The 71,468-nt window shown below is 46.9% G+C and overlaps 1 long non-coding RNA gene across 1 annotated transcript; it reads left to right on the top strand.

The window, feature by feature from the left end:
- The first annotated feature begins 54,727 nt into the window (after nt 1-54,727).
- On the top strand, nt 54,728-70,846 carry LOC130595018 (uncharacterized). Its single transcript, XR_008971203.1, has 3 exons — nt 54,728-54,859; nt 67,151-67,279; nt 70,748-70,846. It is a non-coding gene; the product is annotated as an uncharacterized LOC130595018 (long non-coding RNA).
- Nucleotides 70,847-71,468: the final 622 nt, after the last annotated feature.

The raw sequence follows: 71,468 nt of genomic DNA, 5'->3' as shown, positions 1-71,468 counted from the left end.
CGTCAGCCAACAGAATAAAACACAGGGTGATGATAAACAACTTATATGAGCAAATACTAGAGCTATATCCTAGCCTTTTACTTTAAAATAATAACTGGGGAATGGGATGTTTTCTGGAAGAGGCGGGGTGCCTGGTTCCATCAACCCTTCCAAACTACCACCTTGCAGCAGCCCCCAGCAGCTGTCCTACTTCCCCAGTTCGTTTTTAGCATTTAAGACTTAAAATGAACACAAACCACACGCTTTGAAACCAAAGCTCCTGGTGGATCCCACACCGTGGGGAGGAGGCATCTTCTTCTGCTTCAGGAGGCTGACATTAACCGGGAACAATGGGACCAGAGAAGGGGGGATTTGTTAAATCAGCTTGAACTTGTGTTTATGTGCGTTTGTTTCTGTTGGAAAACAGCGGTGATGCTGCTGCAATAAGAACTAGCTTTAAAACTCATGTAATTCTGTCCACATAGGAGCTCTACAGGGAGGGGGGATTAATGCAGGGAAAGGGGAATGGTCATGCAAAATGCCTCCCTCTGCCAGCAGTGTTCTGCATCTCCCTCAGCAGATCCTGTGTTTTGTCTGGGGAAACAAGCTTAGCCTGGTCTACAAGCAGAAGCACAATGAAGGGAGTGTCGGGAGGCTGCAAGCATGGTTGTTCTTGAGTTTCATACATGGTAGGCCTGGCTTATGTCTTCATTGTGGATGAAAGACAGAAGAGGTGCACAAGATGTGCGAGTGTCTTCATCTCCTTTTCAGCAGCCTCTAAAAATGAAGCCTTTGAAAACAAGGCTTAATCTTGTCTGCCTGGCAATAGGGAGTCATTTGGAAGTTTAGGATGATTAATGAGGTTTAGCTGTATGTTTGCTTTGAGCACGGCTTCTCTGCTGCTGCCAGAGGAGTCTGCCTGTCTTTTTTGGAAGCTGACATTTTGCTGCTCCTTGTAATTATGTTTTTACCTGTGTACTTTTGGTAGATGTCACCCACCGGCCCATCTGCCGTCGCAGGGGGACTCAACCGTACCAGTTGTTAATGTTGTTGCTTGCCTTGGGCCTGACATAAAGTTCATCAGATTGAATACGGAGATGATCTTACAATGAAAACCATGACCGATTATCCAAGAGATGGGTAGGCTTGGTCTCTTTTGAATTTTGTATTAAAACCTATGTGTTCACTTCATAGAACCAGATTTATGTGCAGCCTGTATCTGAGTTTCCATGTTTCTTCCTTATCATTAGCAGTATAATTACTTTGTTGAGAAGCTTAAATATTCCCTCTAAACCACTTGTCTGTAGCCCTTGTGTATGCTCGCTCATATTTAGCATCAACAGCATAGTTTTTCACCAAATCACTGATGTTGGAACAACAGCACATCCTTTCCTAATGTGAGGCTCCGGTTGCTGACTGCAAGCAGTAATTGACTGCAGTGGGTCTTTGATGCTCATAAGTATTTAGTCACTCTCACTGTGCTCCTTGAATCAATAATCTCCTTTGGTCTGTAACGTAATAGAATTGCTTAGTGGATAAAATTTTGCTGGTGTTTCATCCACTTAGCTTGTTTCACTCTTTTGATAGATTTGCTCCATCAAGATAACTGCTGAAAATGATCATGTACTTGTCATATCCCTGTGACAATGAACACCATCGTGTTTTCCCACACGTACTCCAGGACTTGAATCCTTTGGAAAGGACTGGGATGAGTACATCCTCTGTGTAAAACCAGAGTTAGGTGGAAATCAGCTGCTGGGGCAGTGGAAGTAGGGCTGGATGTAGGAAAGCTGCTGGGTAAATCTCCGCTCCTGTTATCTGTGCAAGCATGTAAGCTGTGCTGCTGTCAGTCACAGGGCTTGAAGAGACAGGACAGGCTGTCGTCCCTGTATGTGAATCAGGGTTATTATCATGGAATCATAGAATAGTTAGGGTTGGAAAGGACCTTAAGATCATCAAGTTCCAGCCCCCCTGCCATGGGCAGGTATTCTCAGTTAGCAGGTATGTTGTAGCAGAGCCCATTGATTGAAAGCATCCGCCTTGTGGAATGGAGGCAATGGTCATGTGCCAGATACTAAAGAGACAAAGAAGAGATGAAGAAATATCAATTTGGAGGAAATAAGAAAAAGAATAGGGTTTAGGCCTTGTCTCCTTGATGGAAAGGAGACAAAGGATTCAGTTCTGCTGGTGCGGATGTTGGATACCTTGCTGCAAGCGTGGGTATTCAGGTGTGAGGAGGTTAAGCTGTCTGTGCTCTTTTGTTTTGCCCCGTGTCTCTCTTCAGAAGAAGGTTTGCCTATAAAGTTACTTTTAGATGCCTTGAGAGCAACTTTTGAGGGCAGACAAGCAGCCGGCAGCCCCTGGCGAGCTGCTAAGCCCACCCCTCTCAGCTTACAGCGTGGAATGAGCAGATAACCATGCCGAAATCACAGCCTCCGACAGGCTCACGTGTGCTCACATCGGTGAGCTTGTTGAAAGTAACTTGTGGGTTGTTGGTTAGACGTGTTTCCTTGCTTGTTTGTGAGCTTGTGTTCCCATGTTTGCTGTATAGAGGGGAGATCAAATGCAGGTCTTGTCATTTAGCAGCCGCTGGTGTTTTGATTAGGCTAGATAACACATTTCCTAGCATTGAGACTGCATTTCGTTAAGGCGTGCTTGCTGCTAATAGTATTGCCAATAACGCTGTTGTGTTTTGCTGCAGGGGTGGTGTGGAGGGTGTTTGAGCTGTGATTCAGCAGTATATTCAGGCACGTGCTTTGAGGTGCGTGCATTCAGCTAACACATAATTATATATTTATAAATGTATATATAAAAACCCGTAGGTGCCGGCTGGAATTGAGCTGTAATTTCCCATCGTCTGAACCGGAATTAAGCGTGTATTTTTAAGCTACATTTATACTTGGGAGTTTGGCTAATTTAGGGCCTTAGTAACTCCTGCAGTTTTCTTTAGCAAAGGAAAATATTATGTGTCTGATGTTGGGGCTGAGCAGCCTTCAGGACCTGCATACCTCTCTTACTGATGTGATAAAATAAAGATACTTCTTAATAGAAAACACAGCCCAGAGTCATCCATCTGGGTACAATAAATCTGAGACAGGTAGATTCAATAAAAACTATCACTATTTCCTCCTGATAATAGGAAGATTAAGTTGGCCAAGGTTGCGGGGTCAAAAATAGGCTCAGTAGAAGGAATCTTGGGGAAAGAAGACCTGAAGAATGTGAGAAATGAGCCTCACCTCCTGCTGTGTGATTTCTTGCCTATGGGCTTGGAAAATGTGACTTTGGGAGAGGTACCAGCATGCAGCGAGCAAAGGTGGTCTGGGGTATCCCAGAGGGGAAAGGGGAGCGTTTGGGTTCCTGTGGTTCACAGAACTGCCTTTTGTAGGGTGGTTTTTCCCACTCGAGGGCATCTCAAGCTGTTTTTGGCAGCTGAAGGTTTGGGAACAACCCTCTGGTGGACAGAGGAAAGGCAGGGAGGACCTAGGAGGTCTCATTCATGGGTGTCTCTGGTTTTGGATCAGGACTCTTAATGAAGAGCATCATCCACCAAAATGCTTCTCAGTCTCTGTCTTTCCTGTGACACCCGGCTTTGTAGGAGCAGACATCAGGAGAGGGAATCAGCCTCCTTCAGGTGAGCATTTAGTGTTTCATAGGAGAGAATAGACCTTTGCAACCTGTTTTCAGTTTCTGAACACTTACCATGACAAAAAGTGCCTGTAGCTGAATTGGACAGACTTGTGATATTTATCCAAGTCTGTATGGCTCTTGGCTTTAAAGCCTTGCATACAGTCTCACCTGTGAGGTCGTGTCTGTGTGATAGTAACTTGTGCTTTTGGGTTAAATAGGAAAAGTAATGGGGAAGTAATAGCTCAAGCTGAAGCAATAAAAAACCCCTTTGCTGATAGGCCAGCAAATAAATATTTGTCTAGGACATAAACTCGGTTCCTTTTTTTCCCTTATCATAATGGAAGCTGCACTCATAGAGGAAATATCCCTTGTGAAAGTGAGCCAAACTCCCTGGCTCCAGGCATACTCGAGTGCTCTGTCTGCCTGTCATATGGCAAATTAATTCAATGGCAGAATATGGCACCATTGCCTCAAGCAGGCAAGTGCCATTCTGCAGCAAGCATAGTTCATCCTAATAGCTGGCTCGTGAGCAGTGTATCAGAGTGGCAATGAAGTAACATCGTGCATGCAGGGGATGTGGCAGTAGCTCCAGAAATGAGATTGCAAGTCTGGTTCCATCACGAGTTCCCATTTTCCCAACCATCCATCTAAAGTTCATTCAGGAGCAGTCTTTGACTGCTCCATCCATTTAGACTCAGGCAGTCTGAATTTGTGAGTCTTGGCTAGGCCTGCTTTGACACCCATTTCTGTTGTATAGATGCTGTTTGTGTCTCGTTAGAGAGAGGAAAAAGTCCTGTTAGTAGAAGCATCATCGTTTCTTCATCTGGGCAGATGCTGATTAGGTATGGGACAGTTACCAAGGATAGTGCTTGTCCCATAGGACTGGGATGTGATGGCACTTGGGGATTGAACATGTAGATTGTTTTTGCCAGTTACTCCATGGTGGAGGTCAGAGGAGGAAAACCCTCCAACACTCTTATGGGATGTATTTGGTCTGATTTCCAGAGCTGTTTGGGATGCGGTCAGGTTCATTGCCACTGCTGTCACAGTGGGGTGGTTGGTTTAGTTGTGGAACTGCAGTTCTGTTTTGCCATGTGCCTTGCTCCAAGTGTGAACGTTGTGGTGGTCCAGGCTCTGGGATGCACCCTGGGACAGAACCTGCTCGGCTCACACAGTGCCACGAAGCCCTCACCGCATCCTTTGAAGCTGACTTCTTCCAGTGAACCATTACACTGTAGGAAATGGTGAATTCTGATGAAACTGAGGTTCATTAGAGTTCTTCTAATCAGATTATTGCCCAGCTCTCTCATGAATCAGTGGTTATTAGAAACTAATTACATTCACCCCTTTGACTTGGCTTCCAAGTCAGATCTGCAGACAGACACAAAAGTTACTGTTGGTGGTTCAGATCGTGCCAAATCCTCATGAGAACCAGCTACTGAGATCTCTGTGTTTAAACACTGACAGATGGAAATGGTATCTGCTGCTTTAGCGTTCTTTAATTGAGATCTCAAAGGCATGACAAGGTCCAATGGCTGGAAACTGAAGCCAGAAAGATTCAAATTGGAAATAAGGTACAAATTCTTAACAGTAAAGAGTAATTAACCTCTGGAACAGTTTACTGGGCTATGTGATGGATTCGCCATGGTTTGATCTCTTCAAATCAAGAATGCGTGTCTTCCTCACAAATCATCCGTGGCTCAAACAGAACTTAAGGGGCTCGATACAGACTTTTGGGGGTTTCTTTTAATTACACTTGCCTGACCTGGATGATGCAGGAGGTCAGCCTGTTGTATCTGAAGAGATAAGAATCAGTGAATCTGAACCCAAACATGATCCCTTGATTCCAAGCCCTGCATTTAAACTTAATCTGGACCTAAATTCCCCCCCCCCCCTTCACTCTGAATGTCTGCTCAGGGAAATAGAAGGGATTTTGTAAGGCATTAATTTGGAGTTTAATGCTCTCAGTCCAGGAAGGTCTGTGGGGATTTTAGCTGAAGAGCTGAGCCTTCACTTCAGGCTGTATGGAATGGCTCTTTCTCAGCCCAGACCTCAGGTGGTTGTTAAAGCCTCAGTTTTAAGTGGCTATCTAGAGGTGGTCCGAGGTGTTGCTGAGCAGTTGCACCTTTGGGAGCACTTCCCATCCCCTGCTTGTAATCATTTGCTCCTCTTTAGAGTTAAATTTATCTCTGTGCCATGCAGCTCTTGAGCTCTCTGGAGTTCAATCAGTGGCACCAGAGAAGCGGACTCATGAAGAGCATCGTTGGGAACGGAGCTCAGGTTAGGAAGCAGTAAAGCCAGCAGTGCTTCAGGCACCTCCTTTCTGCTGAGGTTACACACGCTCTTCCCCCAGTTTCAGGTTTGAATGGCACGTTGTAAGGACTGGTGTCCCAGCCCCAGGGGTTGGATGCTGTTGCCAAGAAAAACTGGCAAGACAGAAGGTGGAAGAGGTCCATTAATTGGCTCCAAGTACCAGTTCCTCTATAAGGGCTTTTCTTAACAGAGAGAAACTATTTGGCACTGCAGGGGCAAAGCATACCTGCAGAGCAAATAGCTTTTCTGGGACCGAAGACATCTACAGACCATGGTAATAATGCAGCAGAAATATCAGAGCTCCATTTGAAGGGACACCTGAGAATGCAAAGGAATTGCTCTTTATTAAAAAGCCCAGACCAGAGCTCTCTCTTGGTGCATATCGAATACAGATTCCTTCACAAGGATCCTTTGCTGGAGCAGGGAGGAGGGAGGTGAGTGGATAAGGGGGGGGGGGGGGGGGGAATTTAATCCTTAAGGGCCTTCCCTTGAAAACCTTGGTTTGCAAAGAAGTCATTGCCACAGGAGCATCTCCGCACCCATGGGCATCTTATTTGCTGTGTCTGTAGAGAGCAGCTGATGTGATTTTGTGTAAGAGCTGTTTCTGTCTCCCCTGCTTCACCATGTTAAAGCAGATCATCCTGTGTATTCTGGGTCGGATGGAGCACATACAGAGAAGTTCTGCATGACCTCTCTAGGCTCAGTCATGCAAACCTGAGCAGCCTTGGTGACTGCTTTGTTTTGTGTCATCTGCTTATTGCAGCGCTCAGAAGTACCATTAGCTCTGGAGGAGCATCTGACAGAAGGTTAACATAGCATGGGGGTTTGCTTCACTAGGACCATGGCTCCTCAGTTTATGTTCGATAGTACCTTTGTTGGGCAAGGCTTTAGGGCTTGGTTAAGTCAGTGGCAATGCAGAAGTACTGCAGAGCAGCAGTGGTGGGACAACCTGCCCCAGAGAGCTTTCTCCTGACCTCCCTAGCTGGGAGCTGAATGGCTCCACATGTGATGCTGGGGGACACTGACTGCATGCAGATGTGCACTTAAGTGTTTTGTATTGGACCTTTGGACATTTTGGGTCTCTCCAGGACTGACTCCTGGCATTGGTGGCTACCTTTGATCTCAAAGAGGTATTTGCTGCTTCCCTGCCATCCAACACACTCAGTATTGAGATCTTCTTGTTGCTGTGTATGCTGGTGTTTGGGTAGGGGAAATCTGGCAGACATGGTGGTCAGGGGGGCTTTGGAACACTCACATGCTGTGAAGTGTTTGCTGCCTGGAATGATTGTTTGGGAATGGCTTTGCTGGCTCTCTGTGCTGCTGTTGTGAAGCCTTGGGCTCCGTGGCACTTGCTTGTGGTCCTTTGTTTTTCTGGAGATGGGTTGGGTGGGCAATGACTTGTGTGTTATTACCCAGAACTTGTGCAGACGTAGGTCAAGGTTAGCTGGAAGGTACTGAAGACAACAGTGGTGGTTTTTAACTCTAGAAGGTTCCAAACCTTACCCCAGTGTCCTGCTGCTAACAATACAGAGGCATCCAGTGCATGCCACAGCCACCACAAGTGGCCTGTCTGGAAGAGCATCCTGTGATGGTCCATTCTTCCTTCAGATCTGCCTCTGTTCCTGCCAGCCTCTTACCTTCCCCGTGCCATGGAGAGTGTCCAGCTGAGGGAACTCGTGGCCTTCAACCCCATATGGGGCAACGTGCCACTCCTTTTGTGTGTGCAGATAACGTCTGTGTCACACACAGGGCCGACTCCAGCACGGGAGAGGGTTGCTGGGGCTTTCTGATCCAGCAGCAGCAGAATGGAGCGTGCCAGCGGAAGGTTTCCCTTGTGTTGCCTGTTGCAGCGTGTTTGCTGCTTTACTGATGTGAATCTTTGACCTCCTGCATGCAGAAGACAAAACCTTCATGCCCTCCTTTGTCCAAAGTATCTTTATTTTCCTCCCATCTGTGAATGGCATCCCTTATCCATGTTGTGGAATTCCTTGCAGCTGACCTACATTCATTGCCATTAAAGTTTCTTGTCTTCCATGGGGAAAGCACTTCCCATTTATTTATTACTTTATGATTTGGTTCTCACTTGCCCTCCCAGCCAGAGCAGCTTTCAGCCAGCACAGCCTTCTTTGATTCCATGGGCTTGTGGTTCTTCTGCATAGGGAGTAAAATGGTCTTGAACAATTCCCAATTATCATTCACAGATTCCTGCTCCAATTCTTTCTCCCCATTGTTTTGCTTAGTAATTATTTTCAGCTTTGTTAAGCTGGCATTTCAAATCATCAAGTAGATACATTACTCGTTTGGACTTTATTCTATTTGCACATAACAAATGTAATCAAATCAGTCTCTTGTACCTAAGCTGCTACTATATTTTTACATCCTGTCATCAGTTCCCCTTGATCTGTAAAAATGAGGCCTAATATAGAATTTCTTCTCTGTTAGATGCGATTGTTTTTGTGTCTGGATATTTTTAAGGATAATTTTAGGGATTCCAAGCACATTTTTTACTGTTTGCAGCGCCAGGCTCCAACATATGGCTTTCCAAATGAAATCCCCACAGAAATGCAGCTCTCTTTCTTGAGTGATGTAATTATCTTTGCAATAGATCAGCCCTACACAAAAATGATAGTGTTGTTGGTAATATTGGACAGAGTTTTGAAGAGTCCAATAAGTATTTCAGCTTCTCACAGGGAAAAGGGAGAACTGTGCAATCACATCCTTTATAAACCACCTTTTCTATTGTAAGACTATTGTATAGGAGCTCTTACTTAGAGATAAGAAATACCAGCAAGTTACAACAAAGTGGAAGAAGTTTAGTTTTGTGCCATTATTTTTTAAGGGCTAAACAAGGCAGCTCATAGAAATCCAGATTTTTTTTTCTGCCTGACATTAATCCTAGACAAAATAATGGAATTACTGATAGGGCATGTAATTAGTAAAGAATTAAAGGGATTAATGTAAGTACTGTCAATCAACACGGGCTTATAGAGTATGATTCTTGTCTAATTAGATTTTTGAGGAATATTACAAATTGTGTTGATAAATGTAATAGTAGTGATGTGATGAACTTGTGGAAAGGCCTCAGGATCCTGGTCCCATCTCATGGCTGACCCTGCTTTGAGGAGCAGGTTGGATTAGGTAAGCCCCTGAAGCCCTTTCCAACCTGGAGCACGCTCTGGTCCTGTGGAGATTTTGCCTTTGGTTCTGAATAACTTCTTGTACAAGGCTGGAATGATAGAAACCAATTAGGCACCTGTGAAATGGATAAGGAACTGCTGTAGTCTCCACTTTTAAATGGGAATTTATCAATCAGTAGACATGCTTCTAATGGAGTACTGTGGTTATCAGGGATCTATCTTTGTGATGGGGTCAATATCTGAAGAAGAGATAACTGAAATAAGAGACAGATCACCAGTGCAGAATGATTTCCTATTAGGAGCATGGATGAGAACAAGCAATGTGGTTTAATAGGACCCATATAGAGCTCGCCTGTATCCTGGGAACTGAAAAAGATGTGTGAAGCTGTGGGGCCGTCAGCCAAGTACAGACCCCTACATGGGAGAATGGCAAAGAGGGGAAGTGTTGTCTTTAGGAGGAGGAAGGTGCTCCTCCTGCAGTTTCCAGTTGTACTTTTGGTAGCTTAAGGAAGATGCTGATAGTTGGAGAGAAAAGAGAAAAAGGAGTTAAGAATTGTTGTAGATGGGAAAGCACATCTACCCTGAAGCACATCTACCCGCTGGAGCCTGGAGGAGATGCTTTGCATCCTCTAACAGAGGAAGGTGATGGGGAGAGAAACACAAATACGCTAAAAAGGTTGACTTTGGTCCAGCAAACAAACATGTAGTAAAATCCAATCGAGAGATACCAAAAGTAGGTGAACTCAGCCTAGACATAAACCACATTTTCAGCAGTGAGAGCAGTTAATCTCTCCCAACAGCACACCAAGGAACACGAAGCTTTCTGTTTCATTGGAAAGTTTTACATGTTTTTCTTTTCCTAAAATATCTGCTCCGGTTTTAGAAGGAATCAGTTCTGGGAAGTCCTTATGGTTTGGGTTATCCAGGGGGTCAGAAGTGAAAATCACAGCAGTCTCGTCTGGTTTTGCCATCAATTAAGCCGGCAGCCCCTGGCACTATGTGTGCTACCAGCTCAGCTGCCTGTGTGTCGCAGTATAACACACAAAGTGGTTTCACAGAAACAAGCTGGTCTAGAAGTGAATTAGGAGTTTCATTTGTTTCTTACCAGCTTAGATGAGATTTTCCGGAGGAGCCAGTGAACCAGGGACTGAATTTTCTGCAAACCTTGTTATTTATTAAAGTGTTCCAGATACAGATGAATTCACATAGCTCCATATTGATCCCTTCACCTGCTCAGAGATGAAAAGCGCATCCACGCAGACCAGTGGCTCTCGGCACTGCATCTCCTGGGAGCCTATTTAAGGGGAAGTCTCTGGACCATTTGTACAACCACTTAACTCGGTTTGGAAGCATACAGAGGTAAATCAACACAAATCCCACAATGTGGACATTTCAAATCAAGTTACACGTCACTTGAGGGTTTATCCTTTGGTAATGCAGCCCGTTGCTGTAGTGTGCTGGGAGCAGTGGGGACTCCCACAGGCCACCCACTGGGTGGTTAATGTCATCCTGAGCAGTGTAGGTCTGTCCCTTGTCACCCCACGCTGTCACCAGGACTTACTGATGCTTTCCACTGACCAAGGAGACACCTGAGACTTGAAGTCAGGAGGGATGGAGCCCTGATGAGACATGTGCTGAGCCAGCCTGTCCCCATTGGTAGCACCTATCCTAATGGACCAGCATTCCTCTTCCCTTTCCACCCCACATGGCTGTTAATTCATGTTGTGGATCTGGCTCTGAAAGTCCCCAAATGTTGTCAGGCTCGGGAATATTTTCAGGAATTCACCTGGACACTTGGAAGCAGTGGGGAAAAAGAACAGGAGCACGTGAATGAATGTGAATAATGGGTCATGGGTATTCCCAGAGCCTTCTCTTGAATGTAATTAGTTCATTACAACACATCCATGTTGCAGAACTTCTATAAACAAGCGCTAACGCCTGTCTACTCGGACTCTTTAAAGGCCAGATCTTGGAGAAGAAAAAGGACTTGGAATGGAGAAAAACAGCAATTAGAGTTAAATGGCAAAATGGAGAGTTAATGTGTACTGGGCAAAACTCCTTTGAGTGGAAAATGTTTTTTATGTTAACTTTTGTAAGAAAACAGTTTTCCATACTTGTCAGGCTTGACAGTTAAAGTTAATGGTGTTAAAAAACAGAGTACTGAAAAATGTTCCCTTCAGTGTAAAAGATTTATTCAATGAGAGCTTGCTTGAGAAGTGATTTTGGCTAACGGTGCTGGCTTTTGCCTAATGCTTGGAACAAAGATCCTTGCTGTGTTACCAGGATGGGGACAGCCCCAAATTCATGGATTCCCAATTAAGATGACATGACCTATTTTCTTGTGTTGTTGACCTACTGTTGACCCCCTTTTACAAAGAATGCCACCCTTTAAATGTCTCTTTCTCCCCCCATTCTGAAAAACACATAGAGCAAACGCTGATATCGCTTCTGGAGTAAAGCTTGGTACGTGCTGGGATGCTCAGGCACAGGATTTGTGAGTTAATGAAGACTGAAAAGTGTGTTGAATTGTTTCTAGCTATTACATGCTATTTAGCAAGGTAGTTAGGGAGTGAAATTTCCCATGTCATATTTGTATGGACAAAAAAAAGGCTGCTCAGGAGCAGAGCTGGCTCTCCCTTTGCTGCAGCAGAGGTGGTGGCTTTTAAAGGACTCGAGGTACAGCAGGGGCATGGCTGGGTGCTGTGGGGCTCTTCACTGGCTGAACTGGCTGCCTGGTAACACTTTGGGGAAGGAAGGGATTTTTCATAGCTGCCCACCTAAACTACGGTCACAAAGCTGCTTGAGCCGACAACCTGTTTGCTCCTTACTCAGTACTTTTAAAACCCTAATCCAAAGTGTAGCAGTTGAGGGCAGTTTCACTCTTATCTTCAGAGGGGTTTGTCTCTTAAAGCATTCACTGGATTTTCGTCTGCTTACGACAGTGATAAAGCAGGTATCGTTTCACTCTCTGGTTTCCTGGAATTAGGCTGTGGGGCCATGTGTGTGTTTTGCTCTGGCTGTGGCCCATGTTCTTCTAAAGCAAAGGCTCATAAATGGTCTCTTGAAATCTGTCTGCCCATCGCCCCCTCTTCCACCCTCCTGATTTAGTGCTGGTTTGTAATCTAGACCTCTCAAAATCTCTGAATTGTACCTATCAAAAATCCTTGTAAATACAGAGGGAGTGTAGATTGGCAGAGCTCCACTGGCCTCCATGAAAAGCTGGTTGGCAGTGTTTGGGAATCTAACATGGTACTTAGAATAAATCCATCAAGACTTACTCCAGAGCAGCAGAGATTAACATCAATAGCATTAAAGCTCTGGTTTGGAGCCCACCCATGGCAGGAATTATATTTTCCTGAACTATTATTGAGCAAGACTTCTTTGGATGTCTTTTGCAGAAGAAAGCCAAAAGCATTCTGAGGCCTTCCATGCTCTCTAAGCACACGTGCGTACAGGTGCTGTATTTAATACACAGCTCTGGAATTGCTGTGTAATCCTTCCAGCCCTCCCATGTGTTTTATCCTGTTTGGATCCTGAAGATCCAGAAACTGAGAGTCTTGTTTTGGTTACTAGTTGACTGGTGGCCAGGTGTCCTCCTTGCTGCAGTGTGGTCCTTGCTGCCCCATGTGCAGGTAGAGGATGCTGCTAGACCCAAGGTCTCTTTCCTAAGTCCTTTTGTCTTTTCCCACCTATCCTGTGGCTGTTGCTGTGTCCTCCAGCTGCCAGGGTGCTAGCACAGATGTGGTTACAGGTTGCTCTTCAGGAAAGGATGCAGGAAGAAAACATGGGGCCTTACCTGTAAGTACCACGAATAAAATGTGTACTTGGTTTAAATGTTTCCCAGTGATGGTTTTAATCCTCCAGTAAATCAAAGCCTGAATGATACCTCTGTGACCCCAGTGACATGGGGACTGAGGGGAAGCTATAGCTGGAAGCTTTAGGAAGTGCAGAGTTTAGGCACAGGCATTTGCCTCTGTAGTGAAAGGTTTGTAAAGCAGAGTTAGAGCCTTTCACCCTCCTCCAGGTGCACCTCTTTGGAGACACTGTAAGGATGTTGCTTGAGTGGATGGGATGGGGCTTGGAGCAAGCTGCTCTAGTGGAAGGTGTCCCTGCCCACAGCAGGGGGTTGGAATTGGATGGGCTTTAAGGTCCCTTCCAACCCAAGCTATTCTATGGTATGATTCAATGATTCCAGGATCAGCACCAGCGCAGCAGCACATTAGAGCTAGGGAAGAATGTTGATTATGTCCCTTTCTTCACGTCTGTCCAGGAGAGGCTTTGTTAATGTTACAGCCGAGTCAGATTGTCCTGACCTGGGAGATGGATGTGTTTTTGCTGAAGAAAATTCTGCATTCCTCACATTGTGGGTGCTGAGGAGCCACATTTACCAGTGCGAGGGGCTGGGGAGAGCAGGGAGGTGGCAAGATCCACCTGGATAATGTCATTACATTGCTGCTTCGGCAGATACTGCTTGAACAGTGGTGGGAGATTATCAGATGGAGCAAAAACGTTCGCAACACGGTTCCCAGTATGGTTCCTAAATCCAGTTTTAGGTCCTGTATTAAAAGAAGCCTCTCCTAGCATTTAAAAACTGCATCTTCAAATTGGAAGTGCTTCTGGTGCAGAGTGCCTGAATGCCCAGAGATGGAGTCAGAGCCTAACTTTGTGCTCTTATAATTCAAACCCAGGCACCAGATGATCGTTGTCTTCAAACTACTTTGCCCCATGACTGTTTTCATTGGAATGAAGGCTTTTGAGCAAGATTGATTTCAGGTTCCCCTCCTCCTTCTCCTGTGTGCCAGTAGCCCTTAGAACAAATCAAAATAACCCCAAAATGAAATAACTTCCTTGCCCGTACAGAGCTTTGCGTTGAGCTCCATTTACGAGTACGGAGTTGACTGATGGTTATTGTGCCTGACCGGGTACAGAGCCATCTGCCTCGCGTTAGGTTTCCACGTGCTGCCTCTTCAGCCAGACTTCAGATGGTCGTTCTTGGCACGAGGAGCCCAGGTTCTCAGTTACATGGTAGTAACAAATGGATTTTTAACTGGAAGGAAATTATATTGTTATCTATTTAGGAGCAGCGCTGCAGTGCCCTGTGTGGAAAGGGAAAAGGTGCCCAATGTGTTTAACTTTATTACTATTATAACCCATCATCTTCTGTTGAAAGTAGAGGTGGCTTTCAAGCGAGTCCAAACTGCAGGGAATTAAGGCTTTTTTTAAACCAGAAATATGTTTGCTTTTAATGACATTTTCATCTATAAAAGCTAAAAATAACACGCCTCATTAAGTTCAAAGCACTCTGGGACACAGTTTGCTCATTCTGGCCGAAAAGTTGAGATTTTCCCCAGAGAGGATCATGTTTTCTGTTGGGTTTGGTGGTTTCTCTGCCTGCCTGGTGCTGTGGAAAATACAGGGGAGCCGTGAAGTGCCATTCACAAACCTGGGGCCTTGGAGGAGCTCAATTCTCCTTCCTGAATGGAGAGAACTTGTGGCTGTTTCCTCTGTTTTAGGAGGACAGTAAATGATGCTGACACAGCAGATACGGGTGATGGAGCCAGTCATGCTGGTGTGCACCTGGGCTTTTCAGACCTTTGGTTGTATGAGATGCTTCTAGTGGCAGACCTTGTGGTACCTCACTGTACAGTGCTGCCATTTGGTCCTCAGCATGGGCAAGAAGTGTCATTTTCCTCTATAGATGATCTCATCTAGATTGTTCCTACAGTTATATCTAGATAGGGAAAGAGATACTGCACAGCCCAGCACGTTACAGCTCTGTAAATGGTGCTGCTTAATAAACAGTGTCAGAGGTGTGTGGGGCTGGCCTGGATGCAGCCCAGGAGTGGTGTGGAAGTCAGGATGCTGGAGCGCAAAGCTGGAGCCTTGGAGAACAGATGGTTGATGGAGGCGATGTGGTTCCCACTGAGAGCAGCAAAGGCTGAGCTGACAGCCTGCAGAAGGGGCTCTGGTTGCAGAGTTGAGGTTAGTGGGGCTCCAGTAAGTGTGGAGATGGGAGGAGGTGAGGTTTTGTGTTCACAGTGGATGAAGAGGTCAATAGCAAGGGAAGTGCTGAGCCACACTGACCCGCTGCCATCTCCTGCCTGGGGAAAGGCTGGAAGCTTAGGGAAAGCAGTGACATGAGAATGGGAAAGCTTGGCATCACTTGTGTAATGTTTCCAAGCAGGAGGAGGGACGTGTTGTGCTTCATGCTGCGCATACAGGTAGTGAAGAGACATCATCTGTGCTGAAAAGCTCACAGGCTAAATAAACCTTACATCCTTAAATGCTCTGTAAGTGTTTTGTAGTGGCTGCAGCCAGGCCAGCGTGGGTTACAGATGGGGTCCAAGCTGGTGCAAGGCTCTGGTCTGGAGCTGACGTGTAACTGTGGCACTGCGCACAGGTTAGTATGTTTGTAGTAGCACTGCTGCACAATCTGCAGTTGATATCCTCACCTTAGTTTCTACCCAAAGTTGGTAGAAACCTCGGCTCAAATCTGAACCAGATCAGATTCTCTCTCATTTACTGCAGTGGATTTGAGTCGCATCCATTTTCTAGTCCTTTACTGATTGTTTTAAGGCAGTCAGAGATGCAGTTCAGTGCAGGTTATTACCTGTCATCTGGAGAGCAGTAAATAGGAGCCTGTGGTATTGAACACAGGTGAAATACCAGCCCTTATTGCAACAACTGGATGTGTTTTTAGAATGTTAAGATGTATTTTAAGTAATTTAAAGCCTAGTTATTGCAGTGGGGTTATCTTGCTCCGCTATTTTCTCCATTTTCAGGGTGAGTTCCTCCCTTGATGAGAGAGTCTTAGTGCTGCTCCAGAGCACTGGGTTTTATACGCACTGATCTGTTTTAGGCTGCACGTGGTGACTAGACAGAGGCATATACAAAAGGAAGCAGCAGGAGCGGTGTGAGAGGGGCATCTGCCACATAACAGATAGTTGCTGATCCCATTGCAAGTGCATAATTAGGCACTTGTTTGCCTGGGGAGCCCCATGGCCCTTTCCCGATTTTCTGAAAGGTTGCGCATGGATTTGCAGTGTTTTTGCAGCTGATCCCTCTGAAATCCCATCAGGTTAAGGGAAAGAAAAGCCACGTTTGTTGGATTATGGTTTCCAGATCCTCAACTTCTGGAGCGGGCAGGGAAGGGAACGGGGCAGGAATCCTGACTTGAGCAATTAATCTCACTGTAGCTTGGATAACCCTTGTCACAGGCTGACAGTGATTTATGAACAAGGCTTTAGTATTTTTCTTTGCTGTCTTGTGCAGGAGCAAAGTTGGATCTGCCCCAGTGTAAAGCGACTTCATTCCATGGGAGACCATGGTCTATCGGCCTGAGGGCAACTTTTGCTATCCATCATTATTGGGAGACATGAGAAATGATGCTGGTCCTCTGTCCTTCCTGCAATGGGGATGTGTGTTTGGAGGTATGTGGCAAGGTCTGGGGCTGTTCTCACTGCTGACTGCCTGTGAGCAAGCAACTGAGTTGAAGTTCATAGAATCATAGAGTGGTTTGGGTTGGAAAGGACCTGAAGATCATCCAGTTCCAACCCCTGCCATGGGCAGGGACACCTCACATTAGACCATGTCACTCAAGGCTCTGCACTTTTGGCCCATAGTTCAGGTTATCTTCAGGCATCAGGCTGCTGGTCAGCCGAGCACGACACCCTGGAAGCTTGGGGTGGTGGTGTTGGTACCCATCAGTAGCACAGAGAGGAGCTGCCAGAGCCCTCAGAAACACCATGTGGACTTTTTAGCTTCCTGGTGCCAGAGAATGGATTAATTGGGTAAGTCAGGCTTCATTTACATGTAATTTGCATGCACGCAGCCATTTGAGTGAGGAAAAAGCCTCCAATTACCTTTTTCACCCCTTTCAGAGATAATTTTGCTCAGTTGTTCAGTTTGAAATTAGTGGACAAGAACATCTTTGTGGTGCTGAGGGTTCAAGACCGGATGTGAGACTGAGAAATAGAGTCGGGTCTCGTTCTTCATCCACCTCTAAACGTGGGTACTGTTAGAGCCTTGTCCACTGTGAGCATCTCAGCTGCTGGTGGGACAGTGCCTGGTCTGATTTCACCTCCCTCAGCCATTTGGAGATTCCACATTGCTGCAGTTTCCTGCTACAACGCAGGCAGCCTCTTTGCCTCTAATCTCCTCCGTTCCCTGAAGCTGTCCTTGTCTCCATCTTTCATCCAAATCCAGACAGAGGCTTCCACAAGGTCTTAAGCAGCCTTGTGAACATATCCCCAGATGATTTTCATTTCCGCTTGCCTCTGCCCTTCTCCAGTCCAACAAGGAGCTGAGGTTTCCAAATGCCTTGAGGAAAGGCTATTCTTGTGGATTTCTTATAGGCTTCAGAGGAAGATACACACAATATTTCCTGAGGGCCTGGCTTTGTGGGATTACTCAGTCTTGCTTTCCAGATCTTGCAGCTTTAGGCAAGTTATCAAAATGCAGATGCTGAGCTGAGTTAGGGAACTTCTTGGAGGCTTCCTGGCACTAATAATATAGTTAGGCATGAAATTTGGGTTTGTGGGTGAAACCCTCCTTGTCTCTGCTCTGGTACAGGGCGATGTCCTGGTGAAGGAAAAGGACATGTGTCATTCAGAGGCACAGTTAGGTCAGTCCTGGCCACATTCAGAAGTCCTGACCACAGCTAAGCCTGCTGTAATTTTCCTACCAAATATTTTCTTTGATTCAAAGAAAAAAAAAGGGGTTTATAAAACATTTTATTTAAATACAAATTTCTGTGGAATGTATCTGCTGTTTTCCAAGAGCATCCCTGCTTTATCAGTAACTCGGAGCCAGAACATCATGGCTGAACAAAGCTATTTACGTTTGAAAGCTTTTCAGTTGGAAATATGTGTGTTTTGGAATTGAAAATCCTGTTTTATGGCTTTCATTTTTATGGGAGCACTGGAAAATTTCTGCTTTGGGGAAGGGCTTTTCTGACTCGTAAGCTTTTTATTCTCGGAAGCCAAGTTCTCTTTCCTCAGACATATCTACATCTTTCTTTTTGTCATATCTTTTTCTTCCTTCTTGCTGCTCAGACCATTTCCCTTGACTTGCTTAACTCTACTTGAAAACCATTCTATGGGAAATGAGGCTTTGTGTCCCAGGCTTTGTCACCTCTTTTTGGACCAGCTAAGCAACCATCCTGGATAGTGCTCTGCACTGATTGCAGCCACAGGTTTGCAGTGGAAGCCATTGAAAAGGTTGTTTTGGTTATTTTCAGGCCTGAGATGTATACCAGGGCTTTGTCCACGTGAGCCTGGCCTCTGCTGAATGACAAAGTGCTATGGGCAGGGCAATCCTGGATGATTTTAATCTATGACAAAATGAGAGACCAAATGCTGAGTGGATCATCTGACAAGTGCAGTGATTAACCTTAAATATTCTGTATGGGGTCCCAGGGTGGAATTTCTGCACAAAATAAGGCTTCAGCCATGGGCATTTATTTGCTGGTGGCTGTGGCCTCGATGTGCACAGCCAGATAGGAAGTTCTGGTTATGTGTAAGGCTGTACATAATGAGACAAGTTGTTAAACAACTGCATAACTTGTCAGGTATAGGAAGGTGCTTCCAGCCTGCAGTGGGGCTTTCCCTTCCCTGGAGAAGCCGCAGTGGGCTGGGGACATGTGTGGCTCTCCAGTTTAGCTTCCAACCCAGAGCAGGGAGTGAACCTGCACTTCCAGGTGACTTCAGTAGCCTCACACAGTCTCACATCCCAGCCTGAGCTGGGTAAGGTGGCAGGTTTCTGCTTGTACTGGAAGGTGGGTCTGGATCAGACCCATCCTCCTCTATATGGCATTGCAGCGCGAGGGCAGGGAGATATGGCATCTTCTGGCTCTCCTGCATTTTGTCACCTACTGCCAGTTTTGGGTCCATGGACAGCCAGCTATCCTAGCAGAAGGGTTCGGTTGGATTAGACTGTTCTGCATGGAAAAGGGCTTGATCTGAGGAACTTGCCGTGGGGTTTGGTGGATGACAGTTCCTGGTTGGGTCTCTTTGCCGTTGTTGCATTCAAGTTGTACACACCAGGTCTGATGCAAGTGGGAAGACGCAGCCTCGTATTTCTCCCAAACATGCTATTTGGATGTCTTTGTCAAAACAGATCCTCCTCTCTGGAGTACCAAGGTCATCTAGCAGTGATTCTAGCAAAGGAGATGGGTTGGTGGAGCTGCTGTGTTCAACTTTGAGGGTTACACAGACAGCAGTTGGCACCAAATGTGGCAGGAAAAGTGCTATGGGATTAACTGCTAAGGTGGTGTGGCTATTTCCTTACCCTTGAATGCCTGTTGTTTTGAGCTTAATCATGGCATTCTAATATGGATTTTAGGTGAAGGAAATAAATCATGTGTTTAGGCATCTCACAGCTTAAAGTTCAGTATGGGAAAGGTATTTCTTCTGTATGTTTAACTGCTTAATAATAGCAGCATTAAAAGTTCATAACATTTTATCTTTAATAGCAAGACATTTACCTTTTTCCTGCAATGCGCTGGTGAGTTTGTACATTACATACTTGAGTGCAGCGCTGATGATGTTAGACAATGCTAGCCTGGCTTGAACCAAATTACACACTTCTCTAGAAGCCTTCAACTAGTTTTCTCAGCATGGGAGGCAGCAAACAATAAAGGAAGAGAAGGCAGAACAGATAGAAGACATTGGAAGTAGCACACAGTGTGCAAGTATGTGTGAAATACTGTATATTGAAGCTCTAGCAGTGATGCTGGGCAGAGAGTCCCTTCAGAGCGCGTCCTTTGAGTGCTCAGCAGACACCCATCAGAGAATGTTGGTGCTCAGTGTTCAGCAGACAATGCAGGGAAAGCTTGACAAATGTGATTTGTTAGAGCAGAAACTGCTGAAAGTCTGGGCCATGAGAAATGTAAACCTAATACCCATTATTTATGGTGTGCTGGGATTTCCTGATGGGGTATTTGAGGAGCGCTGTGTGAGCTGGCTTGGTTAAAGCCCTTCCTGGAGCAGTGTTGATGAGCTCCTCTAAATCCTGGCAAGGAGGAAAAGAACCTGAAGTCACTGATGCAGCTGCTGAAGTTGGACTTGCATCCACAGGTTTGGGATGGTATGCTGGTCTGGAGCTGGGGAAAGAAAGGCTACTGGTGCAAGAGCGCATTGAGACCTAGGGCTTGCAGTGGGACAGCAGGGTAGGAATGGGTTTATGTAAAAGATAAAACATAGTGTACAAATCCTACAGAAAGGTTAAATATGCTCCTAAATCTGTGCTCTTCACACTGACTGTGAAAGCCATGGCTGGCCTCAAAGCCACATCACCTTTAAGGATGAAAGCAGTGTGATGCACCTGATTCTTCCTGCTCGATACTAGCAGGCAGCTTTTACACCTTCTCCCTGAGAAGCAGCAGTCTCTGCCTCCACATGACAGGAGAAAAGTATGTTTTAAGGAGCAATATTAATAATAATAGCAACATTAAAGTGTGGGGAAGGATTACAAAGGTAATTCCGAGATCTTGCTCAGTAATGCAGGCTATTAACAAAAGATAATCACCTTTAAGTCAGTCACCTTTAGCCCTGGAGTAAGACGGAGGCACAATTATTCAGTGCAGTACAGAAGTAATTTAAATAGAGATGGATGAACCAGTTCTTGCTTGGGAAACCAGCCAGGGACATGTCCTAAAGGAACACGATGAAAAAAGGAGCAGCAATAAGTAAATAATTCCTGGTGTCCTTCTCTCCTTTTTTCCATTGGCGCTGAAGTCATTCACTCTTTGGTGTGTAAAAAGGGAAAGGGGGAAACAATAGGAGAAGAATGTTGAAGTGCAGTTCTTCATGTTCCTTTTAGGAGTAGTGTTTGGAGGCTCTTTTCTGCAGACTGCCATAAAATGCCTAGATTCAGGCTCTGTGTCATGGGGTTTTGCCATCAGAAATCACACAGCCGTGTGGCTTTGTATCTGTCACTTCGGGTCCGTGGCTGAGGAGCAGCCTCAAGTATGAGGTGGGATGAGCTTTGTATGGAAAAGGTACTGAAAGAGGGCTTGAGAGCTAAGGAAATCGTTATCAGCATGACCAAAAAGGCATGGCCACAGGGTTTGTTTATGTGCATAGGAAACCTTTCTATGCTGGAAACGGGAGTCTCTTTGCCACCACTGTGTGATCCCTTCCCTTGTGCCCACATCCTACCTTCTTCCCAGGTTGCTTATTGGTTTTTGTAGGGTTGCTTCTGAATGCTACCTTGCTGGTTTGGTTGTTTAACAAAGAGGGTCACTGGAGCTTTATGCTGTGCAGAAGGAGCGTATGGCCTCGGGAGGCAGTCACGAGGTTGCAAAGGTGACTTTGGAAGGTCTTTCAAGCTGCAAAGCTGAGCAGCTGGGGCCTCTGAAGTGCCCGAGGCAGGGCTGTAGCCACATGCGAGCCCTCTGCACGAGCTGACACTGATTTGCCATCTGAGCTTGTATTCAACATGCTCTGATTTTCCTTCCCACAGAAAGGAAGCACCGGAGCTGAGCATCCAAACCCCATCGCTGTCTTTGCATTGCCTTCATGAGCAGCGCAGGGACGACAGGCAGGCAGCGAGGTGAAGACTCAGCCTTGTGGCACGTGGCTCAGCCTGACCCCTGCTCTGGAGCAGCTGAGGATGTCCAGGGTTGATCAGCAGGTATGAGAAGTTACAACCAGCATCAACTCCTTAGAGACCAACCCCAGAGCTGCTGGGAGGCATCGTCAGTGGCTGCTAACCCAGTGAGCAGAGGGAGAAGTGCCAGTCCAGCCCAGTGTAAAGTGGAATACATTCCATGTTTCTGTTTTATGTCCTGTCTGTGCAAGCGAGGGGCCTCGTGTGCTCATTCCTGTGCTGTTCCCGTGTGGCTCCATCTGGATTGCTGCCTGCTCTGGCTTTATAAACAACATGGTAGGAGCTCAGTGCGTGGTTATGCTCAGATATTATCGCAGCATTAGCTCTGGTTACTCATTTTCCATCACATGTTTCATGTGCAGGCTCCTTCGCAAAGGCTCTGAGCTGCTCGCCTGCCTGAGTCTAACCTGGTGATGGGGCAGTAGATACTGGGTGCAACCCTTCCTGTTCTGGAGTATGGTATGGTTATGGTATGGGTATGGTAATGGTTATGGTATGGTATGGTGTATGGTATGGCGTGGCATGGTAGCAGTGCTGGTGGGGGAGTCTTTCAGAAGACTTTGAAGGACATGGGAGAGCCCATGAATGTCCACCAAAGGACAACTTTTGCTGTAGAAACCACCTGACTCTGCACCAGTAAGTGGAGAGTGGAAGGAGGCAGGGAGCTGGGATTGGCTTTTCCAATTGGAGACCTGAAAAGCAGTGCTATCAGTCTGGGGTTTGTCTGTAAGTTTTGAGGCAGTGCCTCTGGTGAGACACAGGGGTAAGGCTGTGAGCAGAGGGAGGGTTGGGATTTATCCCTGCCCATTGCACAGCTCAGGGCTGCACTGAGCCAGGATTCCAGCTCTGTCTGGAAGTTCTCTGTATATCCATCAGCACCTGCATCGCTGAGGAATCTGAAACTTGGGCTTCCACCCAATGAGGTAAACACTGAGGACCCCAACTCAGGGTGACAATAACCAGAGCAGAAACCTTTCCATCCCATTGCAGGGCAGACCTGGTTTAGGCATTTCAACCCAGAATTTCTTCTGCATGGTTATAAGGGGACAGTGCCTGCCCATGGCCCTTCACTTGGCCCTGTAAAGCCCTGCTCACACACTCAGTCTCATCCACCCCCTATTTCCAGCTCTTGTTCAAGATGAGAATATCTTGAAAGGCAGACAAATCAGCAGTGTAAAACTGGTGTAAATGGATAGTGCATTTGTTGGACTTGGATGTTAAACCCTTGGTGTGCTGTACTGGGGGCAAGCTCTGAGCTTATCACACCGTGTGCTGTAGGGTTTTCTGAATGCCCTTGGCCTCCAGCACTGATCAGATGGGTGCTGCATCCTGGAGATGTGATTCCCAACCTGCTGCCTTCTTGCTGCAGTGGTGTGTTGCGGTAAGGGTGGAATAGATGTCATTGAGTTTGTATTGGGCATTGTGTTGGACTGTTTGCTGTTCCCTGGCAATTAAACCATGGGTGGGTGCTGGCAGCTTGCCCTGTTGTGTGAAAATGAGGGGCACAGTGGTCTGCCTAGAGCCTTATGGGTGCTTAGGGACTGTTTAGGGACCACATCCCTGTTGAGAGCTGTGCGGGTTTGGGGAAAAAAGGAAGGGGAAGCAGCTGGAAATCACACCCTTCTTGTGCTTTGTTCATCTGAAGCCCTAAGCAATTTGTGAGTTCACTTTCAGTATCTATCTGGTAAAGCAGACTGTTTTTCCATAGAAATTGCTCTCAGGCTCTTGATCAGCTTGAATAAGCACATTGCCTTCCCTTGTCAGAGAGCCCCACTTCAGCTGTAAATCTGATGCTCAGAAATTAGATTTCTCTACTGCTCCTGAGCTGTCACCAGAAGAGTGAGATGATGGTGATCCATGGGGAGAGCCGAGCGTGGCATCACTGTTACGTGTCTGTCCATGCAGTGCTGGGCAGGGTTTCCTTGACTCGCCAGAAAGGGAGGTTTGCCCTTCAAACTCTCACCTGTGGATGAGCTGAAAGCGAGGTGGACTGAACCTGGCAACTGTTGAGCTCTGCTGCATTCAGCTAAGCCAAAGGAGACAACCTCACAGTGAGCGTAACTCATGTTTTAGTGGAGGAAAATGCTTTCGCTGGAAGAGATGGGGTGATGTCTCCTCTGTGCAAGGTGCTAACACCTTGGTACGCGCACGTCCCACCCACTGACTGACCCTTCCTGTCTGGGAGCCAGAACTGTTCTTAAGACTACTTAAGGGATGGCTCATCACATCCCCATTATTTACTATGACAGATCAAGCCCCACCAATGCTAGTGGCCAAAACACCATGAGTCAGGACTTCAAGTCAAGGGACAGCTTAGAAGAAGTAGTTGAAGAAACCCCAGACATTAATACTGAGCTCTTTGTTCTGCTGTTGATAGCATTTACTATTCATGTGTTCGAGCCTTCCTCTGCAGCCGTAAAATTTAGAAGAGCATTTAACGAAATTAAAGCAGAGATTTTCTTAAAAATCACATGTTTCCAGGCACAGGGGACTTGAGAGTAAAGCTCCAGATATAATCCTGAGATTTGGCAGTGCTCTTTGTATCATATTAAGTGATGGTCTACAGCACTCGTTAATTGCTGCAGGCTGAAAACCAGTTCTGGCTCCTGACAGAGGTCTTCTGCTCATTCTCAGCATATACATTTCTCCAGTTCTTCTGGGTAAGGAGGAAATACCACTTTGTTTTTCAGGTACAAAAACTACACAGTGAATTTAACCTGTATTTGGCTTGCAGAGTGTTTTTAACTGTTTTATTCAAAATGAAGTGAGTATTCAACTAAAATCATCTCTGTCTCTGGATAATCATACAGGTAGTTTGGGCTTTATAAGCCTCCATGTCAAATCCGGAATCTGTTGAACCCCAGCAGAAGAGAGCAGGTGGTAGTCAATGATTTGGTCTTTACTGATGGACACATCCAGCATCAATCCACACTTCTCCTCCCAGTCCTCTGCCTTTGTGCAGGTACCCAGCGAGGCAGCGTTACCTGGCGGGTACAGCACTAGTCTGAAAACAGTTCTCTCTTAAATGTTCATTGAAATGGGTGTATTTTTGGGCCCTAGCTCAGACACTCCTCTGCAGTGCTGTTCCTCCTTTCACCCTGTGGGTTGGCTGCTTAGACACAAAAGCATGTTGGACATCACCTCTCTGTCCCAGGTCTGGCACTGGGGACCCTGCTCCGAACTGAGGCAAGGTTTAGCATTGGGCTGGGCTCCCCTACGCTCTGTTAGGATGGATTTAAAGCAGCTGAATATGTTGTCCTTGGTCACAGTGGAGACAAACTGTAGATGCCATGGGAGATACTGTCCTACGGCTCAGTGCAGGTGTGGTGGAGAGGGGCAGGACATGACCTCCTGGATGAGAAAGGTGTTTTGCTGCAAAGCTGTCAGACGCAATCCTTAGGACACAGAAAAGGGAAGCTGCCTCTCGTCCTTCTCCAGCCAGCTCTCAGGCAAATCTCTGCTTTTACGAGCATCCTCCACCTGCTCCCAGGCCTGACTGCCATCGTGAAGGATCTGCACTGGTTTTCCTTCATCACTGCTCCCTATCTATAGATGCTGCCCGCTGCTGTTTAGCAGCATGCAGGGGGAGCAGCGAGCTCATAGCAAAGGCAAGAAGCGTTTTCACAGTCATCCCCTTGAGGGGACACCTCTTCTGTCCCCTTCTATGTCTTTCCATCCCCTGTCTATGAGGCTTCTTACACTGCATAAGCAGCAGTGATGCAGTGGTGTGTGGGACTAGGGTAGAAAGGCAGTTTATCTCAGTTGGGATTGGAAAGTGTTCCCTGGTTCCCCTTGTATCGTTCCTGCCCCTTGTCTGGGTATTCTGTGTGCGAGCGCTGACACATTCCAGCAAGCTGCCACACAAACGCAAACATCAAAGGACTGGCATGTGTGTTTTCTGAAGCAGCTTTCTAGGTTTTACTGGGCTATAAAAATGCAGCGATGAGGATATAAAAACAAAGCTGTGATGGACTTAGCAGAGAGCCAAAGCAAGCGAGGAGAGAAATGATGAAAATGAGAAAAAGGGGTTATGAGCGAGGAATGATGTATCAGCTCTGTGTCAGGAGGAACAGATTTTGGAATAACTGTGAAAGGGCATAAAACTGGTTTAGTCATTAAGAAAAAAGAAAGAAAAAGAGGGAGAAAAAAAGCCCAATGAAGATGAATAAAGGAGAGAACTTCAAAGCATAAATTTCCTGACTGCGTGACACTGATGTTTTGAACAGTTGTTCGGTGTGAGATAGCAGCAGTGATTTTAATGAACTTTAAAGAGCAGTATAAATAGGAACAAACAAAGGCAGCGATCGCATTAGCACAGAGCCAGGCGCTGAGCTAATTGCCTGAACAGGATTTAAATGGCAGGTTATTATTTCTTTATTTATGTGTATAAAACTATTTTTCCCTTTGGGCTTAAGAAAATAGATGGAAATAAATGTGCGCATCTCGATTTGGATTTTTGAGGGAATCGAATGTGTGCTTGATTTCCATGAAGTACTTGAGCTGTTGAGCCGAAGGGTAGTGAAATGGGTGCAGCAGGGAAACAGGGAGCCTTTTGTTAGCCTGTGAGGGGGCTGGGTGTGTAGAAGAATTTCTTTTAGTGTGATGCACAATCTCTCTCTGATGTTTCAAAGGGATTTCACAGCACATGGGGACGTGGAGGATCAGAACCATCAGGAATGGGGAGAAGACCAGGTCACCTTGTACTTGGAGTGTGTCACCTTATTCTCATCCTAGGCTAGAGATTTGCTTATGCTTTGGCTTTTCAGATTAGAGCGTTTGTTTGTACTCAGGCCTGCTTCTTGGTTTGACCCATGGGGCTAGATACCCCCACCACTGTATGCAGAAGAGCCCACCAGGGGAAGCACTGATTTATGACAACCTTCCCCTTGTCTTGGCTACTGTGAGAGATCACTGGTGCCTGCTTTCCTGGCTCGATACACTCACCTGAAAGACAGTCAGCTACATCATGGACCAGATTCGCTTGTGGGTGTGACATGTGTAGACAAACCTCTCTAATTTTATCCTATATTTGATGGACTAAGAGCCACCACTGTGGAGATAGGCAAAGGAAGCCAGCACTCAGTGTTTGCTATGTTGAAAGCATCCTGGCCTGTGTAATAGGCCATTTGTCTTGCTAGGGAAATTTGTGGTCCTTCAAGAACTGCTCAGGAACTTCATGAAAAGTTACAACCTCTAATTGGGTACATGACTGGGAAACCAATGTCCTGTGCACCTGATGTGTAGAGCAGTACAAGTTCAGATTGTCATCATACCTTCTAATTCCCATCCCAGCTTGCCCCTCGAAGACTTTTACCCCACTGCAAGCATTAATGAGCCCATCAGCTCTCCCCACTGTCCACCATCACTTTGCTGCTTGTAAAATAAGTGTATTCTGCATTTGGGAAGCAGTTCCTACGCCACAACCACTGCTTTCACTGTTGCCTTTCGCAGTCAGCCTGCCTCCTGAGGGCCAGTTCTCCCTGGACGAGGCCCTTGCCAATGTGTTTCTGTGCTGACCCCTTACAATCCTTGGATATTTTGCCAAAAGCCAGCAGCTGAAGCAGGGAATCATCTCTGATGTGTTAACCATCGTTCTGGTTGTGGGTCAGAACAGTAGTGTCTGGAGAGAATCCAGCCCATCTCTATCAGCTCTTCCAACTGCTGCCTCCCATCATCGTTTTCCTCCTTTGATTTCCTCTTCGGTGGAAATGTGATTAATCCTCACTTGACTCCATATTTGTTTTAAATTAAACTCCTGGATGAGGCCACATGCTTTTCATGTTCATTCTTCCTCACCATGAGAGGGACTGGCCCATGATGGACATTTCTGAGCTTCCCAGATGGCTACATATTAGAATGATTACAATTATCAGCACTGAGATTAAGGGATTTGGGTTAAGAAAAGAGAGAACTGAGGAAGGAAAAAGCAGAAGGAAGGCAGAGGAAGAAAGATAAAACGCTTCAATACCTTCACAAGCAAACTCGGAACAGTTTAGCAGTCCATTAGCTCCTGTTGCCTGCTTTATTTTTAGGGGCCGTAGTCTGAGATACCATGAGAGGTTCTTTAAAGCGTGTGCACAGTTGGAGGAAACAAGCCAGCTTAAAGCAGAAAAGAGGCCCCACAACCTTGCCAGCTTCTAGAAACCAGTCTGAATTGAGTGCTTGCTCAAGGTTGCCAAAGGTTCAGAGAATCTAAAGGCTCTTGCAGCGCTGTTTGTAGAAGATTTAATGGGTCAGTCTGTTCTTCTTGGCTATGCTGAGCTGCGTGTTTCCGAGCCAGGCACTCTGACTATTTTAGTGCCAAGCTCCCTGTGCAGTCAATGGGGCTGACTTTTGGGAAGTGCCTGGCCTTGCCTGGCTTGGAGCTATTGATCCTCCCTCTGAATGATTCAAGTGGCTCACTCAAATTGGCCTGCATGTGCTGAGTTGGGGTGCTCCTATCTGCTGAGCCTGGAAGCTCCATGCTGCAGGTCCTCATTCCAGTTCAGTGGGGATCATCATCCAGTTCAGTGGGGATAATGGCTTTTCTCATTAGCAGCAGCAACGAGGATTAGTTTGATGTGGTTTATTCATGAGGTTTAAACACCTTTCCTCTACGTATCCCAACAGGGATGTGCAGCATTGACTTTGCCCTTACTGTATCTTAGTGCTATTCACAGTAGCATCTATTCCCCAAAACCTCTCTGATGTTTCCCACTCAGCCATCCTCGGTAGCAGGATGCAAAGACCTTTTTGTGCTCTACTGAGGGACAGTGAGTTCATAACAGGAGACCACATCCACCCTCCTGCAGCCCCCTGACCTGTTCTACTGGAGCTGCAGCTGAGGAAAAGCCAACTCCATTCCTGTGCCCCGGGCTGGAACGTGCCTTGGATGGGTTGAGGTTTCCTCAAACGTAGGCTTTTCTAAGCTTGTGCAAGCACAGACTTTACAAAAGCTTGTAAATTGCCCACGTTTTCTCAAGGGCAACCACAGGGACATCCCCAGGAAAACGCCTGCTCCAAACCGGGAAAGGCGGTGAGGAATTTCTAAGGAAAAAAGGTTGCTTGAACTGTTTAACTCAGCTGAAGAATGTTATTTTTGCTTCTGTCCTCATCCCAGAAAGGGGCAGGCCATTTGAGAGCGAAATTAAAGAGCAAAGATTGTGGAGGCAGATTGTTCACCTGTAAAATCTCATCTCAAATCATTAAAGTTTGGCCAAGTCGTGTAAACAAGCGGGGGTGAGAAGCGTTCAGCGGCTTTAAAACGCGATGGTTTATTGCAAAGACTCAGAGGCAATTGCATCAGAATCGCAAGTTTGAAAGATTATTGAGGAAATTTATGATTAGAATAGGACCGAATTTCAGTTGCTGCCTTGTGTAAATGCAGATCAGATTGCCTTTCATTTCATGCTCACCCACTATTTTGTTCAGATACCCTATCAGGATATTGTCAAGCATTCAATGGTAAGAGGTGAACAGCCTGGGTAAAGGATGTGCTATTGGATGCTTATGCCGCTTCTGAGAAACACTCCATAGTTCACTGCCAGCAGTATCTTGGGACTCTTTATCAGGACTGTAATAAGCCAGATAGAGGGCAAATTCAAAACATATTTGGTATGGACCTCTGAGATCTGCAGTGCTGCGAATCACTGCCAAAGCCACGCTGTCCCAAAACTGACCTGAAGAAACTTCGTGCACGCTTTGGGGAAGTCCTGGAAGTTTGGAATAGCAGAGGTGAGAGGCAGCTTTGCTCTCTGAACAGGCTTTGCTTCTACAGTGAAAGCAAACCATGAAGTTAATATTGGACCCAGTGAATTCCCAAATACTCCATTGTTCCTTGCTCTGTTTTTTCCAGTCATTACAATCCCTTTTTTTCGCCCCATGAAAACTGGGTCTGTTCCATTGGTCAAAACAAAGCCGTTCTGTATTGTTCTGACACCAAAAACATAACAATGAAGTGAACTGAAATCACATTTTCTCCAGTGGATTACCGAGAGGCAAATTTAAAACGGTATTCCATATAATACCTCATAATTACAATGGGAATGATGAGCACCCTCAATCATGCCTTGTGGCTGTGTTTGTTAATAAGAAAGCAAAGCAAAGGAGTATTGTGACATTTTTCATATTGTTTTTAATGTAGTCTACAGTTTTCAGGCCAGATTTTAAGATGGAGCAAATAACCTTCATTACCTCCAATATAAATAGGCTGCTCTACACTGGCCAAGCCTCTGACCTTGTTTTGCTTTAAAAAGGCTCTTTCCCCTCACAAAGTCTTGCAGTAGGAAAGGAGAGCGGATCTGTGGGACTCTGGTTCATTTCAGTTGGGAGTCTGTGCATTAATCATAGGTTTGACGCACTAAACATTTCTAATTAACATCCAGCTTAAAACCACATGTGCTTCAGCCTGTGTTCAAACGCTGGGGCTGCACAGGTAAAACCATGAACAGATGGCAGGACATGGCTGAACTGGCAATCAGGCGAGGCATTTGTCCACTTTAAGCAAAGCAGAAGCCAGAGCAGCGGTTGTGATTTAAGGCTGTGTCCCTGGGATGGCAGTGCCCTGGGGATGGGAACGTGTCCCCCTGGTGTCTGCGGTCACAGACCTCTCACCATGCTTAGGTCCTTGTCTGGGGGAGGATAGTGCTCATGGCCAGTGTGGCTTCTGACTGCTGGAGTGGCTGGCAGTGATTTTTCTGGGCAGGGAGAAGGCATTAAGTGGGGTAGCCCAGAGAGGTGCTGGATGCCCCATCCCTGGAAACATTAAAGGTCAGGTTTGGCAGGGCTCTGAGCAGCCTGGTCTAATGGAAGATGTGAGACCCCACCTGCTGTACTGTGTTCAGCTCTGGGGCCCCCAACATAAGAACTACTCGGAGCTGTTGGAGCAAGTCCATAGGAGGCCACAGAGATGCTGCGAGGGCTGGAGCAGCTCTGCTCTGGAGCCAGGCTGAGAGAGCTGGGCTGGGGCAGCCTGGAGAAAAGAAGGCTCCTGAAGGGGAGACCTGAGAGCAGCTCCAGTGCCTGAAGGGGCTGCAGGAAACCTGGAGAGGGGCTTGGGACAAGGGCCTGTAGGGACAGGCCAAGGGGAACGGCTTTAACCTGCCCGAGGGGAGACTGAGATGAGCTCTTGGGCAGAAGCTCTTCCCTGTGAGGGTGCTGAGGCGCTGGCACAGGGTGCCCAGAGAAGCTGTGGCTGCCCCATCCCTGGCAGTGTTCAAGGCCAGGTTGGACACAGGGGCTTGAAGCAAGCTGCTCTAGTGGAAGGTGTCCCTGCCTGTGGCAGGGGTTGGGACTGGGTGAGCTTTGAAGTCCTTTCCAACACAAACCAGTCTGTGATTTTCTGATTCTCTGTGTCCCTGCTCATTGCAGGGGGCTGGACGAGATGACCTTTAAAAGACCCTTCTAAGCCAAATCAGTCTGTGAGTCTGTGAGAGCAGCATCAGCAGGGTTGGGTTTGTTGATGTCTTTTGAATACTGCACATCTTTTCCTCTCTCAACTCACAAAACCAAGATTTGCTGCAGTCAGGCTGGTGGCTTTGCTGGTTGTATGCCTGCCCCTGTGGTGATGTCTGCCCTGTATCCTTTTAGTGCTTTTAGTGCCATTCCCGGAACTACCCAGTCCGGGGAGAAGCATTTGAAAACTGCACATCATTAACATGCTGAAGCAGAGGTAATGTATGTAAAGCATTTGACCTCTGTCTGGCTCCTGTGGCTGGGACAAATTCTGATCTCATTTACAGCAACTCAAATCCAGAGTATCTTCATTAAGCACATGAAGTTTAGTGGAGTTACTCTCAGTTTATACCGCTGTAAATGGGAGATGTCACGAGCAGCCTTTTCCTGACCCAAGGGAAGGAAGTAATGAAGGCAACCTGCAAATGAAAGGATAAACCCAATCCTGACAAAAGGACTTCTGCAGGGGTGTGAAATTTATTGGGAGTTGCTGCCTGCTCAGCATTATTTAAAACCAGTTCACGCTTTTGGTGCTGGAAGTATGGAAATAGGAACCTTACTATAGGCATCGGGGTTTTAAAACATGTCAAAGGCTGTGCAGGGTCTACCTGGAGAAAAGGTTGATTATGGATTGAGAGTAGCTTAAAAATGTTCAAGTATGGAGAAGGGAGAGGTTTTAATTTCTTATTTTTCCCCCTTTTTCCAAGAGGGAAGGAAAGGTGGGGAAGACTTGAAAAAACCCAAACCAGAACAGAAAAGAAGGGGGAAATGAAAACTAGAGCCAGTTTCATGCAAAATTAGTTGGAGGAATTCAATATCCCACAAAACCAACAATTGCCACAGTTCTTTATTCTCTCTCTGCACGTGTAAAACCCCGGTGAAAGATCCACCATGCGTTTCAGTTTGGCTGGTCCCCACACGCACAGTCCAAATCCAACATCTCTACCTATTCTCAGTATTAAAGAGTCGTTTTATTTTTTCCATATATACAGAAAATCCAAAACATCTGGAAAACTGAGGACTTCTTTGTGTGCAGCCTTTGCAGCCTGAATCCAAACAGTCCCCGAGAACCTGTGCTTTCCTGGCAGTGGATGTGGTGGAGAGACCCGATGAACGCGATGAGGAGCCTCATTTGGGTATCGGATGCACCTTGGAGATGTGTTTCCTCATGGCTTTTTCATGGGAGAGAGCCAGATGTAGTGTCAGCTTTCTCAGCACAAGCATCATTGGTCTGTCACCTGCACGTGTTGGATGTTAATGTATAGAGGATGGATTGTGAAAATATTTAAGGTTCCAGGGAGAGCCTTTATTCATCCTTGCAAGGATGAATAAAAGAGAGGCAAGAAGGGACCTTTAGCTCCGTGGCATCATTTATCCATATCAGTGGATGTCTGTGTCCTTGGGGTGCGGAGAAGGGAAGAGCTGCTGTGTGAAGAGAGGCTGGTTTGGGTCCCAGCACTGAGACACACATGGACCCTTCACCTCATCACTGGGCAGCCCCATCTTGATGGGCACGTGTGGATTGGCAAAACAACCTGCCTTTTCCTTTGGGATGGGGGAATCCTGCTGTGCAATGAAACGTGGAGAGCGGAATAGAGTGGAGTGATGAGGGCTGAAAGGATCTTTTCTCACTCACCTAAATGTAGATGCCCCAGCTCCCTCCGGACAGAGACCAGCTGTCCATGTGGTTCTTCACCTCCTAAGGTATTGCCTGGAGCAAGGAGATATTAGCTCTAAAAGTGCCTGGTTTTTGTCTCCTTTTTCCTCCCAGGCTGTGTCTGTGGGCAGCTACCCTGTGTGTTGATTTTGTCCTCCATGTGTTGTACCACGAGGTTCAGTTTTGGGGCAGGCTGAGTCCTTGGCTGCCCCCTGCGCACTGCTCAGGTCTCATTCCAGAAGTGCTTAAACCCTCTCATTTGTCATTATTAGACTTAATTTGGACAAACCCACCACAGATTAGATCTTTCTTACAGGACCTGGCTGCCAGATAGCTTTAAATCACAAACCAGTTTGTCACTTCAGATTCTTAGGAGATCTATGCTGTGCTTTACAACTTGGTAAGCCTGAGGAACACGTGCTGGGATTTCCATGCATGCTATTGCTTTCTATGCAGGAGGAAACCCATAGCGGGTGCAAATCTGAGGCTACATTTATTAGGAGGTTCTGGACCTCTTTCTGTATTTCCTTGCAGATCCCAGGTAAGAATTATCCAGCTGAAACTGATGCAGGTTTTCAGGGAGAACTGGGATGTGATGGAAGATACTTCCCAAAGGTAGAAGCTGTTTGTGCTGAGTAACACAGTTCCTGTATCCTGTGGAATGCTTTGCTGTGTACTGGTGGAGCGGTGCTCAGTGTGAACAGTGATGGGAGAAGAAGGAGGGGAAGCAGCATTATAATCAAGTGTATGGAAATTAGTAGGATTTCACCATATAAACGTTGTTTGGCCGAGTTTCCTCTTGAAAGTGAATTTGGCAAGCCTGGGAGACACTATTACACACAAGTGCTTCTGTTTGCTCCCTCTGCAGCTCTTTGCAGCAGCTGCCAGAGACCTGACAAGCTCTGGACATGGGTAAATTTCTTCCATGTGCTGGTTTGTCAGGTCTTGTACTGCAGAACACATCAGGCACTGGCAGCTGCCCATCTGCGGTGGCTCCTGTGCCATCAGTGGGCTTTAATGTAATGCTCTGAGAAATGAGGTGGGCCTGGGCTGACAAGTCCTTTGTGTTTTTTTTTACCAGGTTGATATAATACACCTCCCCCCACCCCTAATTCATTTTTGCAGTTGTGTTTCTTTATAAGGGAAACAGCAGCACAGAATAAATGGCAATTTACCAACAGCCTTCCAGTGTTGAGCTGTTACATGCCGGGGGCCTGGAGCAGCCCTCTGTAATGGAGCCAGTGGGCTCTTAGAAGAGGAAAGAGTATTCTTCAGCTGAAAGTCAAGCTGGTTTCTGCCTTTGTGGCATGGTTAGTTAACTGACTTCATTAACTACATGGTAGTGATGAACAGGAAACAGCTCTGCCAGTCGGAGTCAGATACGGTCCAGGCTGTATCACTGTATGTATCACTGAATTTATTGGAAGATGCTTTAATGCAAAGTGTATTAGGGACAAGCAAGGCCAAGGTCTTGCTGCACTGCTGCCAGGAGGTCCCATGTAGCTCCTGAATTTATGTGAAAGCCACAGCTGCCAGGACTTGGTTTAAGCAGTTATCTCAAGGAAGCGGTTGGCTCTTTCCTGCCTCTCTGGACCAAATCCAAAGCACAAATGAAACTGAAGAAGAATTGGGTGACTGCGACCACTTTTATCATCTTTCTTTTTATGTCCATCTTGTGGATTAGCTCGGGGTAGACAAAGCAGCATGAGGGCCTGAGCCTCTTGGTGTGTGTTGAAGCCACTGTTAGACAGGGCTCTAAGGCTGACTAGCAGCAGACTGAAGAGGCTGAGCTTCTGCTGATACCCAATTAACTGATTATCCCAAAGGGAATTGAAAATGAAGGTTATCTTTCAACTTGTGATGAGCTTCCAAATAAATATTCAACATGCATTTAATAAGACAGTGTTATGCATTATTTAAGTATCAATTGATGGGTAGGAGAAGGAACACTACTGATGCTGAGGTCTGAAAGGCAAGGGAGGAAAGCTGGCGAGTGAGTTATTAAAGGAGATTTATATCACTCTTTTAGCTGGATTGTTATTCACACAATAATCATGAACAGAATTTTAGCAAGAATTGTTTCTGCATTTTGGTTGCTTGGGGATTTTTTAGTTTTCAAGCACAAGATGGGCAAACGTACAAAATGAATAGAATATTAGGGAAAAGGGGGTGTCAAGGCAAAGATGATTCAGCCTTCAGGATCAGCTATTCTGGGACCAGGGTGTAACCTTGTCCCTTGGAGCCTGGTTCAAAGAGGGTGCTTTATGTCAGGGGCTAAATCTTTTTCCTTGGGCTTGGAGGATTTGATTCTTCTCTTGCTTTTGCTTATCTCAGGATGGACTTTGGGGGCAGAAGCCCTGTCTGAGGAGTGATCTGCTGCTGGGGGACAGTCCATCTCCTAACTGTTAGTGTGAAGTTTTAACGTTGTAGGCACTCAAGGGAAGTTCTGACTGTTGCAGGGTACAGAGCAATAGTGTGCCCTGTTCACACTGAGACAGTGTGTACAGCTTGGGGTTCTGGCATGCGCTTCCCAAAGGACCCTGTGTTAGGGATATCTAACGTATCAGACAGCCAGGACCTTTTTTGACCTATGCTTTTCCCTCCCTAATGCTTTCCAGGTTACCTGAAACCTTGATTTGAACTGGTTTTAACTCGTTCCCATCCCTGCCAGAAAGCAGGATTTGGACGAATGCACCGTGATTTCAACACCATTGAAATGCCATTGAAAGCCTTCTCCTGTGGGATACCAAGAGCAGGATCAGCCTCACAGTACTGGGAGACACCACTTGGTTAATTAAATTAACTGATCTCTGAGACAGGAGTGGAAACAAAGAGTGAAAGGAGGGGAGTGGGGTTTCTTTCCATTGCATCTCTGCCTTTTCAGGGCTTCATTTGTCAGCTCCTCCTGGCAGCTCAGGGTAGGCTCTGTTTTCCCTGACACCCCGTGGTATTCCAAATATTATTTTATGCATTTCTTCTTTTTAAAAAGGTGCTAAAATAAAAGCAGAGGCTGTGTCCTCCTTGGTGGTACCCCCTTTTCCAGCCCTCTGTTAACAAATTTATTAATCTAGTTGGGATTATTTGTCTTTCCTCTTACCAAATGTTTTTCCCTCCGAAGGAAAAACTCCCAGTGTATTATTAAAGGCAGGTCAGACCCCGGTGCCTTTTTCCTTGTTGTTTCAGTGTTTGGAAAGAAAACGTAAGGGGTGGGTTTTTTAAAAGGATGCTGTTGAGAAATAAGAACTTGAGTTCAATTTGCCTTTTAATTTTCCACTTTTCCCTGCCTCTTCCTGTGTGCAACATGACCTATTTTCAGTCCACATGCAGTTTCCCAGCCTAATTTATCTAGTACTGCCTATTTGCATTTTCATTACTTTTGAGAAAGATTTTTATCTCCAGTTGATTTGAAAAATCACCTGTTTTATTGGAAATATAAATAATTGTCAAATGTTCTGGCTGATTTTTATGGAGATTTGCTCGAAAGCCTTTAGTTTGCATCTAAGATTTTGATGCTGCCTTTAATTCTGTGCACATCGTTGTATTTCTCAATATCTTTAAATGATCTCAAGCAAACCAGCTCAGAACTAGAACTCTGAGTAATTGATTCTTTTTTTTCCTTTTCCTTTTGGTTGTTAAATTAAAAAATGTTGCTGAGTTTCTTTCTGATCACACTAAGAGGAAGATTGTTCAGCAAAATGGATAGGAGACCCTAACCCTTAGCTTGATTCATTTTGCTTCAGCTGTGTGCTCTGGAACCATTTAAATCCCTCTTTAAAAATGAAATGCTGATGATTTTTGGAAACAAATGTACTCAGGAAGGAAAAATTTAAACACGAAGTAAAAACATTTTATTCTCTTCCCAAATATGCCCATTTTTTCTCCCTTAGAGAAGTTATGGCTTCTTTCTTAGCATGCAGTAGTTTACCCATGGGATGGTTCCCATCCATCGTTACTGCAGGTCCCTAAAAATTCAGCAGGAAAAAGAGATGCCTCTGGAAGGTGGTTCAGTCCTTCTGCATTTCTCTAAAAACCATAGGGATAACTCTTCTGAATGATGTTCTGTCATGTATTTAAGGTCAAAGGAGACGAGCCTGGGCCTGTGGATGTACTCCGTTAAGTGCAGCCTGACTTGTAAAGTGTTAAACAGGCTCCCTTGTATGTTTAGGGTGTAAATGTATTGTGTTATACAGCGAAGGCATTGGGTGACAGTGGGGTTCATAAGTTAAAGGCATTAGCATCAAGAACAGTATGTAGATTAGTTGATATTAACAACCACATTCATTTAGATGAAGTTGATGAGTCAGCAGAGGAGTTGTACCAGCGACCTTGGATGGGGATAGGAGAGGTCATACTGTGGAATATGGTAAGCCTGTTGAGGCTTTTGATGCTTTTAAGGTGATACAGGTATGTATTAATGCCAATGTTTCATTAAAGTTCAAGCAGGTTCATGCCACCCTCTTAAGCAGATCCGTTTTGCTATTTCTGATGGATACCCTAAAATCCCACATAGGGTTTTGTCTGGTGCAGGCAGTTCAGGAGTGGGTGAGCTGATCCTTGCAGGAAATATTTAGAGACTGAGGTAGTCCAAAGCCTGATGGAAAACATTCAAACACAAGGTGTGTTTTCATCACGGGATCTTTGTGTGTCTGCGAAATACAAGTTTGCTGCTTATTTTGGAGGGAGGGCTAACAGTGTTTAATTATCCCTGAGCATGCTAAGCTGAGTCAGTGTAATGTAATTAATAAGGCCATCTTCCATTAGAGGACACTGGTAAGAGCTGTTGCTAATTACTTTATAGGTATTGGAGCAGTGCTGCTGAAACAGGAGCCCTCAGTGCCCAGAAGATGGTGTTGGAAGATGCTGATTCTCCACAAGCTTTGTGTAGTTTCTGTTACTGCTGCAGAAACTGCTGCTGGTGATGGAGCTGCTGCTGCCTGCCCAGAGCACTGCCCCCAGGGGACTTCATTGGCTCAAGGAGCAGCTATTTCCTCACACCAACATAACACACTCTCCACTGCCAGTGTTTCCTTTGGTCATGCTGGGACCTCTGAGGACAGCCTGGGCTCAAGCCATTGCTCCCAAGTGAGGATGGATGTGCGTGATGGGCAGTTTTGAGCGGCATGAATGAGACTGGAAGGTCAGTGCTGGAAACCTCATCCAGAAAGAACTGAAATGTGGTACAGGATGTTGGACATAGAGATCGGTGCTGGCTTCCCTCCGTGTCAAACACAAGGGAAAATGCAAGTAAGTAAATGCAGTTCCTTAAAGTTTTATGAACTTTCCCCAACTTCCCCATAATTGAACTTATGAGTGGAGAACTTATGGAAGAGACTCTTTATTATTCCCTCATCCATTTGTTTAGAGGTATAGACATGAGAGTGCTGGAAACATCTAAAGCCTTATCTAGCCTGACCTGCTGAATAGCAGACTATAAAATGTTGTCCGTTAACCTCACCACTGAGCCCACTAACTCATTTCTGGCTAAAACATCTCTTCTGCTCTTGGCCTGAATAGACCATGTGGTGGGTAATCCACCATTTCCCTTAACAGCTTCTTTTGGTGGCAAGACTGCCTCTCCGTTTAAAGCAGTAATTATCCCTGCTGCTCCTGTCATGGATCTGATCCGTGGTTCACTGTAGCTTGCAGCCTGGAGTCATGAAGGTCAGCACTAAGCTGGAAGCTTGCTGTAGGTTAGGAGGGAGATGGTTTGAGTACAGGGGATGATATGTAGGAAGCCTGAGGTGTAAGGTTCAGGTCTCAGCAGTATGACCATGTTTTGAGCGGCAGAATCATAGAGCCCCCGACTGGTTTGTGTTGGAAGGAACCTTAAAGCTCATCCAGTTCCAACACCTTCCACTAGAGCAGCTTGCTCCAAGCCCCTGTGTCCAACCCGGCCTTGAACACTGCCAGGGATGGGGCAGCCACAGCTTCTCTGGGCACCCTGTGCCAGCGCCTCAGCACCCTCACAGGGAAGAGCTTCTGCCTAAGAGCTCATCTCAGTCTCCCTTCTGGCAGGTTAAAGCCATTCCCCTTGGCCTGTCCCTACAGGCCCTTGTCAGAAGTCCCTTTTAGAGCCACCAATAAACCCTTTAAGTTTGGGGTTTATTGGTGGCTCAGTGAGGGCTCAGGCCAGAACCAGTGCTGCTGTCATGGGGAGTTGCAGGGGTGTCAGCAGAGCTGGATGAGGTCCCTGGGGCATTGCTGGAGCTCTGCTCTCTGCTTCAGCTGTGCACAGCATCAGGACTGACTCAGCAGGTTCCTGCTGGGTTGCCTTGGTCAAACTTGATTTGAAACTACAGTGTTTCCCCTTGCCTTGCCTGGCTGCAGCCCTTTTCTGTCTTTGTTATCACAAGCCCTGAATTGACTCATAGCATCATTCAGCTCCATGTTTATCTGCTTCCTTGGGTCCATAACTACAGCTGCTGCTGAGACAGCAAGGCATGGTTTGGGAGACCACCAGCGTAGCCCGTGGGGAAACACTGAACCCCCCCTGCATCAGGATGTGCTTTCTGCAGTGACTGTGTGAGTCAATGGGTACATTTGCCTTTCTCTGGACTGAGCAAATACGAGGTGCATCCTGTTCCACGCTGCCTGAGCAAGCAGCAGCCCGCTGGCTCCAGCAAGGTGGGCCATAATGCGCTGGGGAAAAACTGTGGGTGAATGTTGTGAGAGGCAGCTGGGGGCTGGCTGCTGAGCAGCTTTGCATCGACCATCTCTGTTTGCAGAGTGTGTGTTTTCAGAGCTTGTCATTTCGAAGGGCATTGATTTTAATGTGTTTTCTTTGGATGGTGGTTTGACAGCCGAGGAATCGGCTCGGAGAAGGAATGGAGTTTCACCTCAGCGTGCCTTGACTGGAAGCTCTGGCTGTCAGTGGTACCCAGAGAGATTTCTGTTGATGAAAACCTCCCGTGCAAGTGCTGAAATAAAGAGCCATTTGTTTGCAGAGCTGTTGTCTTCCCCATGGGCTGGTGCCACTTTGAGTGAAACCATCTCAAACAGCACACGCAAGTGTCACGGACATTGCACAGCACCATGGCAAAGAACAGACTCCAGAGTGCACTGAGGAGAGATTGCCAGATACTCGTGAGCTGATGGATGACTGACATCAGGAAATGTTCACCACTGACTGCTTGCAGAAGCCTTTGAGGAGCCCTGGAGCTGTGGTTTCCTTCCTTATGAAACACCCAGTTTCTACCAGGTCAGTTCGCATCTGGGGCAGTTTCAGTGGGTAATGCTCAATGGCAAAGCACAGTTTATGACCCTACAAAGGGCATGGTAGCTTTTGTTCTCCCCTTGGATACATGTTGGAGGATACCTCAACTGTAATGGGGTGAGGCAAGATCTGGAATGAGAGGCAGTCTTAAAGAGCTTGGTCTATATCTTGGTCTTCTCTTGCTGAAGAGAAAGTTTGGAGGCGCTGTGATCATGGTAGGTGATTCCCTGCACCAAGAGTAGATTTCTGATGTGAAACATATATATAAGAAGATCCAGTGGATGGATGTTGAAGTTAGGTCGGAAATAAGACAAGTGGGGAGCAGCATGGTGATTACCCAGTGGAGCAGCTGACCAAGGCAAGGGGGAAATTCATTCTAGCTTGAATGCTTCACCTTGAATGGAAGGAATGCTCTAGTTCAGCTGTGTGTGAGCTGGGTAACGTTATACACTGATGGGAGAAACAAAGTGAAGAGCGGTGTCCTGGATCTGCTCACCCACTGGGCAGCTTTCCCTTGTGTTCCTGGGCCCGTTTCACCTGAGTCATTTCACCATTGGAAGGCAGGAGCTGCTCTGGGCTCTGCACCTTTTTAGTTCCTTTAATGACAATGCAGAGGGCTGGGTCTGTGCTCCTTGAATGGAGAGGGCTGGTTTCTGTCACACGAACAATTCAGAGCACTTGAGGTTGATGCTATAAGTAGAGACATTTGGCCTCTCTCCCACATGATGGGGATAGGTGGGGGAAACACAGATATGTGTGTACTGTGAGGGTGGTAAGACACTGGCACTGGTTGCCCAGAGAAGCTGTGGCTGCCCCATCCCTGGCAGTGTTCAAGGCCAGGGTTATTTCTGACTCGTGTGTTCAACCATTTTTCTTTAAACCATGATTGGGTTTTAGACAAGCAAACAAAAATACCACTTTGAAACAAAACAGTGAAAAGCCTGGCTCTGAAAATTGGCAGAATGACCTGTTTGTCAGCTCTGTGCCAGGCATCACCTTCTCTTTCCCCCATCTGTTTGTGTTGCAGTCTGCTTATAGCTGCTGCTGAAGACCTCCGTGCAGCCAAGGCAGTGATGCTCTCAAGGGGATCGATGCCATGGTTTATATTGCATGCTTGTCAAGGCTGTAGTGAAGCTCTGTAGCTTCTGAGTGTGGGCAGTGCTGGGTGGCAATGAAGGGGCTATCAGTGCATCCAACAGTTGTATACACACGTGTTTGATGGGAACAAATGTTGGGTTTGTGTGACAGGTCTGTCCACAGCCCCATTGCAGTTGTATGAGGCAGCAAAGCTGCACACCCAGGACCAAAAGCCGTTTCTATACAGCTTGTGTAGTGTTTTTCTCCTGAAGGCCTTAGCTATGATAAGGCAAGGTGGAATGGGGCATAAATCACAATCAAATAGCTGTGGTCTGTTGCTGCGTTTTCCCTCTTTGTGATACTCCTCTCAGTTCATCAGTTTTATAGCTGGGGTTTGGAACAGCTCTGTGCCTGATTGTTGCTAGAAGTTGCAGATCTCTGTTAATGTGGGGCAGCTGCTGTGGCTGTCTCAGTGTTCCTGGGCTGCAGGTAAAGGGGATTTGGATAGCATCGTTCCATCTAAGGGGCTGTCTTGTTAGTTCTGGTATGCTGGATGACTCCTGGGAGCAGTTTTCCTGGGCTAACACAAGGGTTTGTGATAAATCTAAATGAGGCACCCCTGCTATGATGAATTATTTGTTTCTCTAATGGGACCATGGCTTATGGTGCCCAGGGAGAAGGAGAGGAACCTCAAACCCTGCGTGGAGACAGTGTCCGTGGTTACCTGGCTGTTAACTGCCCAGCTAGAAAACACTGCAGCAATCCCCTAAAATCCCCAGAATGTTGTCTGCTGTTTGTAAAAGTCAGTGTTTGCCTCCAAAGACAAAGAACTGCTCTTGAATCTGATGCTTTGTGTTAACCTGAGGGATTCTTCCCTCTCCCTGCCTCTTGTGTTAAAAAGGATCCTGGAGGGATTTACAACCAAGTCAAGGTGACAGAGCAGAAGTAAGGCCAACCCGAGCAAACACTCCTATTGCTGGTGTGAGATGGCTCTACCTGAGCACTGGTGGAACTGGGGGGGAGGCTTGGAGTGCACACAGCAGGTTTCCTCTGGGGATCTCCAAAACCGAGCTAAACCTCAAGACCAGAGTTGACCCATTTCCCAAAGGTGTGTTCACCTCAGGCCAGTCCTGCACCTTCACCACCCCCTTCCCCTTCCTTTCCATGTTATGTGTTGGTCTGGGTGCTTTCTTACACCATTTTTGCCGTCAGTAGTAAGCAGGCACATTCCCATGTAGGGAGATTTCCAGGTGAGGAGGCATAGGAATCATAAGGCAAATGGGCTTGGAGAGACCGCTGGGAGCTGAGGCTGGTGTAAGTTAACTTCGTTGTTAATTTGCCTTTCTCTCAACAGAGATGACAAAACTGCTGGGTGCCAGGCACTGCTGTGATGGAAAACAGATCCTGTCAGACGCATCCATGTGGTCTGGTTGGCCAGGGTGCTTACGGGGTAATTTTTAATTCACTAGTGCATAACCTTGATTAAAACATTGACATGGTTCGTAACTAAAAAAGATCCTAAAAGGTCAGATCTAGAGTGTACCCAAGTCATTAATTGACTGTGGTAGGCTCTGCGTTGAGCCTTGAAGTAACTTCATTTGGGACCTTCTAAAGAGATGGTGTAAATGCTGTGCAGGTAAAACCCAGGTTGGACAAAGGCGATGGGGTGATAAATCCCCAAGGAGAAGAGAGCAGGACAGAAGAGGCAGAGCATGTCAGCCCCACCTCCTGCTGCCTGCCACAGATCTACCCACCATGGCAGAGCATCCTGCAGCCATCAGCCTCTGTTTTGCAGTCTCAGCCTCCCAGATGTGAGTGGCGAGATCCCCGTTGTCTTTTGCAGACAGCACTTTGCCCCCCACGCTTTCTAATGCGCAGCTGGATCTTTCCCAGTGATCCCATTAAGGCTTTTGAGGGAACTGCAGGGAAATGATGTTAAGAAGGTAATTACAGGGTAGCCTGGATAGAAAGGCAGGTCAAGCAATTTGAAGAGTTGGGGGATGACTGCAGTCAGCTGAAGAGGTGTCAGAAGGTCTCTATTCTCTCCAAGGCATTTTCTCACTGCCTCAGATGAAACCTTAGCTGCAGCTCTGTACATGCTCTTCTGGTTTCCAGTATTTTCCTGGCACAGAACCCTCCCCTTGCTCCATGTATACCAGGCACTGGCAGAGCTGGAGTTAGCTGAGAACAGTTGGATTATAGGATTTAGAGACAGATGGGACCTTTTTCATTATATTTTTTTTATGATTAGCTCACAACATAACATGTGAGGCAGTCACGTATTTCATATTCACACAACAAATTATGCATCTAGTATGAAATAGCTCTCGTTTCCTTCTCTGAAATAGAGTACGGATTTCCATCTGGAATATATAATGTGGTTTCCATATGTACAAACAGACACTTGTTACAAGTATCAACGCAGAAAGAAGGTTTTGGATGATAATGTGCTGTGGAAGTGTCTGTCCAATGAATGCATGAGAGCTGTTGGTTGATTCACAAATCTTAAGGCAGAGACCTAGCTCAAAGGTGGGGTTTAAGCCCAGTAGGATGTGTGAACTCTGTGTCTTCTGGATAAGGATACTGAACTGAAGACATCCAGGGTTGGAATGGGCTGCAGTGCTTGAGGTCGAGTCTGCCCAGAGCTCATGAGCAAGAGGTCAGACCTGCTTGTAGATCTAAGAAGTACTTGGTGTCTCTATTTCCAGAGCTCAGCTTAGGTGGATGCTGAGTCTCTGCTTGTGTAGATGGTGTGTCCCGGAGAGTGGGCTCAGGCTCATGCTCTCACTGTTAACCTTCTGCATATAGTGACATGCTCGTAGGTGAAGACAGGGCAGGGCAAGATCACTCATCAGTTACCATCACAGGCAAACAGGCTTGACTTGGGAAGAAACTGATTTATTTGATTACTAATTAAATCAGAGTAGGATAATGAGAAATAAAAGCAAATCTTACGACCACCTTTCCCCACCCCTCCCTTCCTCCCGGTCTCAACTTCACTCCCTATTTCTCTACCTCCTCTCCCCAGCAAATCTGGGGAATGGGGTTATGGTCAGTTCATCACAGGTTGTCTCTGCTGCTCCTTCCTCCTCAGAGGAGGACTCCCCACGCTATTCCCCTGCTCCAGCATAGGGTCTCCTGCATAGGAGACAGTCCTCCATGGGATTCTTCAATGTGAGTCCTTCATATGGGCTGCAGTTAAATGCTCCAGCATGGGGCCCTTCCCCAGGGTGCAGTCCTTCAGGAGCAGGCTGCTCCACAGTGGATCTCCATGGCTGCACAGCCTGCCTCTCACCATGGTCTGTACCACGGGCTGTGGGAGAATCTCTGCTCCCGTGTCTGGAGCACCTCTTCACCTCCTTCCTTACCCGCCTTGGGGTCTGCAGGGCCATTTCTCCCACATCTCACTCCTCTCTGTGGCTGCAGTTGCTGTAGTGCAGTAACTTTTCCCCTCTTCTTAAATACGTTATCCCAGAGGTGCTGCCACTGTCGCTGATGGGCTCAGCCTTTGCCAGCAGTGAGTCCATTTTGAAGCCATCTGGCGTTGGCTCCATCAGACATGGAGGAAGCTTCTGGCAGCTTCTCACAGAAGCCACCCCTGTACCCCTCACAGCCACCAAAACCTTGCCATGCAATCCCAATATAGGTGCCTTGCATCAGTGCTGTGCTGAGGCTTTGGAGGAGCTCTGCTTTCATTGCCTCCGAGTCAGACAGACAGTCTGGCCCCGCTGCAAGGCAGAGGTGCTCCGCCACCAATTTAACGTCTTAGTTTCTGGTTAGTCTCCATTGCACATAGAGCATGTCACAGGTTTCACTTTCTTTTCTTCCTTCAAACTTATCATATCCTCAAAGCCTGTTTCGGAAGGGGGAATGGGTTATTTATTGCACTGGTTTGTGAGTATCTATGGAAATGACATCTGGTCTCCAAATGGAGACCTTCTCCCCCGCTTCAGGTCCTTAAGAGAACCTGACAGTAATTGAGCATTAGTGAAATGTTTCAGGAGGAGCGTCGGGAAGTTCAGAGTGCTATGGGGGGAGTTATAAATCTGGGCTGAATTTGGCTTGAGGAAGAAACCCCATTATAAACTTATTAGCTGCTGACACTGCGCTTCTCTCACCTTGCACAGGATGTAAAGCTCACCTCAACACCATCACACTGCCTTTCACTTGCACCTGCCTCAAGGTGCTGCTGTCTCAGGCACCGCTTTTTGCCTCCCAGGAGATCAGTAGCAGAGATGAAGCGCTGTGTGATGTGCTCCGGCCAGACCTCTGTGTGCTGCTCCTACCAGGGCAAACCTTCCTCCCATTGAGCTGGAGTTTGGGTGGTTGATTCCTGCAGTAAGAACCTTTATAGGTGCAATCAGTGCATCTCCCTTTCAAAGTGATTTGTCCCAACAAAATACTGAAGCCTTGGCTTCGGTTTTATTCAAAGCAGCTTTTGGGTACCTCAGTGGAGACTTTTGTCCTGTTTCATGGTCCTCTGTTCATTATTCGTGTTGTTTCTAATTTGTGTGTCTCAGGAAAGGTTTTTCTTTTCTTTTACTTGTCAGGACAATCGATAGCTTTAGAAATAAACCTGGAGTTTCAGATTCCAAGCTGGGAATCTTTTAGCACTGGGAAGCTGTTTCTGACATGTCAAATTCTACTCTGATACTGGAATAAGTCGCCTCCAGCTTTCAACCTAAAACTTGATGACTTACCTGAGGAAGTTGAATAGGCTGTTGCTGTGAACAACGATGGGAAATTAGCACTTCCAAGTGGTGGTTCATCTCACCTGATTTACATCCACCTCTCTGGGGTTAGGGTTGGATGGAGGTGCATGTTTCCATGGTTGTTACAGGTGTCTGGGTGGTGGGTTTGTGCTGGACACCTCACTCAGTTAGTATGTTAGTATGTAAAGTGGCTGATAAAACCTATGGATACCTCAGCTTTGCAATCAGTCAATCAATCCATGGTCCTACCAAGACCAAATCGGGTCTTCTTGACAATAAAAGGAGAAGAATATGGTGCATCGCTTCCAAAGTGGTGTTTGGGTATCCTGCATTCAGCCAGAATAACTCTGAAACATCTAAGGGCTGTAAAAGTATTGGCCTGACTGAAAAATACTTTCTTCATCTGCTTTGTGAATCTTGTGAACTTGTGTTTCTACAGTCAGTGGGTACAAAATACTGTTAAGTGAAGGGACCACACATTTAATTAATAGCATTTGCATGCATCTTAAATAAATCCCTGCAAAAAAGTGACATTTTTAAGGAGATCTCATGATAAAGTTGCTCTGGAGGCAAAGTTGGGCTTCCTGGTTTCACATTTCATTAACTTAGGCTGACTTTTATGGGGCTTTGTGTTATGCATTTTGTTCATCAGTAAACAAATGGCAGAAAATGAAAGCAGAGCAACTGCCAATGAACAGTAAATTTAATTGGGAAATAATGAGTTGCCATGGGGTGCCGTAGGGTTCTGCAAAGATAATGTTATTTATCTTGGAGAAGTTCCACGTGCATTTGTCAAAATGTGATATATATGAAGGAAACAAAAGGAAAAATGCATCATTAGATAGGAAAGGGCTATCCCTTGTTCTTCATCCCCAGTTTGGGACTGGAGTTTGGTGGAGTGAAAAACTGATTTCCTGCCCTCCGGGGCAGCGCAGTACAATTGCCATCTGATGCATCACTAAGGGAAATGTTGTGTCAGGAAGAGAAGTGACTGGGATTTGTAAGGTCCGGATGAGCAGGAAGGAAGATGAGCATCAATGTCACAGGAGGGGAGAAACACGTGAAATGATCTTAGTTCTTTCATAAAAGGCTGGATGTGAACGCGTGCTCTGGTTCACATCAATTTCAAGGGAAATTAAATGTCTGGAAAAGAGGAGAGCGAGCCCTTGAAGAAAGGTGCTGAATTAGGAAAGCAACAAGATGTGTTAATCTTGGGTTAAAAAGATAGATTTGTGCTACGAGGTCTGCTCCTCTTTGTGAAATACTTGAAATCCAGTGTGATTGAGTAACTCTCTGGGCCTTGAGCAGCAAGAGCAAATCAAAGTCTTTGACTGACAGTGAACTGTTCATCCACCTGACAGAGCAAGTGGAGTTACTCTGGGTTTTCAACCAAGTAACAGATCCAAAGCTCAGAGTGCCTGCCTGTGGGAGAAGACAATGTCCTGGGCGTCCCAACCCTTCCTGCTAAGCTATGGTCCGTGGATGAGACCTCTTTTCACCCTGCACGTGTTTCTTTGATCCCAGATGTATGAAATGTGATGTGTAGCTGCTCCCTTTTGCAACATCTGTTTTCCAAGCACATCATTTCCCAGCAGCTCCCCCTATGCAGCAAAACCCACCTTATTTACAGCCTTCCCATGTGGAGGGCTCAACAGAGCCCAGATTTGGCTGACATTTGCAAGGTTCCTGCTTTTCATTTCTACCCATTCTTGCTTTATTTTTAGCTGTTTTAAAATGACACATGTTTCCGTCTTTTAGGTAATGAGATGCTTTCCACTTAATTCAATCACTAGTTAATTTGATCCTCTATTTAATTTGTTCCAAACGTCTGGAAGCATAGTTCTATATCTTAAGTATATATATATATATATTACATATATAGCTTCCACCCTTTGCTCTGATCATTCTCCTTGCTCTAAACAACCTTTATAATTCAATCTTGGGCTATTGAAACTTGCCATTTAATTAATAAGAAAAGCCCAAATCGAAGCAAGGTAGGAGGAAAAGAAAAGGTTTAAGAGTCCTGGTCATAAAAGACAGCTATGACTGAAAGTTGCATCACGGAGTACCTGCTGTTGGTTAATAACAGTTATGAGCTGTCAGATCTGTGAAGGTGGGGGTGAATTGGTGGGAGCAGCATCTCTTAGAATAATATAAAGAATAAACGTGAACAGCCCCTTGCATGGAACAGGATTTGAGGCTCGTTGTGATACAATGGAACATAAAACCTAAGAATGTTGCGTAGCAAAGTTTCATCAGTCACCCCAAGGCCCTTGGAGCTTGGAAATCAGATGGCGAGGGAAGAAGGCTGCTGCAGCCACTGCCAAATCCATGTTGTCTCCAGCGCTGTCAGGAGCACCCACCAGCACTCCATAAAGCTTTCACTTCCATCCCCAACAGATCCCTGCAAAACCCTCACCCACCCGCTTTAATCAAACACTCACCTCAGTGCTCAACCTCTGTGCTGACCTTTCTGGCTTCAGTATCAGCAGATCAGCCCATCTGAGTGTCACATCCAGCTGGTGTTTGGGGAGCGGATCCGCTTTCGGCTTGCAGAGCAATGTGTATGTGTGTGTGCAGGAGGAGCACAGCCAGCCCAGCTCTCCGGCTGCAAGATGAGCAGTTTTACGTGATGCTTCCCAGTACTTTGCTGTTGGGATCATCTAATGGAGGCTGCAAAGGCAAGGAGAGCAGATGTGATGGGAACCTGGGGCTTTTCAGCTTTGGGCTGTGTGGATTGTTGGCATGGGGTGGGTTTTCACATGTCTTGGTCAGAGTAGTGTAGCTGTAGGGCAGCAGAAGTCCTTGTCAATGAATCTACGTGTTATCCTGATAGGAAGCTGCCAAAAATCTTGCCATGTAACTTGCTTATTTGCATGGTGCTTTGCTTGCTGGAAACACTCAGTGTGTGTCTGGGTGTGTTTCCCATGTCCAAGCAGTCACAAGGATCAGGATGCTCCTGCAAGGTGCCAGTTTACGGAGTACCAGGGGATGGAGGAGGCTGATGCCCTCTGGTCTCCGCGAACCAGTTACGGTGTCTGTGGTTTATGTGATGGGATCCATTGCTGTGCCACAGCATGGAGGTGAGCAGGTCCCTCCATCTCACCAAGCAGTCACCCAGGGAAACACACCATTAGTGTGAACATCAGCGAAAGGAAACTCCGAACAGAGGAATGAGGCTTTTATCCTCCTTCACAGAAATAAAAACATCATTTATGCTGCTTTCAGCTCTGTTGCTGTTTTTCTGAACCAAAATGCTTCAGCCTTACTTTGTGCCACTGTCTTCAGGGATGATGGCTCCAGGAGAACTCAGGGTATCCTAGGGAGGGCAGTCTCAAGGGTGCAGACATCATTCCTGCCTCTGCTACCGCTTTCCCCTGTGGTCTTGGTCATATCGCTTCACTGCTGTGATGTGGTTTTGGTGTGCCATGCACAGAGGAGCCCAGGGAAGTTCTTTCTGGCAATTCTAACGCAGCTGGTGGGAGACCCGGCTTCACTGGATGCTTTGCATCCATTTTGTGGTATAACTGGTAACTGGAGAAGTGAACAGGCACAGGATCAATGTCAGAGATTGCCAACAGCACAGGGAAATGTGCTGAGCAATGCATGTGAATGCCAGCACTTTGGGGCCATTATTCACAAGTGGTCTGTTGCAGTAACAGGTCAGCTCGCTCTCTCCTGGCCTGGTTTTAGCCCTATTTCAGTATGTATTTATTTACTTTGCAGTACATATGCTGTGTCCCTGGGTAGCACAAATGAGCTGCCACTCTCCTAAGCTTCTCTTGCTTCTGCTGTTGCTGTGGTGTTGTGTACTTTGGGAGGCTGGACACCCCGCTGTGGTCTGGGGATCATCCCGTGCCCATCACCACCCTGTGGGGCTCTCCTCTGTCAGTGCAATGGGGGCAAGAAGAGACTCTCCATAAGGAGCTGCCCTCTGTCTCTCCTGTCTTATCTACCGTCACCTGCATCTTAATCCCCCTCCTCTCCCCACCCCATTGGAAAGCAAAGCTAATAGAAAAAGTGGTGCTAATGAACACGACCCCACCACTATTTTATTTCCAATTGGCAGCTCATGCAAGCAGCCCTGTTTTCTGTTCTAATAGAAAAGTTTATGATGTACCAAATTACCCTGTAATAGCCTGTGCTGAGTTGCCTCCTGAAAGGTAAACGGTTTTGATTTTTTATGATCAGTTATTATTACTTTTTTGCCTCTTCCATAAAAAAAAGAAGGGGGTTTGCATGAAAGAGACTCTGAGGTTGCAAACCAGAGCTGCTGGGAGCCACTGAGGACTGCTGCAGGTGTAGGGCTGTACAGCAGCAGGACTGTGGTGGTGGCTGCATCACCTCCCCATCATCTCCCCGGGGCCTGGTACAACCTGCTGCGCTCAGAGATGCTGATGGGTGGAAGGAATTGCTTGGCAGGCACAAAAGGGAGGGTTTTGGGGCATGCAGAGCGTTACTCTGCATGTTGTGGAGTGCCATCTCCTGGCTTGATACGAATTAACTGGGACTCCTGCAGCTCCATATCATCTGTAGGGAGCCCCAAGCAGCTGCTTCCGCTCCCTTTAGGCTGGAGCCCTGGGAATGATCCAGGGAGGCTGGAGCAGGAGATGGGAGCACTTAATCCAGAGCTGCTCTCCTGTGCTGTTGGGGAGAGCTCATTGCCTTTGTCTGAATTTGAGTAGCTGAGCCCTTGAGTAACCCAAGTTGGAAGTGGTACGATTGGGAAGTCCCGTTAGCATTTTCCACTGTATTTTGCAGTGGAGAAGCAGCAGGGAGGTGTGGGATGTGATCCAGGGAAGGATTAGGCAGGAAACTTCCCATGGGGATGACATCCACTTTAGTTTATCCAAAATTAGGTGCCTAAATATCTTCTTGGCTCTGAATGAAGGTGACTGCAAAGGACACGCTTAAATCATCTCAATGTCTGCTTGTATTTGTAAAAGTCTGTGATTTGGGTTTGTTTGTAGCTGGACCTGGCTGCTGAACTGGAGACTTAGAAGAACAGGAGCAGAAAAGGTGAAGACCTACCAGGTAACAGCTTGTCCTGCCCCCCCGATGTTCCTCACCAAGGAGTTGCTGTCCTGTATTGGTCTGAATCAGCTGCTTTCAATCACTGCAGCCATCACATTTCCGTCAGTTGCTGTCAATTCTGACAAATCTGACTGCAAAATAGGGACCCATTTATGTGAAAAAGATTTCGACTCGGTCCAGTGAATGCACTTTTCATGTTTTTCATTATGCATATTGTTCCAGTAACGAAAAACTGCAAAATCTGCTGATCTGTTGCTAGTTAGTTCAACACAAAGGGTGTAATGGTGAAAGAACAGTGCTGATTTAGTGAGAACATGATCGTTGTTCGCTCTCCGCTGAAGTGCTCGGTGAAACCTGTGATTAAAAAGGCTGGATAGAATTTTGCAGTAGTTGAAATGGTTGAGAAAGTGACGTTTAAATAGTTCTACCTTTACTATCAAAAGCCACATTTAGAAGGTTTGACCACTGTTGCTGATTCCCATCACTGGGTGAACAGTGTGGGTTTGATGCTGCTGTTCCTTTTGCCTGGTAACAGAGCTCCAGAGCTGGCAGCCCCATTGGTGCCTGCTGCTCTACTCGCTCCCACTCTGGTGTATGCATCCATAAGAGACAGTTCTCCAATCATTGGAATAAAGGGGGTTTAATGGAGCTATATGTGTATTTATAGTAACTTCTGTTGCTTGCCTGTCTCAACACTGTCGCTATGTCTAACAGCAAATCGGATTCCAGCTGCACTTATTGGCGCTGATGCCCAGTGGGTTGGTGCCTGTTGCTGGGCACAGGCTCTGGTGGCCCTGGGTGCTGGGACAGTCCCAGGGCTAAGGTATGCTTGGGGATTCTCATGCATGGATGCAGGGTGGGTTGGAAATTGGACCTTGTGTGTCTCTGAGAGGTGACTAAGAACAGCCAGGATCAGTTCCCAGCATCTGCTTAGAAAGCTTTTGGGGTGGGAGGTGACAAGCTCCTTCTGCCCATCCGTGTATCGGACTAATCCCAGATAACCCATGGAAATCAGTTCTTCCTGGGGAAACTGAAGATCCATTTCATCATGTCTGGTTTGAAAACCCCTACCCTGGCTGGAGCCACCAACCCACATCTGCCTGGCTCACCTTGGTCGTGATGGGAGGCTGTTGCCCACGTGGGCATCCTCCTTCGCCTCCTTCAGAGGCAGCTTTCCACAGAGCAAAGGCAAGGTGCTCCCCTCCTCCAGGGAGACGAGAGGGACTCACAGCAGAAAGAAACAGGAAACGGATCCTTGGCCTTTTCAAATGTAGTGCTGAGGGTGATGACAGAAAGGGCAATAATTCTCTTGGATTCACTTACTGTCCAGCTTTTGGAGACAAGATTACTCACTTTTTCCCTGTGGATAGGGCAGAAATGAACATCAGGTGTTCTGACATGATTTAGGCACCCCTGCTCTGGCTGTGTAGCACCAGCGAGCATTTTTTTGCAGCTGTAGTTATGCAGTTCCTAAGACAGATCCCCTCCTGGTAGGGAGATGGAGTGCCAGAAAGCCCTGCGGCTTCACCAACGACTTTGCCCGCTTCCAACTCATCTCTTGCCTTAGTTCTTTACACCTACCAGCACCCTGCTTTGGTTTCTTTAAAAGCTGTCTGTTTATGATATGTGGGTGAAATCTGGTCGTGCTGTACTGTTTATTAGTCCAAAACTGAGGTCAGGCAGGTTGGATTTCTTTCCCGAGTGCTTTTATAATATTTGTGTTAGCTGGGCAGCTAAGTGCTGTCAGATGTAGCGGCAATGGAGCTTGCTGCTGTTGAAATTTTTATGGTTTCATGCATTTTACAGCATCACCTGTCAGACTCCAGCAATCATGATGTCACCTGTAGTGGAATATATACATTGGAACAGAGGAGACTGGAGCTAGGGGAGTTCTGCAGTAATCTGGAGCTCTTTTCTCCCCTCCTCCTCTGGTGGAGGCTGGGAGGTCTGAAGGCATGGCAAAGGAAAAGGAGCAGAGCTCTCTTCTCCCCTGGGCTTTGCCCCAGCTGTTCTGCATGATCTGGGCAAAATCGCTGCCTTTGCTCCGGCTGCAGTTTCTCTGCTGCCTCTTTGTTTGGCTGGTTGTGCATTTGGGATATGATCTGTTGGAATCATGGAATGGTTCAGGTTGGAAAGGACCTAAAAATGATCTAGTTTCAATCCCGTGCCAGAGACACCTCACACTAGACCATGTTGCCCAAGGCTCCGTCCAGCCTGGCCTTGAACACTGCCAGGGATGGAGCATTCACCACTTTTTCGGGCAGCCTGTGCCAGTGCCTCAGCATCCTCGCAGTAAAGAACTTCTGCCTTATATCTAACCTGAACTTCCCCTGTTTAAGTTTAAACCCATCACCCCTTGTCCTATTGCTACAGTCCCTGATAAAGAGTCCCTCTCCAGCATCCTTGTAGTCTCCTTCAGATATCCCAAGATATGGGAAAGGCTCACTGGGTGCTGGGGAGTCTCCGGTGTCTGTGCTGTAGTCTGGTACTCTGTGTGCAGGATGGAGGTACCAGATGTGGTGGCTGCAGCAGGAGCCATGGGTACTGGCAATGGTGGACAGGAGGAAAAGTGGCTTCACCAGGCAAGTCTTCAATCATTTATGAAGGGAGCAATGGGATGGGACTTGTTCTCTGTGAGTAAGCAAGGACCACGCATCTGGGGTACCCTCTGCCTGCTGCTCACCGGGCTGTGGCTAGTGCTGGTTTCACCATGCTCAGCTCCCTTCTCCTGGGCGGCATTTGGTCTCTGTTGAGTTTTAGTGTTGTTGCAGTTCTGACTGCAGTCAATTTACAACAAGAGTGGAGCACCAGGGCTTGTTGAGTTGGTCAAAGCCCAGCAGAGGTTTGAGCTGCATGGCTGTAGGCAGGAGGACTCACTGTGTTCCCAGCATCGGGCACCGGGGTGGATGCAACCCTGCGCGTTGCATGTCGTACCCTCAGATCACCCTTGATCCGCATGCTCCACTGAAAGAGGGGTTCAGAGATCAATGAGAAGATTCACCAACAGGTCTAATAGTGGCTGTGATCTGTGTTGTTGGAAGAAGGAAGATGATTGTTGTTTCCTGGTTCTCACTGGGGAAGTCTTTTCCCTGCAAACACTACCTTAATTAAGTATCAAACGAGCATTAAGATGGTATTCTATGTGGCTTAACAACACCAAATGAAGACGTGTAGCCCTACTGCTGAGCTGTAAACCCTCAGTAAAAAGGGCTTAAGAACACACTGATCAGGTTTTAAGAGCTCTGTAACTGATACGCAGCTTATGCTATCGTTAGGCCTCAATAAATCTGTTTCTAATAATCGCTGTTTACAGAGGTTTCGCAACTATGCCAGAGGTACAGATCTGTTACCTTGTGGTCCAGCCTCAATAAATGTGTTTTTAATAATCAATTGGTACTTCAATAATAAACAAGAATTGCTTTATTAGATATGAATTTGAACATGTTCTGCATTTCAGTTGTACTGAAATCACCCTCTTTTTGGTTTTACTCTGAAGCAGCTTATACTGACCAGCCGTTGGTACCAGCATGCACCAAACATTACTGCTCCTTACAGAGCATCGCTGACTTTGCCTGATTTATAACTCATGACAGTATTTCAGTGCTTTTTTTCTCCCATAGCCTAAGCAGTCTATCAGTTGCTTCCAAGCAATCTTCCTAGGAGAAATGCTGCAGTCCCTTTTATGGATCATTAACTGGAAATGAACTTGGGACCTGCAGATATAAACAGGCTGCCTGCTGCCATCCGACCTAGCAGACCAACACTTTTAATTGACAGTGCAAGTAATAGTGGTGTGGGACTCTAATCTTTTACAGAACACTCAATAAATGAAGAGGAAAGTTGATTTCTTGCAGTGCCACTGAGAAAGCTTTATTGTTTTTCAGGGTCTGCGTCTCAACCCAGGTCTTCAGAGCCAGGTTCTCCTGTGGCACAGACATCCCAACTCATCCGCTGCTGACTGCCCTCCCCTGCCCAAGCTTTCTTCCCAGGGCTGGTTCAGGATTCTGTTGAGCATGGTTGAGTGTGGTGACATATCCCTGGGCTTCAAGAGGCCAGTCCTGGACAGGAGGTGAGTAATACAAGTGTTATCTATGGTTCACATCACTCTATCCAAGCACCCATCTTGCATCTTGAAACTTCTCTAATGTGAGATCATTACAATCTTGTGTACCATCATTGAATCATGGAATGGTTTGGGTTGGAAAGGGCCTTAAGATCATCCAGTTCCAACCCCCTGCCATAGGCAGGGACGCCTCACCCTACATCATGCAACCCCAAGGCTCTGTCCAACCTGGCCTTGAAATGCTTGGGAATAATATTCTGCACTCCTGAGATACAGTTCCTGTGCCTGCACAGGAGAGAAACAGGTACTGCTCATTCAGCACCTTCCACTTCCATTGCACTGGAGGAAAGCTTTGAATCCCAATCCCATCCCCGCCTTCTCAAATGACCTTTCAGCGCTGGGGCAGACCACACTCCTCTCCCCTAACCGGGACCTTAGTGGCTCTGAGGTGGGATGATCGCCCACTTTGCCACCCCACACAGCTCAGCCCAGCGAGGGGAGGAAGCGTGCTGCAGCTGGGGCACCCCGCGGGTGCCAGACCCCGCTCAGCAATGAGAACCGTATGTGCGCGCCGGCGCTCCTCGCGTATGGCGAATGTCACATCGGATTAAGGCACATCAAGCCATAACGGGTGCAGAGTTCGATGCCTTTAATTAGTCCAGTCAAAGGCAGGAATTCCCCTCTGCCGGGTGAGTCTGCTCCCATGACAAGAAGATTAGCAGCCTTGGCTTGTGAGCGTTGAACTCCGAGTTTTCCATCCCACTTGAAGTCGGTTGCAGTTTTCTCTTCCTCACACTGGGAGCTTTGAGGGGCTGGTTTCATTCCAGGAGGGCAGGGGTCAAAGCACTTTAGTAATGGCAGGGAGCCCTGTCCTCGGCGTGTCTTTGGGCAAATCTGCTCCCTCCTGGACTCTGGGTTGAGCGTTTTGTGCCTGTCTGGACCTAACAAGGAACCTAGGAGTGCACCAAGAACTCCCCGGGGAATGCCAGCACCAAAAGTGGTGTCTGGTGGACATCAACTGGCCCAGAGTGTTGATAAGTGCTGGATTGAACAGACCAAAGGGCAGAAATCCTTCTGTCTGGCAGTACGTGCCAGCCATGGGCTGCTTGGGAGGATGCTTGTTGCCATGCTTCAGCTGCGTAAAGCAGTTGGTAGGCGGTTGTGTTTGAGCAGTGCCATGTTGCCCTTTGTCTCTGCTCCTGGTCAGTCCTTTTCAACCACCTCAGGGCTATAAATGTGTATGGGCAGTGCTAAAATCCAGCACTGTAGGGCCAGAAACCCACCAAGAGCTACTCTGAGCTCCTGATGCATTTTTACCATGGCTGTTTATGGAGCTTTTTATTGCATTCAACTCTGGGTCCCCAGTATAAGGATGTGGATCTGCTCAAGTGAGCCCAGAGGAGGCTGAGAGCTGGGGTTGTTCAGCCTGGAGAGGAGAACACCTTAGAGCAGCTCCCAGTGCCTAAAGGGGCTACAAGAAACCTGGAGAAGGACTAGCACATAGTGAAAGGCCAAGGGGAATGGCTTTAACCTGCCAGAGGGGAGACTGAGATGAGCTCTTAGGCAGAAGCTCTTCCCTGTGAGGGTGCTGAGGCGCTGGCACAGGGTGCCCAGAGAAGCTGTGGCTGCCCCATCCCTGGCAGTGTTCAAGGCCAGGTTGGACACAGGGGCTTGAAGCAAGCTGCTCTAGTGTGAGGTGTCCCTGCCCGTGGCAGGGGTTGGGACTGGAGGAGCTTTAAGGTTTCTTCTAACCCAAACCATTCTATGTCTTCTGCAGTTGCCTGACAGCAACTATTGGCTGTGGTGAACATGGATAAAGTCTTGAATACCTGTGATGTGGTCTAAATGGTCTAAAATGTCTATTTCTAGGATGCTGTTGAAGTGCTCAACCTATGTGGTGTTCTAGTTTGTATTTTCTTACGCACATTAAGATTTCTTTTGCCATTATATATCACCCCATTACTATAGTTAATACAATTAGAGGGGAAATATCTTAATTCCATATTTGTCTCCTTTTTCTATCCATTTGGTTTAAGCTAAGCTCTACAAGAGCTTAAGTTCATTGCTTCTTCGTCAGAGCTGTAGGAAGGTTTTTGTGCCTGACTGCTTGTCCATTTCCTCAGCTCAGTACAATATTCCTCCCTGCACTCTCTGAGATCCTGAGATTTTTTTCTCTTGCCACAGCAAAACTGTTCAACTTTTAACTTAAACGGATCTTTACTTTGGTAACTTCATGCTGCCTCCTCTGGAAACGAGTCCTGTGCTTGCATGCAACTTCACATTATCTTTACATGGAAGTGGGTCAAAGGTCTGGTTGGCAAAGTGTATTCCTGACATCTGTAGATAAGAATAAGCAGTTTGGGAGTATTCTAAATACTGTGGAAACATGTGAGAACTGGAGCTGCTTGGGTTATTGTTGGATTAGCTGCAGCAAACTGAGATGTCTGGGTAGAATTCTGTATCAGAGATAGCGTGATCATATGGCACAGCAGAAGTTAAGATATTCTTGGAGTTTTGAGATCAGGATCTCAGCTGATAGAAGCATAAATCACTGAGACCAGTAAGATCTTTCTCATAACCATGAAGGTGAGATAAGCACGGGCTGCAGCTGTTTGTTAGTGAAGTTGCAGAAAGCAGAGTGGTTCTGTGTACAATGCCCCTTGTTTCGGTTATTTTGGGGTAGCTAATAACCCAAATCCCAAGTTCTTTAAGCTGGGGGTCCTCATGTGTCCTGTAGCCATGGGCAGGGAGGGGATATGAACATGGCCATGACTGATGCTTCCTGCCTGCGAAGGCGGCTCCGTCTGCAATAGTCAGGATCTAAGATTTAAGGTCAGGCAGGATGAATCATTTTCAGAGGCTGTCAGGTTTCCAAGTCACCCCTATCCTGGTTATTGCCCCTCCTAATGGCCACTGTGGTATGCTGTATCCTTTGGTTGGAACAGTATTTTCCTAACAAATTACTCTGTGGTGCACCTGGGATGCAGTGATTTATGAGACAGATTTGCATGAAGGATACACGCTGCATATATAAGGGGAAATCCTACTCGGGCTGTTCTGCTGTGAGCTGGAAGGGGCTGTGCTGGACTGGGGAGCAAGGCAGTGAAATCCCACTCAAGCCATCCGGCCATCACCCATGGGCTCAGTGTTTAGTCAGGTGCAGCCCAGCTCGTGTCCACAACCCTTGTGTTGTCTTACCTTAAAGAAAGCTTTCTTGGGACGTGTCAGAAGGAAAGGCCGTGGCTCAGACACCACGAAAGGGAAGTTTATTTAAGTAATTACCAATGAGGGAGTGCCTGCTTCCTGGGAATTAATGACTGGTGGGGTTTTGATGGCCTTTGCATGGTCCTCAAGAAGCGACCCAAGCCGATGGCTTGATGGCGCGTAGGGAAGTGCGAACACACGTAGGGGTGTGATAGGTGGGTGACACTTGTTTTGGTGGCTCTTGGGAGAGCAGCTCAGCAGAACAGAGCACAGATTCTTGCACAGCCTCGGGGGAATGCCTTGGCTTATTTAATTGCAGTGATTTTGAGCTGACTTCCCAAAAGGTGTTTGGAAAGCTCAGCTTTAATATCCTCTGCCCTGGTCAGAAGGAGGTAGCCTTGGTTCTCCTCCAGCCCCTGAGCTCCAGGGGCCCTGTGCTGGTTTAGTGAAGAAGAGGATTTGGCTTGCTGCTTCTGAACACTGATCTTGTTTGGTTTCCCCAGCGCGTTACTGCTTCTCTTGCATTCTTGTGGAAGTTGCTTGGGTTTGTTCCTCTTCCCTTTTCAGCCCTGTATGAAAAACCACTGAGCTTTCTAGTACTGTAATTGCCATCATTATTAATAATACCTTTAAATTATTCTATTCAGCCTTTCTGCAGTGCTTTCCTGACCATCATCTTTGCTCTTTGCCTTCCTTCAGTGTCCTGAGGAAACTCACAGCTTCTAGAAGTTATGCCAAGGAAGGACAGGGAGCTTGGCTCTGATATTTATGCATTTTCCCTAAGCAGCCCTTACCAGCTGGCGGAGAAGTGATGGGCCTTCTATTGCCCAGAATGGGGAAGGCCCCAGAACACCAGAAGTATCTAGTCTGAGTTCCTCCCTTCTACCATGCTGCTTGAGGCTTCCTGCCAGCAGCTGGGTTGGTGATGGTGGTGGTGCCAAGGAGTGGCTGGGATGGGGTATCAATAGCCATGACCTTGGGTGGAGGGAGGGTTGCACTGGGTTTAAGGTCTGTCCCAGGGACACCAGCACTGTTCAGAAGGCAATTCCAGAGCAGTTTATCAAAAGCTCTGGTTTCTATAAAGTCCAGGGTGCCAGACCTGGACACCTGAGGTGAGGTGGAACACAGGCAGATCTGGGCAGGGTTTGCTGGTGGAGCCCAGCTTATGTTTCACTGGCAGGTGTTGGAAACCAGGGCATTTCTGTGACTCTTTAAGTGAAAAATGAGCATTTTCTGATGAGTTGTAATGAAAATTTCCAGCTAACTCTCAACCCAGGCTTTCCTTTCACCTAGCCCCTTTCTCCTCTCCCCTTGCTCCCTATGGTTCTGCCCAGCCTGCAGGGTGCTGAGCATTGGAGCTGGGGAATTGTTAGTGATCAGGGTGCCCTAAATGCCAGCCGCAGATGCAATAAGGGACTGTTCTTTCCCACTTGAAATGCCTGTTGTATTTCCCAGGCAGCCAACACTGTAACCTCATTCTGACTATTTAAAAAGACTTTTTAAAGGTTTTGAATGGTTTCTGGCTCATTCTGTAGCAATAAAAACACAGTGCCTGAGAGTCAGACGTTCGGGACCTTAACCAAGTAACTAAATACAAAGATACTTGGAAGCATTGCCGAGTGCTGAGGAACAAGGTCATTACACTGGCCCTTACACCGTTGTTTGCACGCCCATGATCACTGTTCTGGGCTCTATCTAGTGACATTTGGGGTTACTGTGGAACAAAGAAATAGGGTAGGGATTTGCAGAATGAGAATCCCACTTGCTGTGGGGCGGTGGAGCAACTGTGTGAGGAAAACAGGCTAAAGAAGGCAAGTGAGGTGAGGAGTTTCCTTCTCATCCTGCTGCACAGAGACAGGAGATCAAACATCGCTCGTCTCATCTGGTTTTGTGAGGATAGGTTTCATCTCGTCCCTTCAGGTGACTCTTCTGAAGGACACACTACGAGCTCTTTTCTCTCCTGCCGTGGGTAGGATGGCACCAGGGCTTGCTTCCTGCTCTTTCTGCAACAGTTGTTCAGGTCTGAGGGTATCAAACTCCTCTGTTAGGGGAATCCAGCTCTTTGGATGGAAAGTACCAAACATGGCATGTGTTGATGTTGTTTTCTCTAGGCATCTGCTCTTTTTTGGGTTGAAGACAGGACAGTGAGGTAGGTGGAGCTTTGGTGTGACAGTTTGGTCATCCTTCCGATGTTAGGTAGAGTGGAAATGGTGCATGTTGGCTGTCATCCTGGAAGAGGGTGAGATACTGAGCACTCACGTTACTAGGACTGGAAGCTGTGGCTACCTGGGTAAACCCACCCATCAGGTACATTTCTGCAGGTCCCACAAGATGCACAGGCTTGTCTGATGCTGCTTGAAACCAGCACCCAATGCACAGGAGGAGCTATCAGCCCTGGCCACCACAATACTTCTTCATGCTTGTTTGCCTACCTTGGTGATAACACACGGCATCCACATCATCCTTGCACACAGGATCCCATGACAGCTTGTGTTGCCTCCATCTCAGTTCTCTTGGTCTGGGAACGGTGCTTACTCCCATGAGACCCTGAAGAAAGAGCCCAGCAGCTTTAGTTAGAGTCTGCAGGACTCAATTTAGGTTCCCAATCCCCAGCATGGTTCTTGCTCTGACACCAGCATCACGAGAGCCTTGGGTGGTCACAGAGGTCATCAAAGTGACTTGCTGGAAGGTGATTTTCCTCCAAGTGACTGAGCACACAGTGTACGTGCAGATCACGGTGCCCGGTTTGCCAGATGGCTCCTGGCATCGGATCAGGGCTTTTCCAGGCAGCAGGGAAGAATGTAGAGGGAAAGGCTGATAAATGGTCTGTGAAGATTTGTCTGGTACCGTTTTGGTCCTCTGGGAGCAAGGACCTGATTGCAGATAAAATGTCTGATCTTTTGCTGGCATAAATCAGCAGAACTCCACCAAAGTTAATGGTGGTGTGCTGATTTACACCCAAAATCATTCATGTGCTCTGTCTCGTGTCCATTTTTTCTCCTCTCCTTGGATTAGAAACCAAGTCTGTAAAGCTAATATGGTCCCTGCAGCGGTATAACTTCCACTGAGTGCTTGCCTGAAGAGGTTAAAAGCCCTGTAAACTGCTTTACATTCTCTAATAATAGAATACAGATGCAAAGGGGAAGGATTTGATGGTCAATTAATGCAGAAACTATCCAGTGCTTTGCATAGGTCCTACTCCCTGGCTTTGAAATACAATGCCCAATTAAAACCTTACCCAGAACTATACAGAAAAAAGAAAAGGGATAATACACTGCAGCACTCTCGGTAGCATGCTGCAGTTTTCAGGGTGCCTCTGAGCTGTTCCATATAAACCCTTGGGTTTCTCTGGGTGCTTCCAACTACAGCTGCTCCTGGAGAAGAGCTGGGAAGTGGCATTCAGCTGGCGATGCTGCAGAGAGGGTTATTTTACAGAGGAAAAGAGGAGGAGGAGGGTAAGGAAAGTGTTGTCAATCCCTCGTGCATTCTTCTGTAAGGAAAATGATGGTTACTGGAAATGTTCTGCCCTTTGGCTGGGTTATCCCATGCCGGGCCAGGCAGTGCCTGCAGAGGAGCCCTGGGGATGGGGTGGGCAGACACAGCCTCAGCATATTCCAGGAACTCACTTTGCACTTGGGTTGAGTACCACTTGCTCCAGCTCTTCAGGGTGGAAGGTATTGATGAGCTGTCAGGATGTCTCCACATGTGATGATGGCTCCAAAGGAAGGGTGCAGTTCCTTTGCTTATTTGTTGGAGCAAGAGAGGTTGGGGCTGCAGTAGCATGGATGGGATCTGGATTTAATAGTCTAGAAGCTGGAATGAAAGCCCTCCTCTTCCAGTAGTCCACAGCACAAGTAGGAGCTGAAAGGGGAGAAGGCAGTGTGGGCAGCAGGGAGCACCGGCAGTAATTAATCAGGGTAACAGCCAACCCCTTCTTGGCTCTGGAGCTTACTCACTGGCAAAAGACAGCAATGTGGAAATATATCACCTTATTCTAAGGGCTGTAGTAATTTACTTACCATGCAGAGCTACAGAGAGGTGGGAAAGCAAGGCTCTGCATCCCTGAGGTACCTGGAGACACTTCCTGCAGCACTGAGCCTAAGGACATGGGCTGCCTTAGCCCTGCTGGGCTGCCAGATTGTCTGGACTGAGCCTGCTCCTTGGTCAACTCTTCTCTGCATTAATCAGACAGAAGGGATGGGGATCACATCACTGACCTTCACCACCGATAACCTGGGTAGCTCATACAGCCCTTCGATCTGAGCCTGTGTGCTCAGAGACTATCTCTTCAAGGAAAATGAATGCATTCAATAGTAGAGATCCAAGGAAGGCCACTTCCTTTCTTGGCAGGGTCTCCTTCCATGTGCACAGAGCAAACTGGTAATTGAGCCAAACCAGTGGCTTGAACAGGGATTCATGGTGGTGGCTTCCCCTGGGCCTGAGCAGGAGGCATGGCAAGTCCATCTGTGAGGCATCAAAACCCTGATGGCAGCTCAGCGTGTCTTGTTATTCTCTCGCTGCCTCTCTTTTGCTCCCTTTCATGGTTTTGTAAAGAGGACTGGAATATACAAAGTCTTCAAAGCAACTAATAGAATAAATCTATCACAGATGGCCTAGAGCCTGTTGGGGATGGGGGCTCTTCCAGGTGGGTCTTCAAGTCCAGTTTAGATTGAAGGTTTTGGTGTGTTTCTCTCTGGGCTCATGCACCTTCCTCAAACCCTGGGTTTAGTCCCAGCTGTGTAAAATCTCAGCACAGATTGCCAAGGTCAAGGGGAATTGCCTGAGTTTGAGAAACTAAAACTGAATGAATGGAGCATGATATGAAAGCATAATGGAGCTGATTTTTTTATTGCAGGAAGGCTTCTCGACACCATTCTGACAGCATAAAGGGTCATTTACATCTATTTTAAGCAATGTAAAAGCTTGATCCTCATTTACACATGTTGAAAAGAAAATATAATATGCACCGAGACTAAGCCCTTTCCTACTGCCAAAGTGATGGAAAGAGACTTTAGTGTAAATAAGGTTCAGGCCTGTTTTCGGTTTCAGTGCCACGAACGTGCCGGTGCAGATGCAGGAAAGATGCCAAATGTATTTATTTTGGCCTGCTGGGGTGTTTCTTCAGTTTTCTGTCTGCAGAAGAAAGTGAATGCGCACGTTTTGGCTCTGCCTTCCACGAGAGCCACTGGAAGTGTCACTTCCCCCCTCTCAGCAGGGCCCGAGGATGCTGTCCCAAAGGCCACCACACAGAGGATGCTCTTGTTGGACAGGACCTGGGGGACCGGTGGCTGCTGAATGGGCACCTTTGTGGTGTGGGTTGTGAGTTCTCTGTTTCCAGCTGCTACGCTGCTCCCAAGGACTCTGCAGCAGCTTTAAACCAAGCAGAAACCAAAGATGCACAAGCTGACAAACTCTGTTTGTGTCAACTAAAGAAAAGCAGCTCTCTGCCGGCTGCCGGAAATGGGCTCCAGACCTTCTCCTGGGCTGGAGGAGACACGGAGTAACTGCTCAAAGATGTGAGTAGTTCCCTAAACAGGATGATGATGACAATTACAGGCTGATAGGGGCTCAGTATTTACATCTCCTTAACTAGTCTGACTTTAAACCCAATCAGAGTCCCACAGAGCGTTGCTCTTCCCCTTCAATGTTCTCCATTGAAGGAGACTGTGATTTATCATGGGGCACAGGGGCAAGTGGCTGATACTCCACAGAGGTTCAATAATACGGACCATCTGCACTCAGAGTGTGATGCAGCCTCTCCCCATCCTTTTTTCTCTCCATGTAGGACAAGGGGCAGCCTAGATCTAAAGGGAGGTGCAATTTTAAGCAGGGCTGACGTGCCTCTGTGCCAGCGTGGGACGGATTAGAATTAGTTTCTGCTAATTTGCTCCACATGGAGCTTTCAGTTTGAATTCTGTCTCCTGAATTAACAGGCAGACCACCCTCTTGGTATCCTGACTGCTGGATTTCCCCCTGTGAGGGAAGATTTCCTCATCCATCCCACTTCTTCTGTCATTCAGGCAGTGTCATACTCGCTGATCCAAGGGAAGGGGTGTCTGTAGCTGTGGGTGTTCCTGGGACCCCTGAGTGGATTCAGACCTGGGCAGTCATTTCAGAAAACAGGGAACCTTTGGGAGCAGGGTGGATACATAGTCCAGTGATTATTACCTCCCATTTTCTTTTGTTCCTGTCTGAATCCCAGATTGTTCCTGTTCAGGAGGCAGTTCTTGGTGTCATTGCTCTTACCAGAGGAACCAAAATAAGTCCTGTCAGAAAAGATCCAGGGGCTGATTTCATGAGCCTATAGGGATGCTGGGGAGGGACTCTTCGTTAGAGACTGTAGTGAAAGGACAAGGCGTAATGGGTTAAAACTTAAACAGGGGAAGTTTAGATTGGATGTAAGGAGGAAATTCTTTCCTGTTAGGGTGGTGAGGCCCTGGAATGGGTTGCCCAGGGAGGTTGTGAATGCTCCATCCCTGGCAGTGCTCAAGACCAGGTTGGACGAGGCCTTGGGTGATATGATTTAGCGTTAGGTGTCCCTGCCCATGGCAGGGGGGCTGGAACTAGATGATCTAAAGGTCCTTTCCAACCCAAACCATTCTGTGATTCTATGAAACCAGCTGTTTCTGCAGAGTGGTATCAAAAGAGGTCCTATGGCAGTTCTGCTAATGAAGACCACAGCCTCTATAGCTAGGCCAGACCCATCGGACTGAAAAAGCCAAAGAAGGGTGATGCACTTGCACTGCAGAGACACCAAAGGTTCATAGTGAGATGTGGAGAATGCCTGCTCATCCCATGAATTGATGGGGTCTATCTGCTGCCCTGTGCAAAGGGCTGCACAGGGTGTATTTTGTGGGGTTTCACTCAGTCCAAGGAAGATGCTCTAAGTCAGATGGTTCCTTTGGGAGGACTCGGAACCAGGCTTGCATTGGGGGGGTTCTCCCTAAAGTTCAGCCTCCATGTGCCACTTCTCAGGCCCATCCAGCCGAATTATTCATCCCCATGTCACTTGCTGAAATTTACTGTTAACCATCAGAAGGAAGAGCCAGTCACTGGGCTGGCCTTAGCCAAATCTTGATTGTTTCACCCTTCTCAGGATGTGTTATACCCTGTGTGCCTTTGCATGGGTTGCTTCAGTATCTCTGTGGTTAGGTTCCCACCTGAAAAATGATCTTACTGTAATAACAGTCCCCTTCATGTCCACAGCACCCTGGGTAATTCTTAGCTGTGTAATTTCTCAACAAAGGTCTGGACATTTCCAGTAGCTTCTGAGTCATTAAGAACCTGTTTACTTGGAGCCATAACTGTTCCTGGCAAATTATACTGAGATCATGGAGGACTTCTAGGAGCTCCTTAGACATTCAGGACCCCCATACAAACCTTGGGTAGCACAGCCCCTGGACTTGCTGCCCATAATAGGAGGCAGAATGAGGGTCAATGTTGAGCAGTGCTGGGTACTTTGAGCCCAGGCAGTTGGGTACACAGTGGTGGTGTGAAACCAAAGTATCGCCACTAAGTGCCCTGAGTCCCCGTACCATGTGTAAATCTGGAGCACCTTCAGTGGGTGTGAATGAATGAACTCAGATGAATAAAGCTAAAGATCCTTTTATAGGGTTTTCCCATTTGCCTGAGAACCAGTCACATTTCTTTCTGCTTGAACTTTCAGAGGGCTCAGTATTTCATCCTTGCTTTTAAAGATTTGTGTTACGTTTTGATCCCAGCCCCAGTGTAAGAGCTAACTTTGTGCTCCTGGGTTCTAACTATAATGAATAGTGTTTTGTGTGCTAACTGTAGTGATGTGTTTGCAGGCAAAGGCTGGGGAAAGGAGGAGGAACAGAGTTTCTCTGTTTGGGCTGTTCCAAGCCGGTGTGTTGCTGATTCCTTCCTGGTTATGGTCTGTGTGAAATCTCAGCAGTGCATCTGCAGGGGTTTCATAAAACCATCCCCAAATTTATTGCACTTTTTCAGCCAAGAAAGACTATCTCAAAAAGTTCTACCTCAGAAGGCTTCATTCTGTCTTTACCAAGCTGGCTTACTTCTCTTGGGTATTTCAGAACAGGTGCCGTAGCCACTTACCCACATTTAATGTCTCAAAAGCCTTTTTCACAGCCCCCAGATGAAACTAGGCAAACCTGATGAAATATTTGATTTGGTGTCTACGCATCTTTAAAACTTGCTTTTATTTGGAGTGAGGTGAAGTGATATCTGTGTCTTTTTGTTCAGGGCAACCTGACGTTGGGTACCAGAGAAGCAAAGGAATCATTCATTCACTTAGTTCTGGGGCTTCCCTCTTTCCCAGTGTGGCCTTCAGTGCCTTTACCCGTGTGTGCCCTTCCTGCTGATTTTCATTGCATACTCTTGAAGTCATCAGTGCAGACTTTCTCGTGTGAACCTGGGTGTTTATTGCTCTTCCATGATAACTGGCAGCAGGCATTCCCATACAATGGGTCCAGAACAGCTCTGTCTTGGCATAAGACTGTTTCTCCTGTGGTTTTCCCTTTTTCCTGCCTGCTGGAGATAAGATGGAAACGTGCCTCTTGTGTACTTTGTCCTATATCGTATGCAAGAGATGGGAATGCTCCTTGGGAAGAGGAGGAAAGCAAGCAGGTCAGCTGCAGAGCACCCATCTGTAGTACACTGATGGGTGCTCAGAGGGCTCTGGGCACAGTTGTGTTGGACAAAGGCATGGAGAGAGCTGAGTCCTGGGGATGGCTCTCATTGGAAATGCGGCAAGAGCCACCATGCTTCATCTAGATGTCCTGTTCTTCCCAGACTTCTGGTAAGGAGCAAATTTGGAGGTGTTTCCAGCAGGATTGCTTGGCTGATACGGTCCATTCCCTGTGTCTTATCTGGACCTGGCCTTGTGCCCGAGTTTGCTTACTGAGCTTGATGTCACCAAGCTGAGATTACTGCCCCAAAAAGGCTGCTTTGGGGCTCTGGACTGCTCCAGAGAGTAAAAATGTGGCTGGGAAATGATAATATGTGACCTGCATCCTGTTCTGGTAGTGTCACAGGCTGTCTGCTGAAAGTCCCTCTACCTCCCTTCTCCATTGTTAACTGAGCAGCATAATACTTCTTTTGTTTGTTTTTCAGAGCACAAACAACTCCTGCAAGCTGGAAAGCCTTTCCTAGTAATTCCCAAACACAGAAATATGTGCCTGCAATGTGGCACTTTTTAGAATGGCATCCACTCAGATGGTGGAGGATCCATCACAGCCCGGGGTGACTAATTCCAATGGCTCATTACTCTTTCAATTACAAACTGGCACCTTCCTTGCAGTTTGAATTTGTCTAGTTCTGGCTTCCAGCCATTGGATGTTGATATGGCTTTGTCTGTTAGATTAAAGAGAGTTCTGCTGTAAGAGATCTCTTTAGTAAGTGTTCTTTATTGTTAATAAGATACTTCTTCATCTTCTTTTTGGTAAGCTAAATTATTAAGCACCTTAACAAGTATCTCAGTGTGAGCATCCCACAGTTCTCCAGCTGTACTTGCAGTTCCCTCCTGAAGTCCTACTCGGGTACCCTTTGGTTGCTTGGTAACCCCATGATGCAGTTTGAGATGTCTGGGTGGAACTGGCACATCTGCAGAGGCACTAGGTGCAGGTATCTGTGTTTAGGCACCTGTATCGAGCCCTCAGATTCCAGAAGAAGGGGGTAAAATCTATCTCCCCAAACTTGAGCCACCCACAGGTTTAGCAGTAGACCAAACCTATCACGTAGTCTCTGGAGTACACCTTGCTTAGTCCAAGTGCTTATGTGGCTTTCTGGTAACTCAGCCAACACTCACTAAGCTGCAGTTGCCCAGAAGGTGACTCTGGCATAAGGTGCCTGTTCTGCTGCCCATGGTCTGGCTGTGAGGTCCTCCTGGAGGACAGCTTGGCAAGCTCATGATGGAGACCCGAGCCCTGCTTTGCCAGTAACATTTAGCAGAGTTAGGGTGTTGTTGCTGATTATTGTGACCTCAGGGACAGAGAACACTGTTGTTTGGTTCCAGGTATCTTAGAACTTGGCCTAGTCTTTGTGTTGGGGTGCAGATGTTGGCAGGGAATTTTGAAGAAGAGCCATCAGCCGTGTTCTGCACTGTTATGTCTGTCTGAGGGACACCTGAAGAATGCTTTCCTCGTGGCTCTTCAGAATGTGCTGACTGGAGATGGTGTTCTTTAATGATGGTTTAAAACTGTTTAACAGTATGCTGGCTTTTCTTAGTGTAATTTGGGTTTATAGACAGTGACTGATCATGTGCCAGGAGTTTTATTATGGACAACAGATCTCATTCAAGCAACAGCAGGGACCAAATACCCATTGTTTAACCTCACTACTTAGAACAACGTTGATGACTCCAGGCATACCAGATGGAACCTACCATCCCATTCTGCTCTGTATGAATGATCAGCAAGTGATGGGCTGCAGAATTCCTTGTGAACTGTGCTGTGTAGGAGCTTCTTTCAGGCCCCTGCTGTTTAATACAGGAGGTCTTTGATGCAGTTTCTGGTGAGATGGCCACCATGGGGCTTCCTATCGAGTCTTTGCCACCATGCAGCCGTTAGAGTGCAGCAGCAGAGCAGAGTAACTTGTTTCATGGGACCATATTCTTCTCTGTACCAAAGGTGTTTTCAGTTGATCCAACCTTAGGGATCCGTCTGGGGGCTGTGAACTGAGGGCTTCAGGAGATGCCTCCTTTGTGCGCTGTTGATAAACTGATCCTTCAGTATTCAGTGAACGCACAACTAAATGGGACATGAACAGCCTGATCACGGCAGGGTAAAACACCCAGATTCATTGCTCAGGTGAGAAGGAAGCGTGGCAGAGCACTGAGAGCCTGAGAGAACAAGCATGAGTGTGTATAATCCATGGTGTGAAACCAGTGCTATAAATAACGGGCTGATGGAAACCAGATCTGTTCTGCGTATGCATCCCGTTTCTACTCCAAAGCAAGAAACTTGTTTGCAGTGAAACGCTCATACATGGCCATGCTTTGGCCTCTGTTCCTTCCCCTAAGGCATCTGCTGGTCCTCCTGAGACCTTTAAAAGGAGGTTCTGGGTGTGACCCACGAAAGGAATGTGCAGATCGCGTGAAAGGTTTCCTATCAGCGACTGCATGCGAGGGGAGGCCAGCACCAGGCATTTTATAATAGAAATGATCTTTCTCACTTGTTCCTCCCTGCCCATATTTTACAAAAGAGGAATGCTGGGAGCCAAACGAACTCGTCTGAGGGCAGAAGATGACTGTAAAGATAAGCACTGCTGATATAAACACCCAGGGCTCTGCTGTTAATATTTGGGACTTTGGTCTCTTCAAGCTGCCAGTCAGAGAAGGCAGGGATTGCCATATATAAATGTCCTCAGTGCTAAATCCTACTGTGAGCCATCGGAGTAAATAGGTTTGTTTTTCTTTTACCTTGTATTCATATAAATCACTGCGGCCAGTGGAATTCAGCCTGCGTAAGGCCAGTGGGAGTGGTGGTACCTTTGGGTTCAGGGAGCATAAAGAGAGCTGAATTTTGGCTACCAGTTTTCAGGGAGTTAAATAGAAGGAAGCATATTCCCCAAGGCAAACAGCAGAGACCCATTTGGAATAAATCTGCTTGCTGGCTGCACTCCTCACTCTGGCAGTCAGCTCATTGACGATTCCAGCCAAGTTTTGCACTATGGTCAGCTTTAACTAATAAAGATCTAGCATGGTACCTTGCTAATCTCATTAGATGGAGAGGTATGTTTTGGTAGAGATTTCTGGGGGAGGAGAAAGGCAGAAATATGTTTAGCAAGTTGAGCTCAAGCCATTTCAGTCGTGTTTTTTAGCAGCGTGTATATATATGTATACATAGCATACACAGAGATATATATGTGTGCTTCTGCTCACTGTTTCTGCTTAAATCGCCCACTAAAAATAGTGGTGCCAGAGGCTTCAGTTACCAGTCCCCAGGGATAACGGCATTCTAGGCTATAGGGACTTAGAAACTCCAATAGTGTCATTGCTTATGGCTGGGTACTAATCCACAGAGGTCCTTGTACCTTGTTTGGAGTTAGACATACAGACCCCCCCCATCAAAATCCAGGAGGAGCTGTGATGCTAAAGCCTGCTGATTCCAGTGCCTTGCCCAGTGCCTCATTGTCAGGTTTATTTCCAGTGATGCCAATGGATATTCTCCCCTCAATGAACTAGGCTTTAAAAATACCAGGAATTGGGCCAGTGTTAATAAACAGCAGTTCTTTCGCTTGGCCTATGAAGCATCACCCCATCCTGCTGAGCCAAGCTCCTCGCAGGAGGGGAGAAAGGGGAAAACCTGGTTCTCTCTCCTTGTCTTTTTGGGTCTGTCTTAGCTTTGAAGCACTGTGCGGATCGAGGGGCTTTTGACACTGGGACCCATCAGCAGGCTTTGCTCTACCCTCTTTCCTGGTGGTGGTTTCAAACCAGGACCTGGACTGAACACATCATCGCTGTCCACCACATTCAGATGCTGTAACTAATGCAAAGAGGGAACTGCACTGATGTCGTGGGATACACTTGATTAACCAATTGGTCAAGGTGGTAGCGCGGAGCCTTTGTTGCCCCTTATAAGGTTGTTCCTTCCCCTTCCTCGTGTCACAACAAGGACGTTGTTGTGCTTTGCTGAATCCTTCCTTGCTTGGGGCCAGTCATTTATCAAAAGAGATTTCCATCTTGGACTAATAATTCATCTCTTATTGCAGCCCTCCCTGCTCCAAGGGCCCATTTGTTTCCCCTTATCACAGTCTCATTATTTGGTAAAGGAAAATCTCGGACTTTCTTGGGACCAGTGGCTGTGGTTTTGGGAGAACCTGGCTCCCAGGTGGGGATGTGCTTGTGAGCGTGGGAGAGGGCTTTCTAAGGGGGTCAGAGCCCATCCGTGGGACTGCTCCTATGGAAGGGGAGGATGGAGCAGGAATCCAGTGGGTTCAACATGAAATGCAAAGTCTCTTTCTTTGGCTTTAACTTTCCCTTTGTGCGTTTTTCACAGCCCGATGCTCCCACGTGCCTCACACCTACTCATCTCCCAGCACTCCCTTTCTCACACACAAGGCACGCTCACACTCTCACACATACTAATAAGAAATCCTGTAAATGAAGTTTTTTGGTCTTTCCCCACCCCCTTCCCGGAAAACTGGGAACAAAAAAAAGACAGGAAGGGTTTGTGTTTGTACGTACTTGGCCAGTGCCGGGATTAGAGAAGGGAGGATGGGTGGATGGATGAACAGATAGTAATCACAGCAGTGTAATTAATAATAATGACAGCGAGGCATCCTGCTCCTATTAATAGTGCATGCACAGCTTTAATCAGCTCTATCCACCATCCGGCAGGAGACTCCAGCTAAATCAATTGCTAGTTTCTATCCGAAAGGTTGTTCTGACAGATTGATGGAGGGATCCCCCTGGTTCTTCCTTTTAAAAAAG

The sequence above is a fragment of the Pezoporus wallicus genome, unplaced genomic scaffold (assembly GCF_028554395.1).
Source record: "Pezoporus wallicus isolate ANWC-B61680 ecotype Strahan unplaced genomic scaffold, APGP_CSIRO_Pwel_v1 contig_8702, whole genome shotgun sequence".
Lineage (NCBI taxonomy): Eukaryota > Metazoa > Chordata > Aves > Psittaciformes > Psittacidae > Pezoporus > Pezoporus wallicus.
The sequence above is the reverse complement of the archived record's forward strand: the minus strand, read 5'-3'. Positions and strand labels throughout refer to the sequence as shown.